Here is a 71,045-nt window from a genome sequence, read left to right on the forward strand (position 1 = left end):
CCAATGAATGCCAAAATGCCCAGCCAACAGGAAGTGTTCAGCTGTCGTTACATTTTTGGACGTCTGTGAACTCTTTCTTCTTTACACTTCTAATGTGAGAGGACTGGCCACATCATCACTCTCATCGAAGTGTACCACACTAGGATCAATACATGTATTGAGAAAGGCTGGCGTGATCAATAAATGGAGTTTTAAAAAAAACCCAAAACCTAACTAGGTCTGGCATATCAAGGTGTGGCCCCACAGCCACAGAGGCCACGAAATAATTTTTCCTCTGTGTTGAGCGCTGCATATTTGACCAGTTCTGTTCCTGTGGCGTTGTGAGTGCTTCCTTACTCCAGGGAACATTCAAACATTCAATATTGGTTTCTGCCAGGATCAAGATACCAGAGTTGATTGGGCTAATAATCCAATTCAGTGTGTCTTAAATGAAAAAAAATAATTTCAGGTAGAAAAAGTGCCCATCAAGCGTATCATCTCCTTATGTGTCTTAGGGGGATTCTGCAATTGGAAGAAATGGAGAAGGAAAAATGTGACACGCTTTTAATAATATGACTGGAGGTCTAAGAGGGAGAAATGTGCTGCCCTCAGTACACCCAGAGGCTTCACTTACGCTTAACAGCTCCTATTACTTGTATTACAGGTGATGTAAGGTTTCAGCTAAACTTGCCTCTGATTTCTTTTTCCACCTGGAAAAAAAAAAAAAAAAAAAGCTTTGAATGTGATTGCAAAGCTTTTACTGTTTTGAACTAGTTCTGAGTTCTTGCAGAGTTAATTATTTAAAAGACTGCTACTGGTGTTTAGCACATGTGAGGTTTTATTCACAAGTAGGCCCACCGAGGTTGTAAGTAAGGTTATAAATGCAATTGTGCTTCCAAAATCAGATCTTGGTGTGTAGTGACTCAGTAGAGTGCAGTTAAAATTTATTCTCTACTTTTGATGAGGCAGAATTTGTTATCTCGTTCCCCGCCTGAAACTGGAAGGCTTAAAGATCACAAATGTACTTGTTGTTTTTTCCGCTTTGCAATGAATAGTATAAAGCTACAAAGCTGCTACTGGTGCTACTTGAATCCTTCACATGCTGATGCTAAAAGCAAGTGTCTGGATACTGCCAAGCGTTGGGATTGTGTTAAGCTCCTTGTGCAAGCAGTTTCCGGAGTTGGAGTGGGCTGTACACGATCATGTAGAAAAGGAGAGATGTCTCTTACTGATTTAAATGCTCCTCCCAACCTGACTTTCTCTTCACGTCAGAAGCTGCAGCGTAAAGTGATGCTTGGACACATTCCAGTGCCTGAAGGGAGCCTACAAGAAGGATGGAGAGGGACTTTTTTTGACAAGACCGTGGAGTGACAGGACGAGGGGGAATGGCTTCAAACTGAAAGAGAGTAGGTTTTGGTTAGATATTAGGAAGAAGTTCTGTACTGTGAGGGTAGTGAGGCCCTGGCATAGGTTGTCCAGAGAAGCTGTGGCTGCCCCATCCCTGGAAGTGTCCAAGGCCAGGTTGGACGGGGCTTGGAGCAACCTGGGCTGGTGGAAGGTGTCCCTGCCCATGGCAGAGGGTTGGAACCGGATGTTCTTTAAGATTCCTTCTGACCCAGGCCATTCTATGATTCCTTTATGCTTGCACCCCTCCAACATGTGGGGAATTCCCAGGCTAACTCCCTTCCTCACCCAGGCCTGCCTAGCGCTGCCAAGCCCACGCAGCAGGTAATGCTCTCCTGACATTTTGCCAAGGAGGAAGAAGGATGCTGGCAGAGGGGAGCAGCAGAACAGCTCTGCTTCCGCACTGTCGGAGCAGGAGGGTGGATGGCAGAGCTGCCCTGGATGGCCTTGGAGAGAGGGGATGAATAAATGCACACAGGGCAGTAGTGGACCACGACCATCCAGCAGGCTGTGAGAAGAGGCACCAGACTTAAATGTCATGGTTACAATAGTGTTGGCACCTGGTAACTTTGCAAGTGTGTGCGTCAAGCGTCGGGAGGTGCTGTGCCAGGATGGGGAACGAACATTTGTGAACGACTTCAGCACTACTGAGCTTGCTTCACCGCTCAGCTGCATTTTTAGAAATTTTCCTTTTTTTTTTTTTTTTAATTTCTGTTCTTGGAAGGAAGCTACTATGACAGAATTTCGTTTTTCGGGTCATTTAAGGCACGCTTTTTTGGCTTTGGTTCCAATTCTGATTTGTCATGTAGCAGATAAACACAGCGCAGAACTGCGATTCACAATGGCAGCTCTGAAACACTTGTTCCGACGGTACAAAAATAGAGCAGCTGTGTGAAGTCAAATTTACTTTATTTCCAAGACAGGAAACTTCAGTGCAGTCAATCCAGTTTTGCAAAGTGTTTGCAGCCAAAGTGTTTCTGATCATTTACAGTTTTACAATACAGTATCCTTCCTAATCGTATCACATCTCCAGACTAGCTACCAGATGGTGTCAAATGTCATTACTCCCACTAATTCCTATTCATTCACATGTAGACCTATTTAAGAATTATGTGAAAGGTGAAAAAGGTGTATTGTATTGAAGAATATGATGTATTTGTCCCTTATTTCATGGGTGTATTACTATATGTCCTACTTCTGATGGATTATGTGCTTTATACCTGTCTGTATAGGTGCACTTCTTCCAATTCCAGATTTAAATAAGAGGTGCCAAGAGCCCAGTATGAATTGTGTGCACTGTTCTTAGTTATTTCTTTAAATAATCTGATGGAATTCCTTTGCTCTATCTTTTATTATTTTGCCTCCCCTGAGATTATAAGCACTGTGAAAAACTGAATCAAAGATCATTTAGGGTTTTTTGCTATCTTCACTGCAGTTCTCTTCATATTCATTTTGTTTCTCCTACGAGCCTTTGACCAAAAGAATAGTCAAACCCTTAAAAAACCCCCATGTTCTTCACAGCTTTCTTGAAGTCCATCTGGACTGCATTAAATGTTTGCAAGGAAAGTACCATTGCCTCATCTTGCCTCTTGTGCTAGTCCTCATGGTGTGAGGTGGTAGTCCTGCTGATCCCACTGCATTTCCAAACTGTGTTTTTATTGAGACCAGGTGAATGTTATTCCTGCAGCTTCACTGTGAAGAGAGGCCGGGCTTGTGCCTCCTGAGAGCTGAGATCACATAGCTCTGGTCTGATGAGCGGGTATTGAAACCACAGCAGGATCCGAGTTGTGCTCTGAATGCCACAGCTCCCTTTTTTTCAGTGTCAGTTTTTTCATTCTGTGCATGAAGAGGGTTTATCTGCTGGTCTTCCTAATGGCAGTTTGTTCTGTGCAGGGGGTGAGCAAAAACCTGTTCTGTAAACTTGCTCTGAAGTTTTAAGGTCAGAGTGGGTGCTGGGTCTGACAGCCTTCACTGTGAAACACAAACTCCACTTCCCATATAATTGGTGGGAGGTTATCTTTGCTTCAGATTCTTCCAGCTATTAAAGAAAAGAAGGGTAAGGAAGGATATGTATTAAGTACCTCAAGTGTGTCATGGACTCTTAGAATTTATGGCTTCGTGTTTTGAAGGTGATGAACACACGCATTAGCAAGTTCTCAACTTGCAGCCATTCCTCCTTAATTGGTGATGGCCTTTATTCCCTGAGTGTTGGAAGGAATGAAGATTGTGAGGGAAGATTCAACTGCTCTTGTAATTTCCCTGCTTCACTAGTCACGCTGTAGTAGGTGATAAGAACCTGATTTCTGGAGCTGGGCTATTCCCTGAGAAGCTAAGCTCTGCTTTCTTAATTTTGCTGAAAAGGGGTTACTGTCTTTCTAGATACAAGAAGTTTGAAAAATGTGATCTCTCTCCATTCAAATATCAGAAGGCAAGTTCCATCTCAAGCCTCTTTTTCTGTCTTTTTGTTTTGCTTTAGTTTTTTTTAATAATTACTTGAGTCTTTTGTGTTTATTTTTGAATTCTTTATGAAAGCTGAAGAAAGGAGGGGTTGAGAAGCAAAGATGAGTGCTGTGGTGCACTGGAGTATTTTGAGGTGGCAGGGTCAAAATCCCTCCATGTCCACCTAATGGAAGTACTACTGAAGTGCAAAATATTCCTGTTATAAACAGTGAGTAAATTTTGGTCGTTGTTATTGGACGCTTACAAAATAAAAATGAAAAGGACCTGGCAGTCCTTTTCAGGACTAATACAGTGAATGTCTGTGGCTTGGTGGGGTGTGATGTATTTTTGACCAAAGACAAAGCAAATAAACATACCAGGTTTGGGTTGACAGAAAAGTCCCTACTTTTACAAATTAGCATTCCAGCACCTCCTACCACCCAGAATTAGCTCTGGTAAAAGGGACTGCGTGGGAGTAGAGCCTGTACTATAGAAATAACCCAAAACATGAGTAATAATTGCAATGCAGCTACCCTAAACAGGATATAGCACTGTGAGTGTTTTATAGCAAGGCTTTGTCCTTCTGTGTGTGTAAGTGAGCTGTGATATCCGTGCACAGGGTGACACTAAATGGAAGAGGCTCATTGTGGTTGTTCCTCAGGATGCAGAGCCTCACTAACTGCTCCTTTAAAGGTGCTTTCCACTCTTCAGAGAAATAGTGGACACTTTACTTTCCAGGGTTGCTGGTTGTAGCAATTGTGCATTCAGACCCTGGTGGGTCAGGGCAGAGGAGCTGTTGTGAGGAGCAACAGTGGTGGCAAGAGGTGGTGTCAGGCTCATATTTTTTACCACTCCTTGGATTTCATTCCCTGTCAAGGCAAAAGCATCAGTTAAATTTGGAAAGAGAAAAGTAGAGGGTGAGCAAATAACTGTTTTGCCTGATTAAAGAGTAACTGAGTTGGGATTTGGAGTAGAAATTAGACGAAAATGAAACAGTGGACAAAAGAAAGCCCATGTGCAATTTCCATGTGTTTGGGTGATTTGGATTATTAAGGAAGGAATGTTTTTTCTTTTTGTTGTTTTTCTTTTTCCCCCCTTTTTTTCCCCCCTCTAACTGGAGGACTGTGAGCTCTAGGGATAGTGTCTGGCAAGACAGATTTAAAAACTCCTACACTTTGCAGAGGTCTTCATTTTCTTGAAGGGCACTTACGACTTTGAGTATGCAAGGACACGTTAGCTGTTAAATTGCCTCCACATATTATTATCTTTGAAATTTTCTCACTTACTGTGGGTGAAACAAGTCTGACCTGAAACGTTATCTGCTCGTGGTCAGGTATAACTCCATCTGAAAAAGGGAGCTGGTAAAATGGCATACCCTTGCCCGTGGGCCAGCATGAGTGGGACAGGCCTCTCTCCCCTTTCTTACTGCCTGTAAAATACAGATGTAATTGCACAAACACTTGTGTAAATAAGTGGAGGAACTTGTTGCTTCTATTTCAGCGCAGATTAGGACTTGAAGTCAAATCTTCAAAGTAAAGGAGGCAACTCTCAGCTGCCTCAGAAAAGGAAGTGTTTTTTCCTGCCACTGGTGAGCCTGTCCTGCATCTTGCTGCTTTTCAGCCTGGGTTTGCTCTATGTATCTGAGCTCATGAAGCAAAAGCAGATACCACACTGCTGTTCAAATCAAAAGTTTTACGTTTGAGTTTGTATCCATCAGTTCATAGTCCTTCAGAGCACTTCAAGTAGCCCAGGACTAGAACAGATTTATATTTGCAATTTTTTTGCACATGAACTCCTCCCTTTGTTTTAAAAGAACAAGTTGGCTGCCTGTCTGTCTCCTCTGCCCCTGCCTCCATCACAGCCACCCACGTGACTGGCATTAAAGAACCGAGGGAGTAGGAACCAGCTTACTTGGGTTGGTAACAGTCTAGTTGAGACAAAGACCTCAGCATGAGCAATCCACTGTGCTTTTCCTGGCAAATTCAACACACAGCAAAGCTCCCCTACCACTGGCAGCACCTGAGGTAGCTTGAGCACGTCTCCATCAACTCCCTGGTTTTGGTTTTGCCACGGCAGCGTGCTCTGCCCAGCAAAGGATGCAGCAGCCTAGAACCACTCGAGAGCCTCCCCAAGGAGTTTGGTAAACTTCTCCCCCTTGGGATGAAAGTTTGGCCACTGAACCTGCTGGTGCCAAAAGTTGATAAAATGATACCTTTCTTCCCCTCTTCTCTCTTTTCCCTCAGTACTTCCCTCATTCTTCATTTTGCTGGTCTCTCCTACTGCTCTCGCTGCCTTTTTATGGCCGAAAGTATTTTATGGGGAGGGCAGCAGGGGACAGATGTTCCAGAGCAGTTTTGTTTTTCTAAGAATCCTCCTCAAACAGATGAAACCTGTGGGGTATGGTGAGGACGCAATTTGAGGAAAATAAGCTAGATGGGGAAAAAAGATTTTATTCGAGTGAAAATTACAATTCATTTAATACAATTAATGTGTCATAATTAGGCCCTTTTGAAGGGAATCTGTTAAGACAGTAATTGCACTCTGCAATCTTTTTTCCCCTCACTGCTGCTTACTAATAATTTGATATTCTGAAAAATAAATTACTTGTAGATTTTGTCCTATTTGCTCAGCTTGTGAGTACTAAAATTAGTTGATTTTATTTGGCTTTATGGTTGGCTTATTTTTGTACCTATTTACTAGCAAAAACTGCTGTTAAGCTAGATTGTGTGTGTTTAGGGAAGATGTCTGTGTCACACAGTAGTCTGCTCTCATTTTAAAAGAGGAAAGGTATTAATGCTGCAGTAACACTTGGTAAGCTTCTTCTCCCTATACACAAATGAGTCTGTTCTTAGGGATCCAAAACTCCAAAACCAGCATTTTTGTTTTAAAGAAAAAGAGATGACAACTCGAGAACTGAGAGTCACCTTTCCAACTGAGGGAGGGATTAAAGGCCAGGTCCTGCCACTTGACAGTGAAAAAAATAATTGGATGTTTTTGGCAGCCACCTCTCAGATAATTACTTGATATTTGTTAGGGATTTGGTTGTGAGAGTGGCCCGTAGAAGAGCATCTCAGAGCCCGCTGTGACACTGCAGCTGGTGCTCAGGCTCATGTCAAGGCCAGATGTGAGAATTTTCTAACCCACCCAGGCTCTTTCTGCTTCCTACTTTCCTGCCATAGGAAGCTTCATACCAGAGAAGATCAGGCATTTGGGGCTTCTGTGGAAATAAAAGGCTTACCTGCTGTGTCATCATATGGAAGGCTGGGTTCTGCATGTGCCCCCTTGGGAATTTTGTTGTGGTGTTAAGGAAGAAGTAAATCTGGAAGGTTGCCTTTGACAGCAATAGCTTTGGCATAGAAAATAAAATACTGGGATGTCCGTTTCAACTGCAGGCTTTGGGTCCATTTTTGAAGTTGCGGCTTCGTGAAATCCGAAGGCAGATTTTGGGGGTTTTTTCTCTCGTTTTTTCTCTACCTAAATAGAAACTTTCCTTCCAAAATTCCATTAAGATACCTGCTGATACAGAAACCTTGGCTGTCAGTGTTTGCAGCCTGAGAAATTAACAGTTGTAGTGTCTTTTCAAGGCCAGGCTGGACGGGGCTCTGACCAACCTGGTCTAGTGGAAGGTGTCCCTGCCCGCGGCAGGAGGGTTGGAATAAGATGATCTTTAAGGTCCCTTCCAACCCAGGCCATTCCATGATTGAAGAGAGAACACACTGTATCAATTTGGAAGGTCTTCAGGGCAGTATTACCCTGCTGCTAAAGCGTGGTGTGGAAAGACTTGTGCTTTTATTCACTGCGCTGCCTAATACACATCTGCTACGGGTAAGAGTGAAATGTGAGGCGTGTCAGAAAATGATTCATCAATCCTACTGCTACTTTTCTGTGACTAAAGAGATTTTTATTTAATTCATTCATTTTTCTTCTCAGGGACTCTCGGGTTGCAAATAAGACAAAGGAGTTCAAAGGTGGTCACACTTCCCAAAAGTCTGAGAAGCGCTGTAGCAAGATAACATCTGATGCAGTCACAGCGCTTCAGTTTAACTGTCACAGAATAATCTTCTCATTACTTCTCGGGATGCAAAGTCCTTCAGGGAATAACACAAACATTTCACATGATCCAAAGTGCCATATTTTTGCATTTGAACTGCTGAGATAAATAATGGGGGGAGGGGGGGTGGGAAAAGCTCGAAAAATTTCTCAGGAGCTGTAGTAAGGAATGCTGGTGCCTGTTACATGCTCCTGCTAAAATTAACTTTCATTTGCACTCTGATGAGCCTTGAGGTTAACTCTGTGTTGGCAAGTGACCAAATCCTAGTGATACTGCCTGCAGGTTTTTGGTCAGGTTTGGAAGCTTTCTCAATGGCAGGCTTGCACAACGTCTGATGTTGCTAGTGGGTGAAATTCCACAATTCCAGTGCCCTGAGCACCAACAGCTCCAACGTGGCTGCACTTACTGCCTTCCCTGTAGTGTGTGAAATGAACCTGAGGTACCAGACAATCACAGACAGGTTTGGGTTGGAAGGGACCTTAAAAATCATCTAGTTCCAACTCCCATCACGCATCTGCCATCTCACAGTGGGTTATAACCCTTGGCCAAAGTAGAAGTAGCTTGGTAGGACTAAGCTACACACAGGTTGATATCTGGAGGAATGGATAGTAGGAATGTGTCTTCCTTGTGTTGTTGTGATGCGTCCTGGCAGGCTTCATCAACCTGAGAGCATAACAAAGTCTTTTAACTTCCTGCCCAACAAACTCAGCCCGGTATCTGGAAATAAAGCTGTGTTCCTGCATGCTTCTGTGTTCTCCTGCGTAATCAAGATTTTTATAGTGGAACTTGTTTAACAATTGCATTGATGTGTGAGCCACGGGCAAAGCTGGTTCATTTCCCAGAGCTGCTGCCTCTACAGTATTAGCCAAGGTAAAGACCAAAGTACGAATGTTTGAGGAGAGAGAGGAATAAACGAGTCCAATAGCAGGGGGAGGAACAGTGCTGCTTTTTGAAAAGAGAACTAAAAAATCGTATCTTACTTCACTTGAGAGTCAAAACTGCCTTTTAAATGGTCCTGCCAAAATTTTAAGTAGAAATGTTAGAATAAATATGAATAAAAAATGTGATTCTTATTTTTAATAAATCAGGCTCATCATTTTGACAGTGCCTAATAGCTTGTGGTTTTTTTTTTCTCCAATCAAATAGTCCTTCCTGCTATTAATGGAATGTAATGCTGCTTTCTGTTTGTGCCTTTGAACTCCCTTGTATAATTCCAGGGAACACCCATGATGACAATCAAATTCTGCTTGGTAATATCCTAAATAGGTCAGGTGCAATGGGGAGCAAAAGCCTTCTGTCTGTTGTATTCCCTTTATTAATTACCGGGGAAATAAAACCACCGCGGTTGCGTCACCTTGTTTGTGCTCTGAGACCTGGGGCTGCCTGTGAACATTCCTGCCGCCTCCAAAGATGCCACGGAGCAGTGGGAAGCTGCCTGGCCCTTCACCTCTTCCCCAGAGGTGTGGCACAGCTTTTCTAGCAGGGAGTGTAATCACAATAACCAAATTCCAGTCCCTGTGGTTGATGGAGCCGAACTTCTTTCGGTTTTTATCCTGATCTCTTCCAACCCTCCCTTCGCCTGCACCAGCAGATCCAGTCGTGTCCCTTTACCATCCGTGTAGCAGCAGCCCAGCAGGTGTGTGAAAGTGTGGGATTGTGGCTGTTTTCTTGGCATAAAGGGAGGAACAGAGGTGGGAGCTGCTATGGACAGGTGAAGAACAGGTAGTTCAAGGGAGTAAGGGGATGGGGGTCAGTCTTTTCAGCTCTCCAGGCTGACACATCCCAGCTCTCATGTGTTAAATAAAATCTGGCAGTGCTGCAAATCCAGTCTTGAAGAACAAGTTATGGCATTTTTATTGCAGAGGTCATGCCTTGAAGTACAGGGAGTTCTCAGCTGGCTTTCCAAGGTGTGTGCTAATTTATTTGCCTCTCCGTGATCTCGGCTAACGCAGGGATCTCAGCCTGTGAATGTGGGATTGGTGGCAGTTTCTTGGCCTCCCGGATTAAGAGGCTGCTTTCACAGCCATGAACTTCACTTAAGCAGCAAGGTGGGAGTTCCCATGTAATCATCCATTGAATTCCGTGTTTTGGGAAGGTTGGTTGTCTCACTGTTGCAGTGTATGGGTAAAGAAAACCTGGGGGAAAAAGATGCTTATCCACTTTGGTTTTGCTACCATGTTTTAGGGGAAAATATCTGAGAGCATTCAGTGTCCTTCTTGAAGAAAAGCACTAAAAAAACATAAGGAGGACTCCCTGAAGCTGGAAGGATGTTATAATGAGTGGTGGCCCCACTGTGTGGGGAAGAGCTGGTTCTGGGGAGAACAGATAGACTTGATGAGTCAGGAGTGTCCTGCCTTCACCTCTCCTCCTCACAGCTCCCCAGGCTTTGAAAAACCTTTGCTAACAAACACATGTCTCCAAAACCAACATCTTGACAGAGGAGGGGAAAAAAAACCTGAAAAGAGTTGTGTCACTGCAAGAGCGAGTTGAGGGGGGGAGGAGAGGTGAGAGAGCAGACCTGGCATGCAGCCTTCTGAAAACTCTGCTCTGTCTCACTGCTGTCCTGCAAGCTTCGTTTTCTTCCTACTTGCCTTTGAGATGCAGCCTTTTTCCAAAGTTACTTGCTGCCTTCAAATCATAGAATCATAGAATGGCCTGGGTTGGAAGTGACCTTAAAGATTATCCCATTCCAACCCCCTGCCATGGGCAGGGATACCTTCCACTAGCCCAGGTTGCTCCAAGCCCCATCCAGCCGAGCCTTGGACATTTCCAGGGATGGGACATCCACAACTTCTCTGGGCAACCTGTGCCAGGGCCTCACCACCCTCACAGGCAACAATTTTTTTCTAATATCTAATCTAAACTTTCTCTCTGTCAGTTTGAAGCCATTCCCCCTTGTCCTGTCACTGCACACTCTCGTAAATGGTCTCTCTCTCAAAAAAAAATATATTAAAAAAAGCTTCTTAAAATTGAAGGAGCAGCTTTGGCACTTGGTTTCACATCTCCAGTGCAATTTGAAAGCCTGGGTCTTACTTAAATTGGAGACTGAAGTTCAGATTTTTGATGTGAAGGGGACCCTTTAATGGAGACAGAAATAAAAGAGTGAGACTGAACCTCTCCTGGAAGGTTTCTGCCTGCTGCTGAAGGATAAGGATGCTGTGGTGTCTCTGACAAAAAGGGAGATGACCAAAAAAATAACAGTGCTCATGGGGCTAGAGATCCCTCCTTGCCTAATCTCGAGAACATCAGGAATGGGCTTCATAAACAATATTGAAGTTTGAAATGTGGCCCTTGATTAATTTTGTTATTTCCAAATGGCAGAATAAACATGGGCAGTGAGTCAGGTGTAGAAGCTTGTACAGGGTAAGGAAGGTTTAAATACCAGTCAGTTCAAGCCTCCTTGGGTTTACTTAGTCTGGCTTGGCTCTCTGCAAATGCATAAAACTGTTTTGGTCTAACTGCAGTTGGAGGGTTGTTGATTTAGTTTCAAAACAAACTTTTTTTGTAGTGTAGGACTTCTGAAGGTAGGTAGAGAAGAGCTAAAAATGCCTTTTTTTTTTTTTTCCCAGGCAGCAGTTTCTCTGAGTTTAATGAACAATAGAGGAAAAGAAAAGAATGACCTGACAGAATAAATTGGAAGCTAATTTTGCAGAGCAAAAGCCTTGGAAAATTGAAATTCTGAACTTTATGCAGCTTCTAACTGTAATCATTCACTGAGTATAATATATTAATGCAGGCTTACTGATTTCATTTCCTTAGGAAAAAAAAAGGCAAAACAATAAAGCAAAAAGCCCTCCTTGATACTGTATTCTGAAAGGCAGTTTATTAGCATGGTGAGTCCCTTTCTCCTTTATTTTTGCCCCTACAAAAAAAAAAAACCCAAAACTCTAAAATTCTTTGACGTGATTATTCTTTTTTAGAAGGATCATGCCCTAAGTAGTGCTGGTAAACAGAATAGCCACAGCAGACATTTAGCCTCAGACACTTGAGGTGGATGGTTTGTTGTTTTTTCAGTGAGGTGATTGTCTTTTTTTATTTTCTTGCAGAGAAAGTTTCGCTTCAGGTCAACTGAAATAATTTGACAGTGGTTTTCTCGGGAACGAAGTGAGACAGGCTGTGGTGGAGCACAAGGGTACAAGTGTACAGAGGCTTGCTGAGGGAGCTGTCTGGAAAGAGTGAAACCCTTTTTTGCTTCCTGGTGGTGTTCATGCCCCTGGATTGTGAAATACAAGTGTGCAGCTCTTCTATCACCTCTGCCGCTGTCCTATTTACCAAGGAGCTGGAAGCTCTCCTTCTCCTCAAGTCTTCCTGCAGTGCCCATTAGCCATCTGATGTGACTGGCCACTGCTCCAAAGAGCTCAAAATCCTGCCAGACAGTGTCCAGCAGGTCTGCTTTGCAGTGGTAACACTCTCTGGTTTCCAAGTGAGAAAGGGGGTTTAGGCTGAGAAGGTGACTATGAAATCAGTGATGCCGTTCACGAGCGTTGTCTCCAAAAGTGAGGCTCTTTTTAGCTATTGAATTATTGAATTAATAGCTGTCTCTCCAACACCTCTGGCCACTGTGTTCTCTAGGGAGGGCGGGGTGAGCTCTGAATGAGGTGTTTACTAATTTAGGACACAGCCCAGAGCTTAGAGGTAGCCTATCTCTAAACCCAGGCTGCGTGGGCACTGGGATTCCTCATGAGTCTTGCAGTTAGAGTTGCTCCCAGTGGCATTCGGCTCACAGTCTCCCTGTCTCATCAGTGCTGTACTGTAATTAGCAGAAAATTGATGAATTTAATTCCTTTACACCTAGTAACAGGTGGAAACAGGCTTTGGGGTTTAACAAGAGCTTTGTGTGCACTTAACTGCGAATAGCTGACGTCTCCTGCATTCATTCTTGAATTTCAGAGTGTGTTTGCGGGGGTTTTTTAATCCTCCATTTATCCAGGCACTCATTAATCTTTCCATTCAAGAAAGCCTGTAGTATAAGTACAGCAAATATATAGAATTTCCTCGCTCAAATTCGTGAGCCCTTGAGCAACAACAGTCCTCTCGTGGTTAACGTGCATTGCTGGCTGCCCTGGGAAAGGCTGATGAAGGTACCTGCTGGCTGGCATGCAACCCCTTCTTCCTGAAAGATTTGGCTCTCAGGGTGTCTCTGTGGCAATCCTGTGTCTGTTAAAAGACTATCAATGTTTTCCTCAAACCAGCTCAAGCCTGTCAATGGTTATTTACAGGTGAGGTTTTGCTAGACCTCTAGCTTATTGTTGTTACTGAACTTTAACTAGTCTAGATTTTCCTTAAAGCTCGGTGCCTAGAGCAGGGCATGATTTCAGATGTAGCTGGTTTATGTGAACTAGGGGATTGCTTCACACACACCTAATTTTCTGTTTGCTATAGGTTGTGATATGGGAGAGGGACTTGTATCTGGAGGGGGGGGAATAAAAAAGAGGAAGAAAGGTTCATCTTTTCTGAAAAGGTAATGGGACAAAATTGCTACGATTCACACAGCTCTAAGATAAGCAAGTAATAGCTCATGTTCAACAGCAAAGCATGTTCATATAGCATGAATAGGATGGATGTGTTGTATGATAAATCTGGACACAGCAAATAAATTTCAGCCTGAAAAATAAGATAGCACATGAGACGGCATGTGCAGAAAGAATGCTAATGTTTAGGGAACCGAAGGCATTGGCAGAAAGGAGAGCGTGAAAATGAAGAATAGGTATTTTGTTTTGTTCCCAGGATTGATTGGCTGACTATTTTTTTTTGTCTTTAAACCATAATAGCCTTCCCTTATTGTCAAAATGATAATATATATAAAGCACTTCCTGTAATATTTCTCCTCAAAATGACTGTTCATCAGTCCCAGAGTCAGATGCTCATATTTCAACTCACAATTTAGTTTAGCAAGTTTATACTTCTGAGCAATCTGTCATTTTAGCATTTGTGTTTTTTATACAAATCTCCACTACAGAAGCATGCAGTGCTCTTAAGCACGGATAGATTGGCTAATCCAGATAGTACTTTGTAATCTTCTGGCCAAGAAAGAGATTATTGCTTTTCAGAGAGAAAGAAAAGTGTTCCTCCCAGTCTGGCAGTGCAGATCATGAAGGGACTGAGGGTGAAAGACTCTTGGTCTTCTGCTGGGCCCAGTGAGAATGTCCAGGAATAGCTGAGTGTTTTAGGTGGTTGAGAGAGGGAGTGAATATGAAGGTACTGTAGATATGGGGTCAAATTCCAGGTCCTGACAGCAGCTGGATGAGGGGAATGACAGCAAGAGCCAAACTCTCTGGTGAGCTCGTTCTGCTGCTGCTGCCCTGAAGAGCCTCCACTTGCCACTTGTTTTTCTTCTAACTCCCCAAGCTACAAACCCACCAGTTTCTGTGAAAAGCTTCTGCTGTTGTGAGGGCAGGAATTACCCTTGTGATAAACTTGACCTTCTGGTTTGCCCACGTTTTCATGCTGCAATAAGTCACCTTCCTTTGCCTCCCCAGTGCGACGTTGCAGCGAAACGTGGGCACCACCTGCTGAACAAACATCATCAGAAAATAATCAATCTCCATTCATTTTTCCTTCTCACAATGCCTCTCTTATCCTGGCTGCGTGGTTAAACCCTTCTTATGACCGTGGGAGGGGTTTTTTTTGGAGGTAGGAGCAGATAGGTCTGTTTTCTCTGGTGAGGTGACCTCACTCATGGCAATGCTGGAAATACTTCTCCTCCCAGACTTGGCGTAACATGTGGGCCTGCACTCTTCCTCCTCCTCCTCAAAGGTAGAGTATGACACCATCAAAGTGCAGAGAGTCATTTGGCTTTGGGTGAGGTGTTCCTCTACCACCACCAGTGGCTGTGCAGTTCTCAACCAGAGAGCTGGGTTGTGTTCTGGATTCCTCTACTCAGCACTGGTGAGGCCAAACCTGGAGTTCTGTCTCCAGCTCTGGGCTCCCCAGTACAAGACAGAAAGCAAAGAAAGGACCATGAAGACATTTAAGGGACTGGAGCACCTCTTGCATGAGGAAAGGCTGGGAAAGCTGGGACTGTTTGGCCTAGAGAAGAGAAGGCTCAGGGGGATCTCATCACTGTACATAAACATCTAAAGGGAGGGTGTGAAGAGGACAGATCCAGGCTCTTTTCAGAGGTGGCAGTGACAAGACGAGAGGCAGAGGGCACAAACTGCAAAACACAGGAGGTTCCCTCTAAACATATGGAAAAACACGTTTTTACTGTGAGGGTGACCAAGCACTGGCACAGGTTGCCCACAGAGAGGTGGTGGAGTTTCCATCCTTGGAGTCTTTCAGAAGCTGTCTGGATGTGGTGGTCCTGGGCATCCTGCTCTGTCTGAACCTGCTTGAGCATGTGGGGCTGGACCAGATGACCTCCAGAGGTGTCTTCAACCTGAGCCATTCTGTGAAGTGCTGCTGGGCTGCTCTGGTCCAGGGACTGCTTATGAGCAGGGGAAAATGGGAGAGTCCCATCCCTGCCCCTAGTCCAACAAGCTTTGCTTTCTTTTTCTTTTCAGGCTTACCTTTCCAGCAAAATACATGTTATTCTGCAAGCAGAAATGCATCACTGTGGAGGCTTTTTAAGTTTATGTTTGACTTTGCAGACCTCTACATGTAGAAAAGTTCCAAAGATTCTTCTAACTCATCTTTTAAAGTGCTTTTATTTCTGCATCATAAGAAGAGCAGATGAAGAATCTATATTAAAGCCTAGCTTTCTGATTTTTTTTTAATAGAAACTAGGCTGTAAATGTTAATTCCAAGTAACACAGAGGAAAAAATCATGCAGTGCTTAAAAAGCCTCTGTATATTGTAACATTACTAATTTGTAGAAACAAATTGCTGAAACAACCTGACTGACAGTCAGTGCCAATAATAACATGTAATAACTATGGGCAAACACAGCAAATAGTTTCTACTGTTTTCTTTTCTGTGTGATAGTTGTAAGCAATTCTTGCCAGATGGGCTGATAATGTAATTAGGAATCGTTGTGTTAAGTGAGGCGGCATTTAAATTGGCAACTAATTTTCCTATCTATTAACCAGCTTGAAAAAGAAGGGCTGTTACCCAAATGATTTCTAGCTGCTAATCCCTAACAAGAAACACAGTGCTGCTTTGCACCTTTTTTTAAGCACTGTCTAGCAGATTATTTTCTGGAGGGTTTATTATGTGTGGGACAAAATAAGAAAGAGAGTGTGTTAAGAGATGGTACAAGCTCAGGGGTTAGATGGGGTGGACTCCTACTAAGCCAGTACATTGTGTTGTGTGGCAGCAGCTCATGAGCAGGTGATGTGGTGCTTCCTATTACTGGTCTCTACATGGGGATAAAAACTTTTTTACTTTGTGATAGTTCACTGTGTGGCAATCTCCATGAAGCAGAGTAGGATTATAAGCCCTGTTTTAAGTGTGTACTTTGGGAGAAATGATGAAAGCACAGCAAGACAAGATTTTGAATGGCAGATGAATGTTACTGGTGTGGAACCATCTCTTTCTTTACCGGGGATGGGAGAGAAGGGAAAAGAAAGGAGTGCCCTTGGGTCAAGTTAAAATCCCAGGGAAGGCGTGATGGCTTATCGTTTTCATCATGAAAAGAGATGTCATTATAAAAGAGTAGGTTTAGATTAGATATTAGGAAGAAATTCTTTACTATGAGGGTGGTGAGGCCCTGGCACAGGTTGGCCAGAGAAGCTGTGGCTGCCCCATCCTTGGAAGTGTTCAAGGCCAGGTTGGATGGGGCTTGGAGCAACCTGGGCTAGTGGAAGGTGTCCCTGCCCATGGCAGGGGGGCTGGAATGAGATTTTGAGCCATTCAGTGATTCTATGAATTCTTACAGAGTCAGCTGCTTTGCTCTGCTGGCTTATGCAGTGGAAACTATCAGTTGTCTGTTATTAAGGTTTTGACTGAATCCTAGAGTAAATGTAAGGTTGAATGAGATTGATTATTGTATTTATGGCCCTCTCTGTGCAAATCTTACTCCTTTTTTATTTTTTCCCCCCACCCCCTATGCTTCAGCTGAAGCAGTGATGAAGAGCCAAATATATTTTTGCAATCTGGTTTCTTCATAGAATCATGGAAATGTTAAGGTTGGAAAAAACTTGTAAGATCATCGAGTCCAAACATCAACCCAGCACCACCACCGTGTTCACCACCAAACCATGTCCTCAAGTGCCATATCCACATATGTTCTAAACAATTCCTTGGATGGTGACTCCAGCACTTCCTCAGGCAGTCTGGTCCAACGCTTTTCAACACTTTCCAAGAAAAATTTTTTTCTAATATCCAATCTAAACCTTCCCTGGTGCAACTTGAGGCTGTTTCCTCTCGTCCTGTCACTTGTTACCTGGGAAAGGAGATTAAGACCCACCTCGCTACAACCTCCTTTCAAGTAGTTGTAGAAACTGTAGTCTGTCCAGTGGTGAAACTTTATTACTTGACCAAAAAGGATCAGACCCATTAAGCTGGAAAAAAAAAAAAAACTATGGTGGATTTTTCCATGGGCCAGTCCTTTAATGAAGGCTATCAGTGTGGGTTGCCCAAGGAGTCACATCAAAAGCTGCAGTGGGACAGGGTTGCATGCAAGCCCTAGGATTCCACACCTGGAAAAGGCTGTGTATGCTAAAACATGCAGAGAGCTGCTTTGAAGAAATGCATTTTGCCCTTGTAGCCTGTGGGATTTACTTTGTATATATTTTCTGAAAGTTACCAAAAACTCCCAACCTCAAAGTAAAACAGGGAAGTGAAACTTCTGTGCAGTTGAGCAGGGTGTGTGTCAGAACAGGGGCAAGGTTTGTCTGCCAAGGGATGCGAGCTGCCTCTACGCGACCAAAATTGAAAGATTGCTACATTTTATCAATTTTCCTTGAAAATGTGAAGGAAATCACTTTCTGAATGCATGGTGGATAACTGCAAATTGCAGTTAAATGATGCATAGGTAATGCCTAGGCTGGCGCTGATGTCGTCACATTGACATCACCTGCTGTATCAGATAGGGCAGGTGCCTGAACACAGACAGCCAAAGCTTGGCTGAATGAAATAAAGATGACACGTGAATAGGCAATTACTTTTTGTTTTCTGATGTCAAAACACAACACTCAGCAACGGAAGGCTTAAAAATATTAAAGATGTAGTGGCAAGTCAAATTATTGAAGTGGGATAAGCATACAGAAGGTGCTATTTGATGTTGGAGCTGAATCAAGCACTGGCAAGTTTGAGGGATCCTTGAAGTACTGACAGTGTGTTTGATTTCCAGCTGAAAAAAAAATCATTACAACTGGGTAGTTTTTTTTTTAGTGTTCCTACCCCTTCAGAGTAGAAAAAAATGTAAAATGCATGACCGAAGAGACTTCTACTTTCAATGTTTGTGACTTTCAGTAAACAGGTTTGGATTTGTTTCTTTTTATAACCACAACTTAATGGCATATAGATGGAGTGTCAGATGTTGTCTGTAAGTTTGTCATGGCAGAGGTGGATGTTCCTGTCTAGCTTACTCTATAACAGGGATCTTTATAAACCTCCTATTAATAATAACAACACTGTTTCCACATAGGAAATGCATCCAGCAGAATAATCTCCAGGTGCTTTACTAGATGTAGGTTTTATGTCCCACGGCTGTGGTAAAGGTGACCTTCAGGGGGAAAAAACAGCCTATTGCATTTGCTCTTAGTGTCTGCTATGTGGGTCTGAAATTGAACTTGGAAGCCACAAAAATAAAATAAAAAAATAAATAAATAAAAGAAAAGCCAAAACAACAAGGCTTTGCTTCTGTGCCTCTGAAAGCAAAAGGAAAGTAGGGTTTCATTGGTTTTAAGGCTGGGCATGTGATCAGTCAGCAGACCTTGTGCAGTTTTGCCTTCATAGCCTTGTTCAGCCACGTCTTGGCCTTTGCAAAACCTGGCTTTGTCTGACAGTCTTTGGCAAAATGGGGAGATCACTAAATAATGAGCTCTGAGTGACAGGAAGTGATTCACTCGATGGCCAAAATAAACCCAAGGAAGCTGCTCTGCCTGCCTGTGAGAGCTCCGAGTCACCATCTCCGGGGCAGCTGGACAGGGTGATACCACCACTGCTGGTTCTGCCTCAGCATCAGGGTCTTGTATCCCTGTGAGAGAAAGGTAAAGGCACAGAGAGGTTTGGCCACTCTCCAGCTGTCACAGCGGATTGCTCAGGGAATCAGGTGGAGGTGCTGTGGATTTCTGTTTTCCTTAGTAAGCTGGGCAGAGAAGGGCAGTGGCTGGGGAGTGAGCACACGGTGTGTTTGGCTTCATCTTTTGGGTGAGGGCAGGGCTGCCCTCTGAAGACCACAGAATCATGCAGTAGTTTGGGTTGGAAAGGATCATCTTGTTCCAGCCCTGCTGCCATGGGCAGGGACACCTTCTACTAGACCAGGTTGCTCAGAGCCACATCTAGCTTGGTTTTGAACACTTCCAGGTATGGAGCATCCACAGCTTCTCTGGGCAACCTGTGCCATTGTCTCACCACCCTCACAAGAAAGAATTTTTTCTAATATCTAGTCTAAAGCCACTCTATTTCAGTTTGAAGCCATTCCCCCTTGTGCTGTCACTACAGGACCTTGTAAATAGTGTCCCTCCATCTTTCTTCTCGGTTCCCTTCAGGTACTGGAAGGCTGCAGTTGGGTTACCCTGAAGTTTTCTCCAGACTGAACAATCCCAACTCTCCCAGCCTTTCCTCCCAGCAGAGCTGCTCCATCCCTCTGATCCTCTTGGTGCCTCCTCTGGACTCGCTCCAACAGCTCCATGTCCTTCCTGTGCTATTCCCCAGAGCTGGAGGCAGCTCTGCAGGTGGGGTCTCACCAGAGTGGAGCAGAGAAGCAGAATCCCCCCCTCATCTGCTGCCCACACTGCTTGTGATGCAGCCCAGGGCACGGGGGTGTTCTGGGTTACCAGAGCCAGCTCACACACACCAGCCTCTCACACACCAACAGCCCCAAGACCTTCTCAGCAGGGCTGCTGTGGATCTTTGATCGAGATGAGGCAGGATGGGCAGCCCTGGGCCGTGGCTCCTTCAGTGGCCACCTTGTGACTCCCCAGAGCTCGCCTGAAGCTCCCCCAGCAGCACCACGGAATAAAGAAGGCTCCAGTGGTGACAACATGAAAGTGGCTCTTAATGAGATGTGAAGGCAGTAAAGGAAATGCAGACCCGAAGGGTAGCCGGGAGAGAAAGAGAACTCAGTAAGTTATACCCACCCCAAAATGAGCTGCTAATCACTGGCACTATTGTGAGGACTACAATAAATCAGTGTCTGCCCTGGCCGCCTGCATCTCATTAAGCACAAACATGCGGATAGGGAATGTCAGGCTCAATAGGGATCTGTCATGTGAGTGCTGCTGTGTCCGAGTGGGCTGGTGCTTGCCTGGTTAGCCAGCTTTGTGTTTTCCCTTTTTTTTTTTTTTTTTTTCGTGGGAGATATCTATTTTCTTTTGGAAATGTTGACTCGCCCTGTACCGTGGGTAGTAAATCTGCCCTTTTCTTCCAGTGATTTGTGAATTCTGTGGTGATAACATTGTATTTAAGGTGTGGGGGTAAAATATCTTTCATATGTGTCATATTTTGTTGGGGATTTTTTTTTTCCCAAAGTCCTCCTCCGTGTATGGTGCCATGCATATTCCTGAGGCTGGGGCAACACCTACATGTATTTCTGCAGTTGATGTATAATGCCCATTACTCAAGCATCACAGACTGCCTCAGGAAGCCTAATTAATTTAAGCCCTGCAGCACCCCTTTGAGGCAAATTTTGTCGGTCCTGATGGATGCACACATTGTAGCTGCTCTTTGTTATTTATTTTTAATATGATTTCTATCCCAGAGAAGGCGAGGGGGGGGCGAAATGAATAGTTTGTACTTTGTTAGGTAGTTTAACAAATGCTAGGCTTTTGATATCATCAAAACGAAGTACATAGCAAACTGGGGTTTTTTTGCAAGCCATGCCTCAGAGGTTCTTATTTTCTTTTAAAGCCTGAGCTTCTGGAGCCGGGTGAACTTGTTGATGTCCTTTTGTTTTGAAATGTCTCTGTCTACCTTGTGGGGTTGCAAAATAAATATTAATATATTGTCTTTGCTTAATCTAAAATCTGGGCTGCAGTGAGGCACCTGACTGAGGTTGTAGGTTGGTTTCTTTTTAGTCTTAAAATTTCTGCATGATTAGGACTGGGAATACCAATGTGTGAATGAAGTTTAGAAGGGATTCCCACAACTTACTAGTTGGTTTTGTGTTCATGTTTTAATTTCAGAGCTCCTCAGTTCCATACTATATTAAGTAGGTAAAACAAGGGGAACCATCTCCTCCCTCCCACTCCATGAATGAACCAAAGACGTTTTTGAACACTGACTCACACTTTGTTGTCTGTGTTCAGTCTTAGGCTTAATAAAGAAAGATTCAGCATATCTTCTCCAAATGCTTTATCCTCCTTTGTCTTTACTCTCATTTCTGAGCTCAGCTGTGTTTCTCCACTTCTTTTGTCAACACTAAGCTTGTTTCCCTGATGGTTCTCTCTTACCCTTCCCACATCCCCTTTCCATGCTAGATCTCAAGCTGCCTCACTTTTTGAGGAGTGCTGAGGGCTGACAAAGAGGCTGATTCGAGCTGTCTTTAAATCACGAGCAGCCAAGTCTTCACATCTCACTCCCTCCTGTAGGAAAATTCTTAATTCCTTAATATTTTTCTGGGGAGCAGGTGTTCCCTGCTGCCTAGGGTGTCATTTCACAATTGCTTTAAGCCGATCTGAGACCACACTGTCACCAAAAGGGGCAATCACCCTCTTCTAGTATCTACTCCAACCACCTCTTTTTGAGTAGTTGCCTGATATGGCAGATTGCCTTTTTTTTTTTTTTGTATCTTAGGTGAGGAATCTGCTCTGATTTGCATCACAGTCTCATGGATATGCCAAGAAGCCCTGGGGAGCACCCAGCCAAGAGCAGGGAAAAAGTGTGACTGTTGCTTTCAGTAGCAGTACAGTCTCTGACTGACTGACTTAAATTATCATCTAACGACACTACATCTAATGTAGTTTCTTGGTTTCACTGAAAGAAGTGATCCTGCATCTGGCTGCTGTTTCCTTCAGCTTTGTATTAGCACAGGCTGTGGTGAACCAGCCTGGTTACCTGAGCCAAATGGGGAAAGGAGGTACCTCGTTTTGTCTCTGTGGTTTTGTGAGGCAATTTTAGCCCTAAATCACCCTCCTGATTAACCAACAAGTGGCCCACTCTTAGGCCACCTTTCAATCAGTGTTTTTCACGGTGTTTATAAATCCACCATCCTTCTGTGTAAAGGTGGTGAAGGCTGTGGGAGGTTGTTGCTGCTGAGGACAAACTGGGCATCGTTCCCATGTTTTCCAAGCCACGAGGCACCTTGGTGCTTCTCCTTATTTCTATCCTAGACCTGCACTCAGTCCCTACTTAGACATCTCATAAGCTCTAAGGCAAACAGTGCTTTGAGCAGTACATAATTCAGCTTGTGTCCCGGATGAGCCAAGTTTTTGAGACGCATGGGTTGGGCCAAAAAAGAAATCTGAGATGATCAGGAATTCATCTGCTGTGCGAATATGGGCTTGGCAAGTTTCCCCCCTTCCAGGAACATGACTATTTTAAAGCACTTCAGCATGATCAGCTGTTTTGAAGGGCCTGCAGCAACATTATCTTTCCCCACAAAAGTGACTCTAAATCTATTTCTCAGGGCAATGTTCATCATGATCTTTTAAACTGAAGGTAGTTTAGACAGAAACAGTAATGGGATTTTTTGTTTGTTTGTTTAATTGGATATGCAAATCACCTCTCCTTTTTTTTATTTCTTTTTTTTTTGTTGTTTTGGCAGTTAAATATTCTGGTTGACACTGGGAGCAGTAATTTTGCAGTGGCAGGTGTGCCTGATCCTGATGTCACCTCCTACTTCAATGCTGAGCTGTAAGTACCTGTTCTGTGCTGGGTTGAGGTGTCTTTTAGATTCTGGTTCCTCCACGCAAGAGAGGATGAAAAGGCAGTTTATGGGGCTCCTGTGGCATCCTGTGAGTGTGGGATGTTAGTTGCCTGAATGGGAATTTTGGCCTCGCGTGGTGCAAAGTCCTGCCTGACATCATGAGCAGTCCCAGAGATTTCAGCAGAGCTGAGCTCTGAGCACAGCACTGCTTAGAGCTGGAGAAAAAGGAAGAAGACTACAGGGTAAAAACTATCTGCAGAGAATCACACCAATTCCAGCCAATTTCTTCTTTGAATAGTCTTGGAAGGAATTAAAAGTTTAAATATACTTTGCCTTTGTTCGAAAACAAAAATTAATTAATTTAAATTAATTAAACTAATTGTATCTGTTTACTTGACATCACTTCCAAAAGCAAAATTAGTTAGTCAAAACCTAATTTGTTGTTTATTTTGGCTCAAGGGCCTTGATCAGTTAATAATCTAGACAGACCCTGATGAATCTTGTTATTTGTAAAATACAATTTTGTTGGGTTTGGTGCTTGTTATGCACTAAATTTACTGTGTTTAGCATAAGCTGACATTAATCACAGCCAAGCACAGCTTTGTCTGTCTGAATCACTCTCCCTCTTTTCTTCCTTCCTTTCGGCCCTTCTCTAGGTTCAATTATTTCAGGTAAACTTCTCCAAAACACAGTGTCTATCTTTAGCTGAAGCATATGGATGAAAATACTTGGAAGGCTGGGAGGCTGGAGAGTATCACCATTCCCATTACCTCATTATGTACTTTAACATGAGGTTTTGCACTTTTTTTCCAATAAGATGAGCTGGAGGGAAATCCATTATTTCCATGCTCCTTACTAGAATAGCCTTACCTCCTGTCATATATCCTGTTAATGAAGATACTTCACATCTCGTTCTGATATGCTACAGGTCTGGAAAGTCAAGAATTTGCACTTAAAAGCTATTTCTGCACTGCTGCAGAGTTTTCTATGCCAGATATCCTCTTCCATATGTAGTCCTAGAGGAAACCTAATTGCAAAGAATTTAAAGCACAAACATTCCTTCTCCCTTTTCTCTTAATTGATGTTATTGAGACTGGAAGGACAAGGCCTCTCTCATAAGAACCATAAACCATTAGAAACAGCTACAGTAAAGGTTGTGTGCTGAGAAAGGCTGTGAAATCACTTGAAGGTTACAGTCTCTGATCAGTGTTCTCAGTGTACACTGTGTTTTGAGAACTCTGATATAAAGTTAATAACGAAACCTTGACATTTAGGCCCTGAAGAGTTAGTTAAGGATGTTTTGCAAAATTATTCAAACTCAAGACATTACAGTCCGGAGCAATTGCAATAAGAGTTTGTGGTTTGTGTTGGATTGATGGAGTACTACAGTGTGCTCAGAATAAAGTGCAACTGTTAGCATGATTGAACCTCACTACACCATGCTTCTTGCATTTTAAGTATTTTAAATACATTTAAATAAATGTCATCCTGGAGGGATCCTTGCCCCAATGAAATCAGATGTTTCAAAAATGCTGGTTGCAGGACATCTCTGTGGGTCACCTCGCACATATCCCAAATGAGGTAGGGCTGTCACTAGATCAGGTTAGCCATGGCTGAGTCCAGCCAGGCCTTGTAAACCTCTGAGGATGAAGAATCCGTGCTCTCCCTGGGCACTGTGCTCCAGTGCTGGGCCACACTCTCCCATGGAGGAAATATTTCCTATTGTCCAGCCTCAACCTCACAGAATGTAACTTGTGGGTGTTGCCCTTGTGCAGAGAAAGGTCTGGCTGTGTCATCTTTCTGTGTTTCAAGTTGTGACAAGCTGCTGTGGGATCTGCCCTCAGCTTCTTGTCTGCAAAACCAAAGCCCAGCTCCTCTCAGCTCCTCATCACGGGTCCTGTGTTTGTGGACCCTGACCTGCCTGGTAACCCTCTGCCAGTCCCTCTTGTGCCAGATCCCTGTTGAAGTGGGTTCCCACAGGTGTCCACAGCCTGTTCCAGGTGTGGTCTCACCTGTGCTGACCACACTGGGAGAGCATTTTCCTTGGATGTGTTGTCCTGGCCTTCCAGGTGTGACCTGGAGTTCGCTGCATGCACGGAGCGACTTACGGTGTTGGCTCTTATCCAGCCCAGTGTACACCATCACCCCAAATCCTTTGGAGCCCTTTTCAGTTGCTTCCCAATCTGTCCTGATTCCCTTCTTGTCCTTCAGGTGCTTGGGAACTGATTCCAGGAGGTTGTTCTCTGAGATGTTTTGTGACTTGGGGTGAAGCCCAGTGACCTCTAGTTCCTTGGTCTTTGCTGCTCCTCTCTTTTTGAGATTGACATTAATAACCTTTCCCAGTAGTTGGGTTACCTTCCCTGGTGTTGTGGTTTAACCCCAGATGGCAACTAAGCCCCACACAGCCCCTCTGCCATTCCCACACCACTGGGACTGGGGAGGGAATCAGAAGTGTAAAAGTGAGAAAACTCATGGGTTGAGAAAGAGGCAGTTTAACAGGTAAAGCAAAAGCCACATGGACAAGCAAAGCAGAACATGGAATCCATTCACCACTTCCCGTGGGCAGGCAGGTGTTCAGCCATCCCCAGAAAAGCAGGGCACCCACACACATGACAGTGACTTGGCAAGGCAAACACCATAACCCTGAATGTCTAGCTCCTTCTTCCCCCCTCTTTTTATACTGACCATAACACCATATGGTGTGGAATATCCCTTCGGTTAATTGGGGTCAACTGTCCTGGCTGCGTCCCCTCCCAAATTCTCATGCACACCCAACCTGCTCAATGGTGGGATGGGGTAAGGGGCAGAAAAGGCCTCAGTTCTGTGCAAGAGCTGCCCAGCAATAACAAAAACATCTCTATATTCAACACTGTTTTCAGCACAAACCCAAACCACAGCCCTGTACTAGCTGCTGTGAAGAATGTAGCCCAGCCCAAACCTGCATACTTGGTTGTCATGATTTTGCACAGAGGGTGCACACCCAAGAGTGACCTTTACCCATGTGTAAATGAGTAAAGTGACCTATGGGCACTTTCCTTCCACGCTAGGTGCAACACTTCAAAATTAGATAAAGAGGTTTCTTCTTGTCTGGTAATCGATCCTGCAGTTTTTCCCTATATTGTCATGGAGTGGCTTCCAAAGTCATAAGCTGCAAGTTGAAGAAGATTAATAATTTGTTAGGTTAATGGGACTGATTTATAGATGTGTGCTTATTAGAATATTAATGTCGTGTTGGAGAAAGAGAGTGATGGGTCTGGATTTCCTGATGCCACGCTCTTAGTTTAATTTTATTCTGATGATCATAATCTGAAATGGAATGCATGAGTGTTTTTTGACTGAAATTGAGGAGGGTGCATAGGAAAGGCATTATCTTTGTTTCAAAGGACCCAGAGGGTGTGTTTTTCAGAAAGAGCCCTCCTGGAGCAATTTTAGAACTAGCTCGTTAAATGATGTCATGTATCATATAATCTGTGTCGTATAACTCTGCAGTTTAATTATCTACCTCTTTCTGTACAAATTGAGTAAAGCTGTTATCATGAACTCTTTTACAACTTGGGCTTTTGAGTGGCTCTGACAAAACTTTGCTGTGAAAAGTTCTGAGTTTGCTCTGATAATCATGCTCTATAAGTCACCACAATGTATAAGGTTTTGCGAAACAGCCCAATTTGTCCTGAACTGAAAAGAAATCATGGTGCTTGTTTCTCATGCTGCTCAAAATAACAAGTAGTTTTGTTGAATACACTACTTATGATAAAAGAGATACTTAAACAGACATATAAAGGGGTTTTTACGGTTGAACCCAACTTATCTGTGATGGCTCTGCAGCAATATGTCAACATGACATACCCAGGGCTTTCAGTATTCAGCAACAGCATCCAGTTTTATTTCAGTGTGAGAACTACTGCCTCACCATGTGAAGGTTCAGGAGCAAGCTGCTCAAGAGTTGATCTTTTCAAGAGATAGGGAGGTAAGAAAAATAAAGGCAATAAATTGAGGTAATACAATCAGTTATATACCAGCAAGCAAAATAAACTGCCTTGCAGTGTGGTGCTCTGAGTTTGGTTGTGTACACTGTACAGCTTGTGGTTCGGGGTGAATTATAAGCTTCTTCCAGAAACCCTGCAAATTAGATGGGACTTCTTGGTTAAAAAATCAATAATTTATGTTATGTTTTCACATTTGCTTTGTCCTAAAGTTGTTTGGCAAGGTGGGTGTTAAGCAGGGCTTCCTGCACGTAGTGGATTTGCTGTTGCAACGTTGAGCTTCCTTCAGAGGAATCATGACATGAGAAATAACATTTTGGTCATTTCATTTATTTCCTTATTTGTTTTGTTCAATGCTATATGCTAGTAATGAGGAGTAACTCTGCAAGAGAAAATTAACCACTGCTGAGGCTTGAGATCCATTTGAGGTTTGAGGGCCATGTTTCTGTTGGCTGCTCTCGAGAGAAGATAAAAAATGGGAAAGGGAGAGAGAAGGGAGTAGGGTCACTACAGCACCATGGTCTAGGAGACCTTTTCCCTTACTTCTGGCTAAGTTGCACTCTGTTCTGCTGGAAGAGTTGAATTTCTTCTTTCTTATCACAGCCAAAACAGCTTGTTTGTAATTTTTCTCCTTTTTTGTGCTGTCTGTTTGTTTTGAAACACTCAGGCCATGAATTACAACAAATCTCTAGTTTTGACCTCTAAAGAAGATTTCTTCCTTTAGATCAGTGAGGTGGAAAGGTGAAAAAATCAGAGTGGCTGATTACAGGCAAGAAGATGGAGCAGGAAGTGGTTTTGCAGAACAGAATATAATTTAGTGCCACAAGAATTATGTGAGATCCCTTCCCATGCTAGGTATTTTGCTCCTTGAGGGAAATAATAGGGTCTTGTCTTTAATGTGATATTTGTGAGGTTTACAAATGAGATGAGCATCTTCATATCCATTTCTTCAGGTGGGAAAGCCGAGGCACAAAGGATGAGGAGGTGACTTGTCCTGCCTTTCCACAGGAAAGTTCATGAGCCCATTTTTTCTGTGTCCTGACCCACAGCTCATCCATCAGGCTGTCACTGCTTATAGAACAAGAGCTGTGTGCTGCTGCTGTTGCCAGTCACACACATTCTGTATTTGCAGATTTGCTTCACTTTATTCTCCCAGCACTCAGTTTTCTCTCTGATTTCAGATGTTTCCTCTTCTCTTGCCCGGCCAGACACTTTTCTACATGAAGAACCCTGTGTTTTCCCTTTCATTTCCTGCTCCCCCCACCTTCTCTTATGTCACTAATTATTCAGACTCTATTTTGATTTATAAAATGTACTGCCAGTATCACAGAGGTGTTCTGAAGGCCCTGCCTGAGCAGAGATGTTCCTTTGTGTATCATACAATTGCAGAATTACACAGCAAGTAAAACAGCAGTAGGAATAACCAGACACAGCTAGTAACTACCTCTGGAATTCATGCCTTTTGAAATATTATCTCATGTATTTCTGTTGTCTGGGATGTTAACCCTTGAAAGGTTAAGTCTTGGGAGTATCAAAACGCACTTTGGGTTAGAGCCTGGCTTCTCTTCCTCCCTTTTCCAGGAGAAGAGTCAGTTGTGTGGTCCATGTGGCCAAATTGTCCCTCAGGATAAGGTATTTGAATGGATGGAACTTGTCTGTGTTGCCATCTAAAGGTTATTCCCCATAATAGGCAAAATCACACTGATTTTGTGCTGGTGAGCTCAGGTGCAGGGGAGTGTGAAGCCCCACTTCATGTGGATGTTTCTGTCAGAGCAGATGTTAGATTAAAGCTGGGTTGATAAAAATATCCACACCTGATAAATCACCTACCCTTGCTCTTGTTCTACACACTTGTAGAAGTGGTGTTATAAAATTATTTTACATCCCCCCCAATTTATTTTTTAAAAAGATGTCAAGAGAAAAGTCTGTTCAGACGAACTGGGTGTGGTCACCTGTGTCTTCAAAAGGGGAAGCTGTATGCCAAGGAAGGAGTCCAAGATAAATTGTGAGGGATCTAAAAGTTTTGTAGCTCTTTGGTACGACGTGGGTGGAATATGATTGCCGTATTTAGGGATTACAGGATTTTAAATGGAAAAATCTATTGAGATTTCTTCTAACGTTTGTGTTAAGTCTTCTGAACAGGATTCTGTTCCTTCCTTTGCTTGTCATACTTAACTACTCCTTTGCATTTGCTACCCTTGTCTGGAAAGAATTCCTTCCTTTCCTCCTCCAAGTCAGTGAATCATTTGTTAATAATATCCAAGTCTGCTTGCTTCCTGATAGATAGACCAAACTGCAGATTTAGAAAGCCTCTGTCTTACTGCTGATACTCACAATAACATTCCAATTTACCCAAAATGGATCTTTTAAGGATATTAATGAGGTGTTAGTCTACAGCTATTCAGTTAGCTTGGCATTTCAGTTTTTTTATTTGAATTCAGCAGCTTTTCATTTCCTAACACCACTTAAGATGTTCCTTCTCCAGTTAGAGTGTTGCTCCTATTGTGATGGACCAGTCTGAGTCAGGGACACGCTGCACCAGGTGACATAATACCTTAGATTTAAAAAAAAAAAAAAAAAAAAAAAAAGGAGAGGGGTTTTGAGTTGAGTTATTGATGGCTCCTGGATAAAAACAGGGCCTTGAGATTTTATTATTTCTGCATTTTACAGCTTTTACAGACAGTATGCATATACATTTTGCAGGCTTAATTTTTTTTCTCTGTCTCTGGGCAAAATTGAGGTGGAATATATTCTGTCTTGCATCGAGGATGAACAGCTTGTGTATAAGTGTATCTTTTCCTTTTAAAGGTCAAGCACGTACAGATCTGAAGGGATTGAAGTCACAGTTAAGTACAGTCAAGGAAGCTGGACTGGAGTGCTGGGTACAGATGTCATTACTATGCCCAAAGGAATCTATGGCAGCTACACCATCAACATTGCCACCATCCTGGAGTCAGAGAACTTCTTCTTACCTGGGGTTAAATGGCACGGGATTCTTGGCCTTGCCTACGACGCCTTAGCCAAGGTAAACCATCCTTTCCCCAGAGACTGTCTTTCACAGTGACAATAAACAGAAATGTGACAATTAAAATAAAGTGTGCAGATGATCTGTCAGCATTAGGCTCCCTCCCTTCCAGCCACTCTTTCCTGGATCTTTTATGGTTGTTCCTGAAAGAATTCATTGGTTTGTGATGGTGCCGCATTCCCGTGTGAGGATTTCGGCTTTTTTTTTGGTGATGAAAACTCCAATTTTAGCTCCTCTGGAATGAATGAGCTTTTACAGAGCTTGTAGTACCAGAGTAGGGGTCTAAAGTCTTCTGATATGTGTGAAGGGTGTTGTTAGGGCACTGATGACAATCCTCAAGACTTGTCCATGGACTGATGAACTTACTTGGCAAAGCCCTTGGCAGTTCATTGTAAGACATTCTCTGTTCATCAAGTAGAAGTTGGGATGGAGGGGATAGATGGATAATTTCATAACAAATATTAACCACAATGTTTCCCTGAACATAGAGCTAAGCACATCACGGTCTTCTGGGGGCAGGAAATTGAGGTAGAAGTTTAAATTAAACCCCAAAATTTATAGACTAAAGCTTATAGCCTTATAATCTAAAACTGAAAATGTGATTGGAATGCCTCATAGACATAGTTTTCAATTTACACATCACAAAGTGAGATCTCTCCAGTTAGAACAAATGATTCAATACTGCCTGACAACTCTGCTTTATTCGAGGGTTGTGTGAGCCTTGTATTGATTTCTGCTGTTGACTTGACATGTACTGTCAACAGGAAGGGAAGAGCTGCTCTTCAAACTCTGGTTCGGGCAAATAGTGTACTCAAGGCGTTGATTTTTCCCTTCTTCCAAAGACTTAAGAGTTGTTGACTTCTGGGGCTGCTCTGTCTTTGTGTAGTAAGAGCCCTTGGCCCCTCACACTTGCCAGGGTCTCTGCCCATCATGAGACCTACGTGCTCAGAAATCTGAATTACAGTGAGGTTGCAATACTCTGAATAACTGCAAAGCAAAGCATGACATGCAGTGTAGGGAGGAACCTGTTGGCCACAGTCAGTTGAAGTGAACGTGCTTGGACATGAAGTCCTTCAAAAGAAATAAGAGGAATTAACGGGCCATTGAATAAGAAGTTTATTAGAATTAAATTATTTTGAAAAACTGAAAATCTTGACCCCAAAGTTTTGCCTTTTTAACCATGGAAAAGCGTGAAGGGCAAGTTACATTTGTCTGTTCTAATAACCCAAAGCCTTTTCCTACCAGAAAGCATCGGTGAGAGTTTGTGCCTGAACCCACTGTTTGAGTTTGAAAACGGCAATTGAAAATTACTCTTGTGCTTTAGGGATTTGGTGGCAACCACAGTGACAGTGGTCAAGAGTAAAAATGTTTTTGAAAACAACAGAAACAGAAAAATGACAGATGCTGGGTTTTTAATGACTTATTATATCTAGAACTTTCATCACCTTGTTGTCAGAAATTCAGTTTACTCGTGAAAAAGTGGTCTTGTTTGAATGATTTGCTGATTTCTGCAAAGCAGCTTTTTAATGAATCCTGCAATTCTTTTGGTCTTTTTGTTTTGTTTTTCAACACCTTCAAGCCTTCAAGCTCTGTGGAGACCTTCTTTGATTCTCTTGTGAGGCAGGCAAAGATCCCCAACATCTTCTCCTTGCAGATGTGTGGTGCTGGACTCCCTGTTTCTGGAAGTGGTACCAACGGAGGTAGTCTTGTGGGTATCTGTCAATCGGAGAGGGAAGATGTATCTTTGTTAATCTCTCCCCCTCTTTTCTGTGACTATTTTACTTCTGCCAAATTTAATGTTTAAATATATTAGGTTTTCTGTTTTTTCAAGGAAAAGTTAAGCCCTTAGGCAAAACTGAAGCGTCTTATTTATTTTAATTCTCTATTCTTTTTTTTCTCTCTCAAATCTGAGCAAACCTTTCTTCTTTCAACAAAGGAAAACATAAATGTTGTGGTGTTTCCTCAGGGCAGATTCTGCTACCTTTCTCAAACTGAGTAGTCCCTTACTCAGCTGATAAACTTGTTTAATCTCATCAAAATGTTACAGTAATTTTTTTTTTTACATGATGTGAAAAGGGGGAGAGGAATCAAGGGTCTTTTTTTTTTTCAGTTGTTGTTGTTGACAACATGCTAAAGGAAAAAATCTGAAGATGAGATCTTCTGCTTGTTGTTACTCTGGAAAGTCTTTCCATCAGTTTTAGTGGGACCAAGAATTGGCCATTATGTATCTAGAATTGGGAGCTGGAATGACCGTTCCCAAATTATGCTGAAATAAGTATATCAGCACAGGCGTTGATCACAAATAGTTATTTTGCAGTGAATTCACATACTGTAAATGTTATTCATGTAGGTGAAGCCCAAGAGAGAATTCACTTAAGTTAGTTCAGTACAAAGTCTGAGAGTCCACGATGCTCCCAGTCATCCTGAACCTCAGTTTTGATGGAAGCCAATAGTGATATCAGTGACAAGATGGTCAAATTCCATTTTGGATGTGTGTAAGAAAAATGAAATGCTCTTGAACAGTATTAAAGCTTTTCTGATCTGATAAAGCAAATTCATCATGTGTAAGTTTAATATTCTGTCCCATTTTTATACATTGCCTGTTTTATACATTGCCCTGAAGATTCTGTTTTGATTTTAAACCGTGGAGCTTTCATAATAAAGTCAGTGTGAGCTTTTAGATAAAGATGCTAGTAATTTGGCCCAATATGGGAATTCTGTTTGACTGAGGCACAATCTGTTTAATGTTTAGATGTTTCATATTGCTTTATTATTGACAATGAACTTGTGACTAAAATCCTTACAAATGATGCTAAATTAAAATTTCGATGCCTTGAGTATCACAATTAAATATTCCCCTTTCTGCATGTACTTGGCCCAAAGCTAAACCTCTGGGATTTTAAAGCATGCTAATTGTTTTCTCCTTTCCCTCAGGTCCTGGGTGGAATTGAACCGAGTCTGTACACGGGGGATATTTGGTACACACCCATCAAAGAGGAGTGGTATTACCAGGTGGAAATTCTCAAACTGGAGGTTGGGGGTCAGAACCTCCAACTGGACTGCAGAGAGGTATTTGCCATTCTGTGTTTCAGTCTATATAAAATGCAAGTTTGGTTGAGAAAAAACCCACCTGATTGATCAGTTTGGGTCTTTGCAAGCAGATGTGTATCACGGTCTCCTCTGATAACTGGTAACTTTGCAAAGAAATGAGTGAGCTGTGTGAAATTCAGGGTGTGCATCAAACATGCTAAAATTGCTTCACAGGGGACTTTAAAACTCATTGATAATATTCCAGTAATTTGGAAACTAAGCTATAATTTTTAAGCCAACAGTCCACTGAGAATCAGGCTGCTGTGGGTTGGGAGGACTCAGCCTCTGGGGTTGTTCCAGTCGTAACAAAGGTGTCTAAACACTGAAGATGGTACAATGATTCAAGGAGACAAGAGTCTTTAAACAACTACAGCATGTGGTTTTCCTACAGCAAAATCAATTCAAATGGGTTTAAAGCAGTTCTGGTCAAACAAAGAAAAGGGGAGATTTTGGACTGACCCTTGTAGAGCTGTCTGAGTACATAATTCATGATGGCAGTGGCAGCTGTTATCCTGGGATGCTCCTTAAAGTTCTCAACCTATGCCTCCTTTTTTATTTCATATTTTTGTAATCTACTTTTGATCTCTTATGCCTTGCCAGTTATTATTCCTGATGGATATATTTTCTGTTTTTATTAGGAATAATGTTCTGTGTTGTTGCAATTTTTATTCCAAAGCCATTTCTTTCTTTTTTTTTTTTTTTTTGTGAAGGATGTCTGTGTATGTGTGTGTTTTATCTGTTTCTCACTGTTGCTTGTTGCTGTTCATGTTTTGATTTTAGTTCTGTAATTTTCATGCCCCGATTTCGTTAGACATTCTGATTTTATCTTGTAGTTGTGCTCTTAGCTGGAAATCATTGGGATGTTGTGCTGGCTGGGGTTAAACCATGTCAGACATGATAATTCTGAAGGTTTTATAGTTCTTATAAATTAAGTGAAATTCATGATTAAAATATTACACGTGCATGAATATTATATTTTCATACAAAATATGGAAATCATATTGCCATATAAATTATTTAGAATTAGTCACAGCATCTTTCAACTTAATAAGCAAAACAAGGTCTATTTAAATGCTTTTGTCTGTTGGTACTGCTAGGAAAGCAAAACCGCTGGTCCTCTTAACAGGAATGTTTGCTTTTCTTTCTTGCCTTTGAAAACAGTCAACATGTTTTTGAAGGTGTAGCCCTTGCACTAATGGCTTAATCCGTGCTGTTTCCAGAAAACGACTCACTTAAAAATCCAGCGGTGTGTTACAAAAGTTTCCTGTTATTGTTGCTGTTTTCTGAGCCAGGGTTTGCTTTCACACTGTGTGTGTGTTAGCACAGCACGCTGGTCACCTATGCACAAGGACTGTGCCTCCCTTGAGGGCAGGCAATCATCCCACAGAAAATTTAGAGGAAAAACAGTGAAAAGGAGCCGGTGTGATTAAATTTTGGCTGGTTAGGAGCTTGCAGAGGATGCATGAATCTGCATGGGACGGTGAACTATGCGCCCTCTCTCCTCTCAGTTGTTTTCTAGGAAATGGAACATTATTTGTAACCTTCACCAGAGGCTGCTCCTTTCCTTGCCAGGGAAAAGTTGTCCCCTTGCTTCAGTGCTGGGAATCTGTCCAGTGCTGGAGCACAGCTGTGTCCCTGAGCCCAGCAGGCTGGGGCTGGGAGAAGTCCTGAGCTGCTGGGAGTGCCCTCTGCTTAGGCTGCCCTGGTAAATATTAACCAGGAAGGCCAAGAAGGCAAGTTGCTGCCAGCACTCTGTACACAGCATGAAAATCCTAGTCCCTAGCTGAGCCATCCCACTACTCCCAGCATTTTCCATGGGTTATGTCAGTGGTTGACCCTCCTAACTGCTTGTTTTCCAAGGATGGCAGTGATTGTGTATTTGTGGTACATGTCTGTTACAATGGACTCCACAAGGCCTTGATATTTCTCTCCACTATCTAGAAGTGTATAATAGAAATATAAAGAAGTTTATGAGTGTATAATAAATGGTTTTCTGTTTGCTTTTCTGTCAGCTCAGCATGGCAGCCTATAGCAGCTCTTCCAAAAAAAAAATAATAAAGAAATAGCTGTCAGACCTACTTTTTTACTTTTTGGTGGGTTTTATTTTTGTCACTTCACTAAAGGGACTCCATGTCCATGTGACTTGATAACATCTAAACCAATATATTTTAAATTTACTTGCTGTCTGACCTCTTCCTAAGTAGCTTATGCTGTATATTATCTTGTGTCCTATGATTATGCCATAAACATGTCACTGTTCAGTTATATTAATCCTGCTGCCTAAGCTGGCAACAAAAGTAATTAATACAAACATCTGTCACTGCTTCTTTTTCTTTCCCCCCCCCCCAGTTTTTAATGAGTTCGTGGAAAAAGTTCTACTTCTTAAAAAGTTTTTACCTTGTTTACTGTATCTGACACTTGCTGAAATCTCTTAGTCTGAGGGTTAGGGTTTTAATAATAAGAGAAATATTCACTTGGAGGGGGGGTTTGTGCAGATTTTGAGGCAGCAAGACTGAAACTTGAAATTTCTTTGTGCTTGCTTTTGTCTGTGTTTCAGTGGTTTTCAGCAGCCAAGGGAGAAAGGTGTGGTGTTTGTACTCTTGAGCCAGTACTGACACACACTAAGGCCTAATTTTCTCTGACTACGCTTAAATTCAATATGCCAGCCACTAAAACAGTGTCTAGACTGTAGTGAGTTGTGTTCATGGTGGCAGAGACCTTGATTGAGGGCTTAGACATGTGTGCTTAGCACCTGTCTGCACTGAACATGGAAGTGCCTTTGCCCCCTCTGAGAGGGGCTCGGCTTTTCTTCTTTTTCCAGCGTGTGTTGGCCACTTGCACCAGCTGTGGTGGCACACAGCAATTTCCTGAGTGCTGCAGATAAACTCACTCTTGTGTCTAAGCTGATGGTATCTTGCTTTTGCTCTCAGACTTCATTTGAATTCAAGCTATCAGCTGGAGAGGGCTGCTGACAGGAATGACATGCAGGTCTGGGAAGCCAGCTGCCAAAAAAAAAAAAAAAAGGAAAGGAACAGCTTTGTTATGGTTATGAAACAGTGGAATCTGCATTACAGTAACTACAGTCTCCTTTTTTTTTTTTTTTCTCCACTCCCCAGTACAATGCTGATAAAGCAATAGTGGACAGTGGAACCACACTCCTTCGTCTGCCAGAGAAAGTCTTCAGTGCTGTGGTGCAGGCAATAGCTCGAACGTCCCTGGTAAGCTGATGGCATTAAATCTGCCCAAAATGTGAGATTCCCATTGAATGATCCCGTGATCTTTGAAAGGAGTGTCATCTTCGCTGTCTGCCTTGCAAGTCATAGGTTTTAAACCTGAGGGGAGCAGAATCTTACCTGGTCCAGTCCTGTTAATAAGTGAGAAATGACTGATGGGAAAGGGGAGAGGGAAAGGAAGAGGTGAAAAGGGAAAGGGAGGAGGGAAAAGGGGGGTTCAAGTACAGGCAAAAGTATTTGTATTGAAACGCATCAGAAATAGGGCAGAGACAGCATATTTTGTTCTGAGCATTTCAGAAACACAGACATAATCCCTGTTGCTCTGATTCAAAGTATTAAGAGTGCAAAAATCAGTCCTTTCATTCAAAACAGAGTGTTTCTAAAGTAGAAGAACCTGCTGCTGCAAGCAATTCCTTTCCAAGTATAATGCTTATTGCTGTCTAGAATAAATGCCATTCATTAGGATTATTCCTATCAATAAAGCTGCTTTTGACCTTCATTATTGAATTATTTATGTTCAAAAGCATCTTTCTTTGGAAATAGAGTGGGCTTTAGAAGTAGGGCATGGGGATGGTTCTCTGCATGTAGAGTAGCTGAAGCAGCATTTTCTGGTTAATAAAAACTATTCATAAATTTTTGTTCAATACAAGGAAGAGAACAACAAGGTTAAAGATGAAGAACAAATCCCAAGTATTTCAGTGTGAACAGTTTTGTCATTTTTGTCGTGGATTCACAATCAGACAGTAGCAAATCACAGGAAATAACAGTAAACAGCTTCCCAAAAGACAGAGTATTGTCTTGTGTGCTGATAATTCAAGACTGAGGTCCTTTTCCTACCTGATGGAGAGCAGAGATTTGGCATGCAGTGTTCTTCACTGCCTGCAGGTGTCCAATATCTGAAATAAATGTGCCAGTTACAAGTTCTTCTCTTTGCAAAACACTTCAGTATTGACATGTCCAATTTCAGTCGATGGGGGGGAATTGACAGAAGCCACCCCAGAGCCCCTGTGATGGTACCTTGTGGATGGGGCATCCCATGAAGTGGGTCCCAGTGGTTCACAGTCTGCTGCTGGTCAGGACATGGCATGTGAATAGTGGACTGATCAATAAGGTGTTAGAGGGGAACAACTCACTCACTCTGCTCAATGGTTTTTGCTCTTCCTATTAAAAATGCATAAACTAACTCTTCTTTTTCAGGGTTTCTTTTTAATCCCAGGGATCTCCCTGCTGTACCCCTCTTCCTCCACACACCCCAAAATTTACTTTCACAGCTCTAAAAAAAAAAAAAAAGGAAGCAGTCTACTAAATAAGAAGGTAGTCATAGGGATGTAAGGATTGGATTCCGGCTGTGTGGGAACAGTGTCAGAAAAATGGGTATTTTCAGCAACTGTACTGCAGCATCACAACTGTACTCTTAGTCCTCTGTGCTTCTGGCAGGATATGTACCACTGAAACATAAAATCATCTGCTTTAGGCAGACAGCCCTCCCTGACCACAGGTGGACCAGGTTAAGTAAGGAGTCCCTGCTCCTATTTGGTTGTTACAATCTTCCCAGCCAGATGTCATTTCCCCCCTCAGATATTCTGGGATAACTGTGTGTGGCACATTCCTTTATTCAGCTCCACTAAAAAACAGGGCAGTGAGCTTTGTGCTCTTCAGTGGTACAGGTGGTTTTTTTTAAACCAGACTTATTTGGGCTGAAGTCTTTGAGGGAGCAGCTATAGCTGCAGTTTGCTCTTGCTAGGTTTGAAGGGTGGTGGTTTTCATAGATGGGCAGAGATGAGCCACAAAAGGGTGGCACCTTCTACACCTGACTGAGCTGAAGTCAGAGCAGTGCCTGCTCACAGTGTTAATACAATGCTGAGTTAATAAGCTGAAGAAAAGAAGGTTCAAGTAAACCTAAAATCTTTATTTTAATAGCCCTTTAGGTATCATACACTCAGATCTCCCCAATGCATTGCTTCAGCATACAGAAGTAAGGCAAAGAAATGCAATGTATTAAGCAGTCTTTATGGGAAATTAAAGCAGGGACTTAAAGCAGAGCACTTTATACACTTGGTCTGCCCAGTCTAGGTGCTGTCTGGCAGTTTTTCTCAGATCACAAGCTCTGCTTTTCATGACAAAATGGAAAGAGAGGAGAACTGTATTTCTCAGCAGGTCTGGCCTGGGACTAAGCTGTGAGAGGCCCTGTGCTGAGGGATGTACTTAAGCTTGCATTGAGATTTAAGGGTAAAAGCAGCCTGTTTGTGATGGTTAAGTCTCCTTGTTTACATGAGCCCGTGCTTGTTGACCCAAGAAAAAAGATGAGCACTTGAAAGTATGAAGTCTCTGTGCAGCCCTAACCAATATTTCACTGGCAGGTGTGTGGAGAGGGCTGAATACCTGTCACCTGTACAATGCCATATAACTAATGTGCGAGCTGATGTTTACAAAATAATCAATATCACAGATAAATACAAGTGAGGAGAGCAAAGAGGCTGGATTCCATTCTTTTTTTTTTTCTCTCACCCAAATGGAAGGCTTTGGCTTCAGGCAGGCTCAGAACAAGACACTGCCTTGAATGCTGCTTCATGGGGGAATGAAAACCAGCACAAAGCAATGCAGTAAAACAAGGAAGGTCTTTGCTCTGATCTGGCAGCAGGTCAGCTTCAGGGTGCAACAGCATTAGGCAAGATGTTTGTCTTGGCCAAACAAGCTCTGTAGGGGTTTGCTTTTTGCTTTGTTAGTTCCATGGATATATTACAAAGTACTGTTAATCAGCCTTATTTCAAAGGCATGTCAGATTTTACTGGGACTGAGTGATGGGGCAGCAAAAGAGGCAGAGGGTCACCTTTCTTCCCATTGACTTGATTCCCTTAGATGCCAGGAGATTTTTGGCTTAGCCCTTGGGTTCAAAACCCTGAAAGCTGAGTAAGAAGCTGAGGTATGTGAGGAAGGGTCGTCGCTTCGTTACATATTCATGTGGTTTGTGTTTTGGATTGTGTTTTTTACGAAGTGTCTGCTGCTTCAAAACCTTGGTGTTTGGTCAGAGAGGAGGTGGGGAGACACTGAAAGCCCATTGATGCCTCACACATGTTCATTGGAGCAGTGAAAGTAATGAGACACAAACGGGGAGGAGAGGGGGGGCTGACCTTGATTTTGCCTCTTCCCCCTTCTTCCAAGTCGTGCTGGGCTATGGCACACCTCAGTTTGGGTGTTGGGGATTGGGTTTTTGCTTTGACCCTTAAAGAAGCAGCTCAGATTTGCATTCATGCTTGAATTTCTCCACGGGAATGGAAGAAGTATCAAATAGTGGTAGTGTTCACTTAAAAAAAAAAATCTATCAAAATGTATGTAATATGTAAGTATCACCTTTTTTTTCTTTTTTTCCCCCCTTTTTTTTTTTTAATAGATACAGGAATTCTCTTCTGGTTTCTGGACTGGTTCCCAGCTTGCATGCTGGGATAAAACTGAAAGACCCTGGTCCTTATTTCCCAAACTCTCCATTTACCTGAGGGATGAAAACTCCAGTAGGTCGTTTCGGATCTCTATCCTACCACAGGTCTCAACCTTCTTTGTTTATTCACAATGCATTTATTTTTACTATCATAAAGCACATGCTCTTAAAAAGTAGGAGCTGTTTTCAGCAGTAATGGAGAACTGGTTTATTGCATACAAGGGAAATCTTTTTTTTAATCAGGTTTTAAATAGGGAAAATAACAAACTTTTCAAACCTAAAATTGAGAAAGAAAAGCAGTTTCCCTCTCAGTGCAGTCCATGTAATTGAGAATGATTTTTTCAATTTGTCAGGAAAAACAGGCAAGTTTTTGCTTTGTTTTCATGAGCCACATCAGATGTCAATACAGAATGTCTCTGCTCATTTTGATCTTCTCCGTTTGGGAAGCAAATTGATTTGTTTTTTGTGGCATTTTGAGTTGGAGCACTTCTTCTGAATATGAAAATCTTGGCAGTGACCCTTTGTGAGCTCTTCACCAGTTTCTGTAACTTTGTTGGTTTATCTTTTATTAATATTCCATGCCAGCTTTTAGAATATAATGTGCTACTTTTATTTTTCCTCTCTGGCTTCCCCTCCCAGTATGGTTTGCAGTGCAGGCTGGTATCCTCTAACATTACTAATAGTCTTTTACCTCAGGGGACAGCAGGAGCAAAGGAGAGAATGAACCTATTAAGTACATTTTAACTTGAAATATAGTAAAGCCTTATGATAAACTTTTTCTGTATTGATCATGTAGCTTGGCAGTCATTCATCTTCCCAGAGGAGACAGGGGGCAAAATGTGACTTGAATTTATAAATCTAGAGCCTTGAAGCTGATACTGAATCCTCTCTGAAACAATTCCATCCCGATAATTTTTTAAATAATAAAATGATTCTCTCATTTGAGTTCATATCCCAAGTTCTTTCTCAGCTATCATTCCCTTATGGAAAATACAGGAAAAAGGGGCTCTTGTGAATTTGCTGTGGACCTTCACATGGTGACTGACTGTGTTCAAATTTAAGCTTATAATCCAAGAGCTTTACCTCTCACCTGCATGTGAGCTTCGACCAGTTTTAAATCCTGCACAGAAAACTTTGCCCCTGTTAATTCTCTAATTCCAGCGGGGTTTGAGTGCTTGACTATAAAAACCAAGAGGACTGAACTTCTGACTACTGTGTGGTGTGACTTCTTACACTCTGGATCTTTTGTTTGTTTGTTCTAATAGCTCTATATCCAACCCATCCTCGGAATAGGGGAGAATTTGCAGTGCTACCGGTTTGGCATCTCTTCCTCCACAAACGCTCTGGTTATTGGTGCTACAGTCATGGAAGGCTTCTATGTAATATTTGACAGAGCCCAGAGGAGAGTGGGCTTTGCAGTGAGTCCCTGTGCAGGTAAGAGAAATATTGCTGAGGACCTGGTGAGTGAGGAAACCCCTGCTGTCTCAGAGGAACACCTTTGCCACTTACCTGATGGGGAAAAGTGTGGTTACTCATAGAGTGTGAAGAGAATATTTTTGAGCAATTCCAAGCTATTCACACTTCAAAGAAAGGGGGAAAAAAAAGCAAAAAAAAAAAAAAAAAGCTGTTTTGCAACAGTCTTCTGGCATGAAGTGAATCAGCCCTCAGCTCTGGGTACCTTCACTGTGTTCTTCCCTCTCACAGAGATGATCTTCCCAAGACATCTGTCTGTGTGTGCAGTTTCCCCAACAGTTATATCAGATGAGTCCCTGTTTTTAAGGCAGCTTCATTTTTGTGTAGCTCCTGCTCTAAATTGTGGATAAATGGATTCTTCAACTGACTTTTGCAGTGTGCAGTGAAGTACCTTACTCACTCTTTACTCTTAATGTAAATTGAGCCTCTTCAGCCTCTTGGAAATTCACAAGGAAAGAGCTGAGGTGAAAATGGGACATATTCACATTTCACATTAAGACTTGTGGTGTTTATGTGGTTCTAAACAAATGGTTTTGTCAGTGGAAGTAGAAAGGCATAAGTTTTTTAATTAGTTGCTAAGGAGATGTGAAAGAGCTCATGACTCTTGGAGATGGTCCCATGCAGGGCTAAGAGTTGGACTCTGATCCTTGTGGATCCCTTCCAAGTCAGCATATTCTGTGATTCCGTGATAACTTTTGGCTGATTTTACTGTGCTGGTTAACTTTCTCTCTCTTTCATCATTTCTCTTACCTCACCAAGAGTAGCTAAAACCAAAGGGTTTGGGGTTTCCTTGCCTTGTTGTTCAGGCATTGCTTTGGCATCACAAGAACATACAAGTGGGAGAGGAGGGAAAGGACGTGCACCCATATGCAAGTCTCTGTCCCAAACAGGAGTGGCTTATGCCCTGAAAAACCTTGTGTCACCTGAGATTTGCATGAGAAAAGGACTAGGCCTGACAGTGCTTCTTTAATCTCCAGTGTTTGTGTTAGAGAGGGTAGGGATAGTAAGGATTTGAGTGCTTAATGCAGCCAGGGAATAGAGGCGAGGAAGAGAAATGCTAGCTGGCCAAGTTGTAGCTGTAGGGCATTTTTAAAACTACCTTTTTTTGTTTTGTTTTATTTTATTTTTTTGCAATGTCTCCATTGTGAATGGGTTCAGAATTGTCAGTTTTGAGCTTGCTGTGGAAGAAAATCCAGATATTGATATGGGTTGCTCAATGGAGGTACTGTGCAGGGATGAAAGACACATTTTGAATGCACCTGGCAGGAGAGTGTGACTAGACAAATACTGCAGGCCAGGCTTTCCTGCCTTTCACTCTTCCTTGTGCTTCCTTGTTGCAGTTTTAGCAAGTGCAGAGCTGCCTCCTGTCCCTGTCACACTGCAGCCATTAGTGGAGCATTTTGACAGGACATATTGACTGAGGTGTGACGGTCAGCAGGGGATAGGAGCCAGCTGGTGGGCACGAGGACTGCTGTGACAGCACTCCTCTGTAGGGAAAAATAATTGGGGAACCACAACAATAAAAACACCTTAGTGTTAACATTGCTACCTGGAAGATAGTTTGGCCGCTTCATGTGGTTCTGCCAGGCTTGTCTGGAGAGGAAGAACTGCTGGAGAGAAATGCAGTTGGAACTTACGTGAGCTTGGGCACATGACTGGACCCAGCTGGTGCTGGAAGACGTTTCCTCCTCGTCTCTCTGTCCACGTTCCGTGCATATGTCTAACCAAGCATCACGGGAACTGAGCTTCCTGAGGAGTCAGATGACTGTCTGAGGCAAGATACACTGATTTGTCACATTCCACTGACATTTTGCTGGATGTGCCAGTTATTCTGAGTTCGCTCCTTCGCAGCTTGTGGTTTCCATATTTAACTCTACTTCCATCAGAGACCCACAACTGTGAGTGGTGAGTGTCGGTGCAGTGTGAGGGATTAAGCTGCCTAACTGGCTTCCTGTGGAGGCCAACCTTGTCCTCCATAGCAACTACATTAATGTAATTTATTTGGAGCTTTTTAAGGCTGTCCGTGGGCATAAGTCAAACTGAATTGCTGGGGGCATAAATCTTCAGAAACAGGGAAATGTAAAAGGCCATTCGGTGTGGCTTTGCAATGACCTTATGCTTTCTTAGTGTTAACATTAAATTAAATCCGTGTTTTTATAAGGTGTTAAACTGGTACCCGCTGAATGCAAAAATCATGGGAACAACTCCCAAGTTATTATTGGGGCTTGGCTACAAATAAGAACTGGTTTATCCCACACCACTCCTTGGACCATTTTCATTCTCCAGGATACACCAAGAATGAGGAAAGTTAGATAGATGGCTGCAGCTATTTCACTGTAGCAGGAAAAGAAACTTGCTTTTTCCTCAGTATGTGAAACCCTGTAAGACTTACTCAGGCAAAGAGTTTCAATTTACCTTTTGATAACTTGTTTACAGGATGACTAGAAAAGGTTTTGGGATCAGGTCCCTTCTTGAGACAGGATGTTCAGATCCATGAGTTAGTTTTAGTGACTTCCAGGGGCCCCTTCCAAGCTGCACTTCATAATTTTTAGATAAATTTGATCTAATTCCAGGTTTGCTTCCTTTGCAAAGCACCCAAGTTAGTTAGTGAGTGTGGGTGTGTTAAGTTCTACACTGATGTTAGAAAAGAGCATGTTTCCAGAGGCGCCTTTCATGTGCTGTAATCATCAGTAATGAAGAAAATCTCATTTATTCAAGGTCATGAAAGTATTGTAGGTAACTATCACCAGGTGTTCTAGGAAAATACACCAAAATATCCTAATTCAGTTAATGTGTAATATTCTAAATGCCTGTGACTGGTAGTTTATGTTCAGGGCTTGTTTGAACAATTTAGGCAAATTTCCCCTCAATTTCTCTGGGGATGGAGTGTGAGGGAAAACTTTTTTATATTTGGAGGGAAGAAATCAGAAGCTGTGCTGCTATCAGACATTCTCAAAATGTAATTTAAAACGTCAGCCACTTTGGCAACAGTTTTGTATTGTCTTTTCTAATAGGAGTAATTATTGCACTCAAGGCAAATAATGAATAATTAGAGACTGTTTATTTTCAAAGCTCTCTCCAAGGTGGAAAAATTGTATTGCCTTTTTTTTTTTTCTCCACTTCTCCAAAATACTACTAAGTAGTAATACTTAGGCCTTGTTGCTGCAGCACTTCATAGAGACAAGTGAAAGAGGGGGTGAGAGGGTGAGATGTCCAGAAGAAACAATGGCAGGACAGACAAAGCACAATCCTGGGACTTTGAACAAAAAGGATTTCTGCCACTGATTTTCTAGGCAGTCTTTTACCATCTGATAAGTTTAGAGGGTCTGTGTTTGGTGTTCACCAGTGTCAGGGTGCTGTGGGTGCAGCCTTAGTCCACTCTAACTGTGTATTGCTGCTAAAGGAGTCTTCCCACACTTACAGCTGGAGAAGGAGTTGGTTCAGTTGGGTAATCCTACAGAAATTCCTTTTTTGGGCATTTTTTTTCATTATGATAGATTGGTTTTCCATCTGATCTGCGAGCTGCAGCACCAGCCCACAATTATTAAGTCTAACAAGAGCTAAATCTTAAAAGTGATGCAAAGTGTTGTGAGGCCAGGGACTGAATACCAGCTGAAATGTATGCAGGTAAAGCAACCAACCTGTTCTGCATTTGTTTGTCCACAAAGAACCTTAAAGTCCACCTTTCCTGCCTTTGCAAAACACTTCCTTCCAAGGGGCATTTTATGCTAATCTCTTTAAACACGGTTTCAGCAGTCATGACTGAGTTGTGTAAATAAGAGATACTGTTTTCATAGTGGGATCACTTACAATTGGGCAAGAGTGTGTCTGTTTATAAAATGAAAAGAAATCAAGCAGGACAAGTAGAACTGAGACCCTTATAAAAAGTGCTCAAATGTGTCTTGAGCACTAGAGAAGTGGATTACAACTGTTTGGAAGACTTGTTAAAATATACAGACAGCGCTAACTGCAGACTCCTTGCTACCCCAAGCAAGCTGAAAGGTGTCCATCCTTTACCCTGCCACACACCCACAGGTATGAAATGCTCCCAATATTTTGTTGCCCCAGGGCAACTCACTTGCTCTGCCATTCCAGCACCCTCAGCCCTGTCCACAACTCAGGGGAACTTGGCTGTGCCTGCCACGGTTTCTGTGACAACCATGGGCAGCATAACCCTTTTTAGCACATCCTGGTTTGACAAGTAGGGGGCTGTGGTGGTAATGAAACAAAATCACACAGTCTGTGATGCTGCTGAGATGGATGGCTGTTCAAAAACCGAGCTGCCAGGGCACCCCTTCGTGCTTCTTGCCTTAGCTTTGTCGTCATTTCTTGAGCTGCTTGGTTAGTTCTCCCTCCCTGCCCAACAGCGCTGCTCCTTCATGTTCCAGCTCCTCGTTCCTGACACTGACCTTCCTCTACACCGTTCCCCTTTTTGGACAGCTGTCACCCAGCTCTCCTGCCTCACCTCCCCTTCCTTCTGAATTTTCACCTCCTCCCACAAGAGTGTCTGTGCTGCTTTCCACCTTGCACCTCATATTTAGGGTGCAGTGCTGTAAGGTGTCTGTGAAGCCTGTGAACCTGCATGCTGCTCCCTAAGACCCTGGGAAACAGCAAACACAGAAGGCACAGCAATCATCTGAGGTACTTTTCCAGTTGCTGGAAATGGCAGAAACAAACAAAAACTGCCCTGGCTCTGACCTACACCAGTGTAGATGTTGTAGGATATTTAAACAGACATTTCTGAAAGGTTAGTCCAGAGAGGAAAAAGCGATCCAGGGGTTTGGGCTCTGACTGTGGCTGTGGCAGAGCTGATTTAAATGTCTGTTCTTTCATAGACAGCTTGTGTAGATGTGGGAGTGTCACAGTCTCCTTATGCTTCAGATTCCGTTTTTATAAACATGGGATTGCAGCATTTTTGTTGCAATGAGAAATGCAATAAAACATGAGTATGCTGAGATGCATGGTGATGGAGGGAAAGGGATATACAGGTATTTAGGCTAGATCTCTTTGTTATTTGCTTTTAAATGGTGTCTGTAGACTTAAGGTTGTCTATAGACTTAATGTTTTTCTTTCTGCACTTTCTCAGAAGCCGATGGCTCTCCAGTCTCTGAGATTGAAGGCCCTTTCACAACAGCAGATGTTGCGAGCAACTGTGTTTCCAGCGTTTCTTTCCACGAGCCCGTGTTGTGGATTGCCTCCTATGCTCTCATGAGCCTGTGTGGAGTGATCCTCCTGGTGTTGATCATCCTGCTGCTCATCCCCCCCCGGTGCCAGCACCGCTACACGGACAATGACGTGGTCAATGACGAATCCTCCTTGGTGCGTCACCGGTGGAAGTGAGAAACTTGATCCTGAAAAACCTGGGACTCCCAACACAACAAAGAACAGAGAACTTTGCCAAGGGGAAGAAGCCAATGCCTCGGTCCTTTCTGCGTCCATTGCAAATTGCTGTTGAAATCCCACCAAATATCCTGCATCGTAACTTTTATAGCTTTATTTTCTAACACTGATTCTGAACCAAAGCACTGTTAACCACCTCTGAAGTGCTACGGTACTGGATTTGCTACTGCAGTGCAACGACACTTTATGCTCTCAACAGTACCTTCTTTAAAAAAAAATCTAAAGAAAAAGATTTAAAAAAAATATATATAAAAAACCACACCATCATGTTCTTCCACTGTCTGAACAAAATTGTCCATCTCTCTTTCACAACAAAAGGACCTGTCAGTATTTTCTAACTAATCCAGCCCTGACTGTAGAAAAAGAGAAAAAAAAAACTTTAATAATCTTTCTTATTAATTGCATTAAATGAATCCTGCTTTCTGTTTACACCACTTTATTTTGAAACTGTGCTTATGGTGCGGGGGAGGGAGAAAAGTCAGGCAGAAAAGTAAGCAGCAGAGAGAGAAAAGCAAGTGAGGTCAAGAGGAAATGTTGGTTTGTGGTTTCTTCTCCTCAAGATCACTGCTGCCACTTGAGAGGGTCACCCTCCCTGAGTGTTACGAAACAGCTCGAGGTGGTGAAAACTGGGTAAACAAACTTGTTCAGCCTTAGTGTAAAACAAGACTACCTCTCTTAATTCACAAGGATGCTACCACTGGTGAGCGTGTGGCTTAGGACTGGTCTTGAAGCACAAGATGCTCCATCCAACCAAATGGAACTACTTGGCTTTGAATTCTTTGGATTTTATAAAAATTAGTACTTCGTGACTTTCCACTTTGGTGCACAAACAAAACAAAACAAAAAAGGCCTTTCAGTTTTCCCCCTCCTGTGGGAGTTTGTTTGGTTTTTTTGAGTTGAGGCTGACTGATACCTAGAAAAGGCTGATCTGCATATGTATGGGCAGGCAATAAAGCAAAGGTTTGTGTTCTGTGATGTCTTTCTCTATTTCCAGTGAGTGTGTAACTAAAAGGAAACAACAAAATAAGAAAGACAACCTTTTTTTTTTTTTTTTTTTGGCCGAGCTCAGCAACTATGAGTTCAAAAGAGAAGTATCTGTCTTTATGGACAGGCCATGAAATGAAAGTCTTAATACTGGCTTGTTTTCCAACTCGAGCAGCAGTTGGAGGTGTTTAGTTTTAGCTTCACCGCTGTGTCAATCAAATGAAAAGTGTGTGTGGACTGACTGGCTGAAAACAAACATATGGTAAGACTGAGAACAATAGTGGGAGAGAGCAGGGAGGAGTAGATTTGACCAGCTTTCTATTCTGCAAGTGCAGATCTTAATGCTGGGGTCAGAAGTTGGGCTTTTCTTTGCAGATAGGACAGTTTTTCTTGTCTCTAGTCAGTGAGCATTGCAGGACCTCCATGGCTTCTCTGTAACACTGGCCAGTGTTTGGATTTGAAAGATAAACGATGCAAGGCTGAGGATTTCACTGATAACTATTAGTTATCTTGGGAGGTATTTTTATATATATGACAAAAAGGAAAAAGTTATTCCTTTGCATTCTGATAGCAGAGCAGTTTGCATATCCATGTGGGAAACCAGGAGAGAAAAAAAAAAAAAGGAAGCTTAACTCTGAATTTCCCAATGCCTTGCCTAGACAGTTTTCTGCCTATAATCCCTTCACATAGCTCTCTGATTCACACTGCATCTGACTCTGCATGGAATAAGGAAAGATTTCTGAGGGGTTTTTTTCAGGAGTGGTGCATTTACAGAGGTGCACGTCATGTGTGTGAAAATAAAACACTGCGGGGGTATTTTTAACTAACTTGTGTGTTTCACATCATAACTGGCAGGGCCTGTGGTTTTCTTTCCCTTCTAATACTTGCACTCTCAGATTGCTTGGCTCAAAAGAGTGAAATAATTGATGTGCTGATCCAACGTCTGAAAATTATTTCTCTTGGAATTCGGAGTTGGAAACAGACGGGAATTTTTGAGTTTGTCTCTTTCTTCCTCTGCCTCTTGGTTTTTAAGAGGAGAAAAATTGTGAACCACAAGACATATAAGAAACCACAGAGCTTAGCTATTTTCCCAGTGTTCCGTTTTCCATATCTCTTAATATCTCATAACTATGATTTTGAGTTCCATATTGTCCTCCTGGGTTTGGCTTTACACATAACAAATAATTTTCAAGTCGTATTCCTTCTTTTTCTACAGTATGGCGATAGAAGTAATGCTTCTTCTTCAAACAGAAACAGTCTGAATTTTGAATTGATACAGTGTTAAACAATAAACCCTTTTTCAATTCAGAAAGTAACAACACTTGTTTCCTATTAAAAGGTTTCATCACCGCTTCCCTCACCCCAGCCCCTCCTATCTCCTTACCACAAAGAGTTTTAGGAAGGAATTTACTGGGAAAGATTCTCAGTATGTTTCTAGTGCCAGCTGAGATTTCTTGTGAGTTGGTTAACAAAAGTCTTTTTAATGCACTGGATTTCATATAAAAGCCTTTCAGTTTTACCCTTTCACTTTGAATGTCACTGGTCAAGATATTTTAATAAAAACACTTAAATTATAGGAGCAATAATCAAGCAGCACAGAGGAAATACTAATATGTTCCTGAGCTTTCATGGCACTCCTTGCTACTAACATTTGGCTTACAGTAAAAATGCTGTTAGTGACATCTGCTAGCAGCACAAACTTCATCTTAGCTTGTAAATTGATACTTACACTGGCAGATATTCAGGTGAGTATTGCTTTGTTGCTCTGGCAACAAGAAGAGCAATAGAAACCCCTGAGGGTTCATTTTTAGCCTACAGCACATTAAGAAAAATAATGCTCTTGAGCATTTTTGTGTGGAAGATGAAATACAGTGGCAGACTACAGTATTACCAAGTGTGTGTCACTAGTGATCTCTTTCCCTGATATCTTTAAAGGGAAAAAAAATACGCTGGGAGGTATTTTGTGTTCCTGTTACTAACTTCAGATGTAAGATTAAACCACACCTTAAAAAAAAAAAAAAAAAAAAAAAAAAAAAGGAAGTGAGGGTATAAAAAAACCAGAGCACTGAGTAAAAATGGTGCTGGAAAATATCCTGTATTTATTGTGGAAGTCAGGAATGCTCCAAGCCACAGCACTCCACATCATTCCTTGTACAGGGATCAATATTTCTTGCTGAACCAGCATTTTTCTGATGTGGGTGTAATATCACATACCATGAGAGTGTCATAAAGCTGTGTTTCATTGGGTGCAGCCTTTTAGGTAATTGATACTATCAGTGCAATCATGAGGGATTTGAAGGGATGTGATTTGAGTTCCACTAGTTAAACCTGAGTTCAGGCAGGAGAATATGTTGGTTCTACCCCACTGCCTTCACAAGTTTTAGAAATGTTATCATGGGCTTTTTTGGCTCAATTTAAATGCTGAAGAAAATAGATGAAAGGTTGGAATAAGCCTTTTGTTCAGGTTCTGTAAAAGAAGTCAGGTAGAGGGGATTGTTTTGTTTTTAATCTGAAAGGGCTTTGTGTTTAGGATTTGTATGTTGGATCAGCTCAAACCCAATACATCAAGACAGTGCTGCATTCCAGTTCCCAGCTCTGATGCTATGCAGGTTAACTCGAGGTGATCACAGAAGTGTGGGGTTTGGGGTCTCTGGTTAAACATTTCAGGTGCCCAACAACAGTTAAATTTATCAGCTAAAATCAACCTGTGAGCATCCTACCCAGTTCCTTTTGGTGTATTGGCTGGTTTTGCTCAAGGGTGAGCCATTTTCCTGTTAACCTTGTCCTTTTAAATATTAAAAGGTTTAGGAGAGTTACTTAACACAACAGATTTTCCCAGAGAGAGAGGGAGAAAGAGAGAGATCAATCCTTAAAGTTTCTGATAATCCAGAATGATTGTGCTGCTGAAAGCTTTAATTTCTGTAGGGCTTTCCATCAGCTAGGTTGGTTGGTTGTGATATCCTGATCTCAGACATATATATAAGTAGCAATATGAGCTGTGTAGTGAAGGGTGCTGGTACAGTGACCTATGGAGCTGCAAGTGAAAGGAAATTATGAAAAGAAAGAAGTAAGCTACCTTTAACTTCATTAAAAATTGCAGGAGCATAACAGATGGATCCTTTTAAGAAAGGGCTGTACAATTTACCAAGACATTAGTTCCTGTCAAACTTGACTCTGTGATTGATAAATTGTTCTTTTCTGGCTGCTGTAGTTCTTGCTGCTGTTCAGAGAAGTGAAGACAGATTGGTAACGGGATACGAGCAATCTCTGAGCCAGTTAGATTTTCTGGCTTCTGAGGCCTAATTAGATGTTGATCCAGGCTTGTGAGTAATCCAGCACCCTGGTAATAGCTCCTCAGGAATGTTAGCAGAAATAGAGGTGTTGGTTTCAGCCGAATGAACGGCGGATGAGATGCATCTGTCCCACAAAAGCCACTGCTGTGAACTTGCACTTGTGGTGAGCTGAAGGTGGCTGGAGGGGTGAAATGTGGAGAGGTTAAATAACTGAGTCTTCCACCAGGCTTCCAGAGCAAGGCTGAGGCCCCTTGGAAGAGCCAAATGGGAGAGTGACAGCGGTTGCTGACAGGCTGCTGTAGGAGTAACATCAGTCAGCCCCCAAGGTTCCCTTGCCTGAATATTTTGAAAACCAGCATTCTGAGGTGCCTGTTGGTGCTACTGGGAATTGTCCACTCACAGATGAATAAGGGGCACTATCATCTTTAAGCAGAATCATTGCCCAGTTGCTGAATATTCCCCTCTCTGTCTAACAAAGCACACAGTGCTGTGTCTCACCCCCCAACAATATCTGTTTGTAGGCAACAAGACACGTTGTCGTAAAACATGTTGACATGTTGACAGTGACTGTACAGGAGTAATAAAAGAATGTTTTGTGTTTGCTTTGGGTGGATATTTGTGGTCGAGTAGTCTTTGAAATACTGGGAGTTTTACACTGGACTGCAAAGGCACATCCAGAGTTTCTTTTAAGTCAGCCAAAAAGTAAAACACAGACGGTAATTTTCAGCATTTAAAAGGAAGTAACCCTCAATAAGTATTGTCTCTTTTTTCTCTTTTTGATTGATTGTAATCACCTAACATAAATGTATGTTAGGGTAGTTGCTGTCCTACTAATTCTCTGGTTGTAAATCTGATTTTTCTGATTGTCTTCTGGCCCGCTCAACCCCTCTGCCCCCACAAAAAAATTCCTAAAAGCTCCATGTCCTCCTAAGAAAAGATGCAGATTTCTTTTTATCATTCACAGACCTGTTTTAAAGTAGTTTTTAAGGCTTTAGAAATTAACTCCATGTTGCAAATACTTGGCAGGAGTATTAGGAGAAGAATTCAAGACCAAACTTCATCTTTTCCAAAGGTCCCTGAATTTTTCCTGTGTGCAAATAACTCCTTTGTGCATTTGCCTACATTTCCTAGACCTCTTTTGCTTCCCACTTGGAAATACTCTTGGTATTCCTCGCTGGTCCTGTTTGTAAATTCTTTGTGCTTAGAAAATACAGTGGTGGAGAGAAGGACCACGAGGAGCTGTGGGAGTTGGTGCCATTCCTTAAGCAGGTGACATCTTCTTTCTTGAAGGCCTTGGTGGTTTTTGTCCAGCACCAACTGCACTGGACCATTATGGTCTGTTGGCTCATTTTGGTGGCAGAGACACTTCTGCTCCTTCCACCTGAGCAACTGGACCTGCTCTGATTTTACAGCAAGGTGTACTTGGGCAAAACACTTAAATAAACATTGTGTGTAACAATCCTCTCTCATACCGCCCTTTGAGGAGGGAAGTTTTCACAGAGCCAAGTCAAACCTGCAAAGGGGATGTTTATTCCTGTGTTTTCAGGGAGGGATTATGTAGGTGAGTGTTTAAATGGCTGCATTTGCAACATAGATGTCCTTTGAAAAATTCTGTGGGGGGAAAAAAATGAACTTGAGGATGTTGAAGTGGTCCTAAAAAGACAACTGACAATTTCTTGGCAGCACAAAGGCATGGATTGCTGCAACATGTCCTGGAAAGAATTGCTTTGATGGCCAATACTCTGTGCATAAACTGTACAAAGCTGAGTGTTCAAATAAGTCTTAATCTGAAAAAGGCAGTTCACATTTTTTTATTGAAAATTTTATATGGAGATGCAGAGATCTTTTAAAACTTTAATACTACATCAGTTGTTATTTTATAGTTATTTAGGAAGTGTGGAAAGGATTTCACCACTAAGGAAATGATTTCATCTTGTAGAGGCATTTCTTCACCTGTTTGTTTGTTCGTTTGTTTGTTTATTTTTATCAGATAATATTTTTAACATTGACTGAAAGGAAAATGGGATCAAAACATAAAAAAAACGTGGTATAGTCTTTCTAAGTCAGTCTTCAGATGATGTTAGGATGTCTATCCCACTTACTGTCAAGCCTCATTACTCAATTTTCAAAAAAATTGATACTTTGTACTTTCAGGCCTTGCCATTTTCGGATAAACAGTATGTAAAAGATCAGATTTTATGCTGCTTAAAATAAATGATTAATTCTTTCAACCTATTCTGTGTGTCTTTTTAAACACTGTCAGGATGAACTTCAAAGCTGATAAATTATATCTGTCCAAGTTCTTCCTGTGACTTTCAATTCTACCTTCTGGCTTTAGCTCTGAAGGGAAAAGCAGAACTGCTTTAGATCCCATCTGAGCCTTGCAGGGAGGAGGCAGGCAAGTTTAGTTCCAAGATGTTTATTTTTTTTTTCCTGCTTATTCCCAAATAAACAGGAAATAAATGTTCTTGCTTCAACTTTTCGTCAGTTCATCGCAGTATTGGACAGAATCGGGCACGGAAAACATGAAGTCGAGAAGACAAAGCTTCTGATCATTTGGAAGGGATTCAAGTCACATTTGGGATTGTCGCTGTCTGCTTCACCGTGGATGAGGAAGGGACACAAATCGGTGTCCCTGTCCCCAAGGCAGGGAGTCACCCCCTGCTCTGTGCTCCTTATCCCACCAGGTGGAGCCCACGGTGTGTTTTTTAAACCGAGTTCTGAGCCCTTTCACAGCATTTTCCCTTTCTTGTTTGAATTCTACTAAAAGTAGTTTCACGTTCTTTTTTAAATATCCTTCCTGAAAGGTCCTCACCTCAGGGTCTTCTGATCCTTGAGTCTTCCCTCCACCTAAAAGCCTCTTTAAAAAGTCCACAATCTTTAAGCCCTGAGCTTTTTGAAGGTAGCACAGTGTATTATGCCTGTTGGGAAATTCAGGAGATTGGTCAAGTGGGCTGGTTTTGCTTGTTACTGTCCTGATATTCTCTGTGTATTGCAACAGGTTGTCCAGAGAAACTGTGGATGCCTCATCCCTGGAAGTGTTCAAGGCCAGGCTGGATGGGGCTCTGAGCAATCTAGTGGAAGGTCAGGGGTTTGGAACTATCTTTCATGTCCCTTCCATTCTATGATTCTGTTATTACACAGCTCTGCTCACAGGGCCACGGTACAACTTCTCATTCTCGTGCTTAAACTGCTCTTGAAATTGCCTGTCATCTTCAGAGCACCTTTCGTGCTTCAGGCTCGTTGAATTCAAAACTGTAAAGCTGTTCGTTCACACTCTTCTTGCTCATCTTTCCCCATTAAAGCTTCCCTGTTTAGACAAAACAGCTTTTAAGTTTCTGTGTGAAACACAAAAGAAGTTACTGCAAGACTATGGCTTTTTTGGTAATGACAGTGCAGTGTAGATGAACATGTGAAGGTTTACAATTCAAGTGCTCAATAAAATTTTCCAGGACAATGTGTTATTCTGATGGCCACTTAAACAGTAAACATTAACTATTCTTCCCTTTCTGCATCAAAACAAACTCTTTAAAAATAAATGGTTGTTTTTTTTTTCTTCTTACAAGTACCCTCTACCTATACCTTGACTCATCATTTGTTTTTCTAGGAAATTCAGTAGCATTTCCCAAGAAATACAGGTTATTGTAAAGACTACAAGGATCTATGCTGCCAGTACCTACACAAATATTAGCATATTGGGTTTTTATAGTTGTTAGCTAGATAAAACTGCTCTTTATGGATAAACAAGGTATTGTAATTCTTCAAATACATTCTTTTCATGCACCCAGAATTGTTCTGAAGTATTATGACTAGGAACACTATTTACTTTTCCTTTGAGTGATTTTTAATTGTAAGTTTAACATGAACTTCAACTTTCTGTGTTCTGACTGTATGAAGGATTTTTTTATTGTTGTGCATCTCGAACAAACTCCAGGCTGCTGTCTTATACTGATTTTTAATTGCTGATGTATTTTTAGTCTCCCCTGACTAACTAATACCCACCTTTTCCCCACACTGCTCTGAAGTATCAACCCACTGTGACTGCTCATGTCACTTCCTAGGTTAGGTGATAGGTTTTTTTCTCTGTTCTCCTTTTCTAGAAGACAGGAAAAAAATCCAACTCTCTCAATGTCTGTGCAGATTTGGCTTCAAAAGTAGATTTCATGTGTTTTTTTGTCTCTTTTAGATCTCCAGCATCACCTTCTGGTGACCTGAGTCTGTCACGGTGGCATCAGCCTGACCCTGCTGAGACACCTGGTGTTAGCAGAATGGATCAGGGAGGAGCTCCAGGACGGACCAGGGGATGTCACCAAGCTACAAGAGCTTTGGGACTGTTGATAAAAGGGATCTCACCAATCCAGCTCCCTCTGGTAAATCTCCACTTGATTGAGTGCGCTTGCAGAACTGTCTGGGATTCCACAGGGTCTGTCCTAACGGGGACCTGTGGGCCTGATGAGTGTGCTGGCAACTGCATTTCAAGGAAACAGTCAGCAGATATCCTGTAGGATTGTGCAAAGCCATGTGAAAATACCCAGCATTTAACAGAAGGATTTTTCCCTTCCCTCTCCTTTTGCCCTTTTCCCTACCCTTGCCTTCCTCCTCGGAAAAGTTTGGGTTGCTGTGTATTAAGGAGGACTAGATTTGGGCATATAATATATTAAACTACTGCTGCTAATACTGAGAAAACTTCCTCAGTCGACATCTTCTGTCTGGATGAAGTGCAGTTAATTACGTTTTCCACCTATTTCTCTAGATTAACAAAGCATAAGGAAAACACACAAATATGCCCCACCTTTGTGTTGTTTAACAGGCCAGCAATGTCCTAGACTCACAAGCTTTACAGGTTTTGTAGCTTATCAGCTGAAAGTAATCAATACTTGCTTTTTTCCCTTTGTTATATGATCCATTTTTGCATATCCTGAGGAAGGTGATTTTAATATATCCGAAGAAGAAATGTCTAAAAGCTGTCACCTTGTTCTAAGTATTTGTTCTTGAATTTCATAAAAACATTCAAGATATAACAGAAAAAGAAAAGAAAAGAAAAGAAAAGAAAAGAAAAGAAAAGAAAAGAAAAGAAAAGAAAAGAAAAGAAAAGAAAAGAAAAGAAAAGAAGAGAAGAAAAGAAAAGAAAAGAAAAGAAAAGAAAAGAAAAGAAAAGAAAAGAAAAGAAAAGAAAAGAAAAGAAAAGAAAAGAAAAGAAAAGAAAAGAAAAAAGAAAGAAAAGAAAAGAGAAAAGAGAGAAAAAAAACCCCACAGTAATTGTATTACAATATACATTTACTGTTTCTCCACATTCCTCTTCATGCTACCACTGCCAGGAGGCTGAGGTTCCACCTGAGTTATGGGCACAAGTACATGGTGAAGCATGACTGAGTTAAATAATTGCTCTTTCACATTGCCACCCCTCTGCTGTCCACGTGTTCTTATCTGCCCCAAGTCTTAGGTAAAATCAGTTAACTTAAACGGCAGTTGCACATTTTATGTAGGTGGTCTGTTTTGGTTTTTTTTTTTCTGGTAGCCCTTTAAGTTCTTGTGACCCCTACAAGCAAAGATTTAGTACAGTGTTCTTTTCCTGCCTTACGGATTCTGCCTCCATTTTAAACCATTAAATTCTTTTAACTCATCCTAGCGGGATTAAAAATCCATTTGTGGATTAGCAGAAAACATGTAAATTAAATAGCTACGAGGACTGGAATGACACTTTTGCTCATTTGCTAGTCGAGTGGGGTGGATGCAGAAAATACCTCTGGAGGAACATTGGCTCAAAGGACAAGCAGGAACTTGCTCTGTTGTAGTTTTACTGTGTTAGCCCAAAAACCTTCTCTACTGGCTGGCTTTTGTGATGATAAGGCAAGACTAACACTGTGTGCCATTTAGTGTCTGCAAGAGCCATTTGTTTCCTGAGTAGATTCCCTCTCCTGCTTGTCACCAAAGGGCCTCACGGCCTCACAAAGCACCGAGAGGGAAGAATAATATTTTTTATAAGTTTTTCCTCTAAGCTTTCAAATTACAGAGTGAATGGGTACAGAGAGTAAGATCAGAAATGATGCTTTGGAAGTCTTCTGCATTCCACATCTATGATTAATTACTAAAGAAAGAACTGTAGTGCTTGTTTTTTGCAGACACCAAACTGAGATACCTGAAGTAAAACATTTAAGGGATTTCTAGTCCTTAGGTATTTAAAATCCCCTCAGCTGGAGACCACTGGATCCCTGGGATTTGTCAGGCAAGCAAGGCACTTGCTGTGTTGACTGGTTTTGTAGGAAATGCCTGGGTGTGGGTCAATGGAGTTTAGGCAATAATGAAAATAAAGTAACCTGCTACACTAAAAGAGGTAAAATGGCAGTTTTCCAATAGACACTGATTGCTAATGATGGGGGTTTTTCACAGTATTGAGGTGGTGACCAAGTTCCTAAGGGCTTAAAATTTTTCTCTATGGAGTGTGAGCCACCAATGCTCATAGAATATAAATTTATTTCAAAATTAAATTATCCCAAGTCCCAGTTAATGTCCCTTGCTTAAATAAAAATAGAAGACTTTTTCATTTGGCTACCACAAGCCATAGCATTTTGTTACTTTATTAGCCATAGTATTATTGTTACTTTAAGGATTAGAAGTGCACTCTTCAACAGTTTCAATCATTTATTAGCACCATTTCCTGATGTGCCATTTTGCAGGATAACACTTCCTGCAGAAATAATTGCATGTTTGGAAAAGTAACCCAGACTAGTGGTGTCCTTAAATTTCTTTTGCCCTCTCATAACTCCTTTCCCTTTCTATCCTGTGCTTTTCATTCCTCAAGTTTATTTGTCCCATGCTACCTCTTTAATTATTCACACCCCAGGTTTTATGGGATGTTGCTTTTCATTTGCAAGCTCCAGTACGTTTGAAAATAACCAGCAGCAATTACTCCCTCGGGTTTTGCCTGCAATTTGTAGGCTATTATAATATACCACTCACAGAAAAGGACAAGAAACACCTCTCCTCCAGGGTCTGGAAACATTTATAGCTTTCATGGGTGTCCTGGGAGGAATGAAAAGCCCAGATCCGGCTGTGGTCCTACATGTGCCCTCCTACAGGATTTTATTCATCTGTTTGCTGAACTAAACATAATTTCTGTGCATCATTAAAGGCAGAGGGAATGAAAAAAGCTTAAGGGAAACCAAATCTGAGAGTTTTAAGGGCAGCTACTAAATCACAGTGTAGTTTGATTAAATTTCTAAATGAAAATTAGAGGGGTGAGGCCACACCTCGAGTGCTGTGTCCAGTTTTGGGCCCCTCACTGCGACGAGGACATTGAGGGGCTGGAGTGTGTCCAGAGAAGGGCAACGGAGCTGGGGAAGGGTCGGGAGAGTGAGTCGTATGAGGAGAGGCTCAGGGAGCTGGGGATGTTTAGTCTGGAGAAAAGGAGGCTCAGGGGAGACCTCATTGCTCTCTACAACTCCCTGACAGGAGAGGGGGGCCAGGGGGGTTCAGGCTCTGCTCCCAGGGAACAAGGGACAGCACAAGAGGAAATGGCCTCAAGCTGCACCAGAGGATGTTCAAGTTGGTCATCAGGAGGAATTTCTTCATGGAAAGGGTGGTCAGGCCTTGGCAGGGGCTGCCCAGGGAGGTGGTGGAGTCCCCATCCCTGGAGGTGTCCAAGGAAGGACTGGCCGTGGCACTCAGTGCTCTGGGCTGGGGGGCAAAGGGGTGTTCAGTCAAAGGTTGGACTCAATGACCTTAGAGGTCTTTTCCAGCCTAAATGATTTAGTGGTTTTGTGAAATTACAGGTTTCTTTGTTAGGGTTCTGCCCAGCTTGGAGGTCTTCAGCCCAGTTTCCTGAACACGTTTGAGTGGCCACTTCAGCCCTTACAAGCTGCCCTTGGTGTGAGCTGTAGTTTCTTTGGTTCAGTGCCAGCACTGACTGGTGCTGCTGGGGCTCAGCACCCACACACCCATCAACCAGAGCATGTTGGAAAATAGAAATTTTAAAAGCAGAAAACCAAGCCCATGATATGAGGCTCCTGATGGGCAATACCTTTATCTCACATTATCTGCCACAGACTGGAAACTGTGTGCTGCCAGCACTGTGCTCTAGTTTCTCATGCCTTACATCTGGGCTGGGAAGCTGAGGAGAAGGAGAAGAGCAGGGATGCTGCCCCACATCCCAAGTGCAAGTGGTGCCAGGTTTTTGGTGGTATGATGCAAACAAGGAGTGACCAACCTACCCCACGTGGAAGGAAGCCTCCAGGTGATGGTGCATGACACCTTGTTCACAAGGAAAGATGAACCAAGGTCTTGGCCCAGTGGGCTGGTGCTCGTGGTGGGATTTGTGTCATCCCAGGGTAGAAGATGATGGGTAGAAGAAGGAGAGGGGGCTCCAGTGGACCAGGCAGACCCTGGCTGCTGCCAGGAAAAAGCCCTTGCTTGCCTTCTGGATTGGGTTCAACAGATTCAAAAATAACTGTTTTATCTGGACAATGGATTCAAACTGAAAGAGAATAGGTTTAGATTAGGTATTAGGAAGAAATTCTTCCCTGTGAGGGTGGTGAGGCCTGGCACAGGTTGCCCAGAGAAGCTGTGGCTGCCCCTGGACCCCTGGAAGTGTTCAAGGCCAGGTTGGATGGAGCTCTGAGCAACCTGGGCTAGTGGAAGATGTCCCGGCCCACAGCAGGGGGGTTGTAACTAGATGATCTTTAAGGTCCCTTCCAACCCAAACCACTGTATGATTCTATGATTATGACATTTGGAGGAAAAAAACAGGAAAAAGTTCAGCTGGGTGCCGTGTGAGCCTTCATAGAATCAGCTGAGTTGGAAAGGACCTCCGAGATCATCAAGTCCAACCCTTGATCCAACCCTGCCGTGGTTCCCAGCCCATGGCACTGATGCCACATCCAGTCTCATCTTAAAAACCTCCAGGGACAATGAATCCACCACTTCCCTGGGCAGCCCATTCCAATGTCTGATTACCCTCCCTGTAAAGAATTTCTTCCTAATATCCAACCTAAACCTTCCCTGGCACAGCTTAAGACCATGCCCTCTTGTCTTGCTGACAGTTGTGTGGGAAAAGAGACCAACCCCCCCTGGCTCCTCCCTCCTGTCAGGGGGTTGCAGAGAGTGAGGAGGTCTCCCCTGAGCGTCCTCCTGTCCAGGCTGAGCCCCCCCAGCTCCCTCAGCCTCTCCTCACGGGAATTGTGCTCCAGTCCCTTCCCCAGCCTTGCTGCTCTTCTCTGGACCTGCTCCAGCCCCTCCATGTCCTTCCTGAGCTGAGGGCCCAGAGCTGGACACAGCACTCCAGGGGTGGCCTCACCAGCTCTGAGTCCAGGGGCAGAATCACTTCCCTGCTCCTGCTGCCACCCTGTTCCTGATCCAGGCCAGGATCCATTGGCCCTCTTGGCCACCTGGGCACACTGCTGGCTCATGTTCAGCTTCCTGTCCATCCCAAATCCCAGGTCCCTTCCTGCCTGGCTGCTCTCCAACCACTCTGCCCCAGCCTGTAGCGCTGCAGGAGGTTGTTGTGGCCAAAGGGCAGGACCCAGCACTTGGCCTTGTTGAACCTCATCCCGTTGGAATCAGCCCAACTCTCCAGCCTGTCCAGGTTCCTCTGCAGAGCCCTCCTACCTTCCAGCTGATGGACACTCCTCCCCAGCTTAGTGTCATCTGCAAATTTGCTAGTGGTGGACTCCAGTTGGTTGCTTTCTGCAGAGAATAACTTAAAAGTTATTTCCTTTCACTCCTGGGGCGGTGCAGCGCTGACAAGTGGCCGCTCCCCTTCCCGGTGCTGGCAGGAGAGGGACGAGGAGCAGGAAGAGGAACAGGAGAAGGCAGAATAATGAAGCCGAGCCGGCACTGTGAGTAGGGTTCACCCCTCTGGGTTCGTGCCCTCCTCAGGCAGGAGCCCCCTGAGACCCCTCTCACCACGGGGAAGGGAAGGGAGGGCTGTTCCCAGCTCAACACCCAGCTTTTAGTCTGGAATAATTCATGCCTGAGTCTTAAATATATTCCTTTTTCAGCTTTTTTCCCTCTGTTAAAGTCCTGCTGCGTACGGGTGGGTGTGTATGAGCGAGGTGGGGCTGCGTGGGGATATTTAATCAGCTAAGCACGGAAAACACACCCAATACTGTGCTTACATTTAGTGCTTTAATTGCTGCCAAGGGGCAAGTGAACACCGGAGGGAGAAGGGAATTTGGGAGTTGCCATAAGGTAGCACTGCTAACACAGGACCCAAGGGAATGGCATGAAGCTGCGTCAAGGGAGGCTTAATTTGGATATTAGGAGAATGTTTCTTTACCCAGAGGGCTGTCGACCAGCACCTCCAGATCCTTTCCTGCCAGGCACTTTCCAGCCCCTCTGCCCCCAGCCTGCAGCTGCAGGGGGGTTGTTGTGACCCAAGTGCAGGATCCCGCATTTTGCCTTGTTGGACCTCATGCCACTGTCCTCAGACCATGGATCCAGCCTGTCCAGATCCCTCTGCAGAGCCTTCCTGCCCTCCAGCAGATCAACAGTTCCACCCAGCTTAGGGTTGTCTGTGAACTTACTGAGGGTGCCCTCCATCTGCCCTCATCCAGATCATCAATAAAGATATTAAAGTGGCCCCAGCACTGATCCCTGGGGGACACCAGTAGTGACCAGCTGCCAACTGGATGCAGCACCATTTACCACCACCCTGGGCCAGCCAGTTCCTAACCCAGCACAGAGTGCCCCTGTCCAAGCCATGGGATGCAGCTTTTCCAGGAGAACGACGTGGGAGACAGTGTCCAAGGCTTTACTGAAGTCCAGGTAGACTCATCCACAGCCTTCCCCTCATCCACCAGGCAGGTCACCTGGTCATGCATAGAAGGAGATCAGGTTGGTCAGGCAGGACCTGCCTTTCCTAAACCTGTGCTGGCTGGGCCTGATCCCCAGGTTGTCCTGTTTGTGCCATGTGATTGCACTCAGGATGATCTGCTCCATGATTTTCCCAGGCACCACGGTCAGACTTAACAGCAGTTAGACCTTTTGTACTTTCTCTTCTATTTAGGTAAAATGCCACACTGTTGAGACTGTTTTGCAACAGAGTTGCTCCTTAGTTTTGATGGAAAACAGTGAAAAATCATGGTAAAGATAAACCTACCAAGCCTATAATAGAAAAAGCAAAAAATCTGACTGATGATCTCTAGATCTTTGCACCCCACCATCTCCCCAAAAACAATCACTAAAATCTCTCAATAAACTTGCAGTTTTCACTTAATTCTTCCTGGGTTTTGAAACTCGTGACTTGGCCTCCTTTACAAATTAAATACATATTGTGTATAAATCTGGTTTGTTTTTTTTTTAGTATTCAAAAAGAGAAAAAGTGAGTTTCGTTCTACTTGGTTCCACCAGTTCTCCTTATTTGTGCGAGTTTATTTTGTCAGTGCTCATGTTCACACTGACTGCATGAATGAAATGTTGGAGTAATTTTCTGTATTTCGTGTGGGTTTGCACCACTAGTAGTCATAGAGTGAGAAATTTCTCATATGTAGTAATTAAGGAAATTTGTAATATCTGAAGATTCATTATATTTCTCTTTCAGTCTTAATCCTTTGATTAAAGTACTGTAAATTTCTCACAGTGTCTTTCTTAAAGTCACACAAATGTTTCTGCAGTGTTTTGTTGGGCTTTTGATTTTTAAAGCCAGGTAGAATGCAGGAATAACCACATGCACAAATACAGGATATGGAGGTAAAATCCAGTCTTTATGATAGATTCTAAACAGAACCTGAGTCAATAAAGTCTACTCTTAAAAAAAAAAAAAAAAAAAAGGGCTAAGTTCCTTCTGGCACATATAATCAGAAGTAAAGTCTCAAGAATGTGTTTGTTGGACTAGTGTATTCATTCTGCAGTTTTTCAGAATTTGGATGCAGACCAATTGGGCAGAATTCACAGGAAAGTGGTAGAACCTGCAAAACAGGACATGAGGAAGACAAGTGGAAAATTTGGCCTTATTCTAGAGAAAAAGTAGGGCAGAAATCTAAATGTTTATAAAAGGCAGTTCCAAGAAGGAAAGGAAGGGAGTGTAGACTGTTATAAGAAAGATTTAGACTTGATAATGCACAACATTTTCTGGACAGCTGTAAAAGTGAACATACTGAATATTTTTGGACACTGGTTCTGTTGAACTTGGTTTTCAGGACTATAAAAGTAATAATTTTCTTTTTTTTTTGTTTCAGCAGACCCTTATTTTCAAGCACATGTTTCTTTACACATCAGGCAGTGTCTCGTGCCATTGCAACATCTGTGTTCCACAATTGCAGTGTGAGGCTTCCTTGTTCAGCATCATAAACTAGGTGGTGCATTTCTTCTAGATCAGGAATTCCTGATACCATTTCTGGTGTTGAGGAAGAGTACACATTCAATATGGAATTTACATATATTTCTTCATAGCCACGAAAATTGTGGATCCTATTATGTAGGTGCACTGCTAATACAGTCCATGGAAACTCTGATATGGCTGAGGGAAGGTGAAACAGTCACTCTGGTTGTGTTTGAATGTCTCCATCAATGACAGAGACAGTGGGGCTGAGGGCACCCTCAGCAAGTTTGCAGATGACACCAAGCTGTGTGGTGTGGTTGACCCTCCTGAGGGATGGAATGGCATCCAGAGGGACCTGGACAAGCTCAAGAAGTGGGTCCATGGGAATCTCATGAGGTTAAATGAGGCCCAGTGCAAGGTGCTGCACCTGAGTCAGGGAACCAGCCTTCCAGTACCTAAAGGGAGCCGACAAGGAAGCTGGAGAGGGACTTTCTACAAGAGCCTGGAGTGACAGGACAAGGGGGAATGGCTTTAAACCAGCAGGTTTAGATTAGATAGAAGAAGTTTTTCACAATGAGGTGGTAAAACACTGGCAAAGGTTGCCCAGAGAGGTGGTGGATGCCCCATCCCTGGAAACATTCAAGGTCAGGTTGGACAGGGCTCTGAGCAACCTGGTGGAGTTGAAGATTTCCCTGCTTGTTGCAGGGAGGTTGACTAGATTACCTTTGAGAGTCCCTTACAACCTAAATTATCCTATGAATCTATGAATGCAGTCAGAGCTCATTGTGTGGACAAGGTTGTTTGGGCCTTCTTCAGTTATTTTTACCCAGCATGTTAAAAGGGTGGATGGAAGGAGTTCCCTTTATGGTCAGTGTTTTAAACCATTCCTGTGGCATTTGCCTATCACAGAAAGTCAATAGTAACTGCAAAATACCTGTGTGGCCTCTGGTACTTACTCTTCACAGTCAAAATCCTACTAGGATTAAGTTGAATTTCATGTTTCTTTGGGGTATTATGGCTGTGGATTAAAGGGGAGTCTTGGGGAGAGTTTTCTTCCTGAAGATCAAGTTTTAGAAACAAAAGGGATGGGAATAAAACAAATCCTCTCTTGCCACAGCTCTGAGGGCTGTGGTTAACACAGTATACCAGGCAGAAAACAGTCAGTTCGTGTAGCAGTGCCAGAAGGAAATGGAAGATTTTGAGTCCTGCTGTGGGGTTTTTTGGTTTGTCTTTTTATTTTTCCCTTCATAGGTCTTGTGAGATTAACAGGGCTCTTGTTGACATCGTTGGCTGCTTGGTATTTGGGATTCTTCATCGCTGCTCGGGTACCCCCAACCACAATATCTAATGCTGAATTTCAAGGCATCAGAAAGAAACCAGTGTTGAGGGGTGTGTAATTGTACTTTTTTTTCTTTTTTCTTTCTTATACTATGTCTGATATTGTGTATTTATATGCCAAATGAGAAATGGCTTGTTAGCTAAGAAATTACTTAGTATGTGCTATTATAAGAAGGAAGTTGGCTGTGTAAAATTCATTATTACAAGGCCAAACTTTTTCTTGGACACTATCTGTGAAGAAATATGATGTCAGCGTATATTTGCCAGTATGCAAATGTAATTAATTGAACAGTGATGGAAGAACACCTTATTTGTTTGCTGGCATATAAGTGCAAAGCTATAGCTTTGCTTTTATCACATGTATTTCCTAATTATGATAAACTGTTGAACCACTAACCAGACTTTGTGATTAGATTCTCATTATTTTTATCTCTAATCTGACCAAGTGGCCTAATGTGTACATTTTTCTCATTCTGTGACTATGTTATTGTTTTTAAAAAAAAAAGGCTTAAAATGAGAATGGTAACTATTAACTTCAAGCTCTTGCTAGGAAACCTTCATCCCTCTAGCCCTTGTTTCCTGTTGTATGGAATAGCACAAAATAATTACTCAGATCATATTAAATGGGGCATTTTTCCCTGGATAAGAGTCAATGATAAGTTAAAGCCCTGACAAACCTGTGATAATGTTACCAGGAAAACTGTCAGGATGGGATTCTGTGTGTTTATGTTTGAGCTTAGAGTGTTGACATTTAGTGATTGTTCATTCCATGCAGAAATTGTTTATGCAGCATCCAAGGAAACGTTTTCCCACCTTTGCTGTTGTAGCCCCAGTCCCCAAAAGGCAAAAATGTGACCACTGGAGCCCCTGCCCACCTGGGAATTATGCCTACAGGATCCTCAGTGGAGGGGGCAAAGGAAAGATGGCTAAAATCTGTTTTGAGGATGAGCTGTGAGTACCAGTCTAACTTTGCATCCAAACAAGTGCTTTTTAGTGTGAGAAAGAGTGTGTGTTGTTTTGGCCCAGTAGCAGCAAATGAGTTCCTACCAGGGGTCTCCTATTCTGGTGAAAGACTTCTGAGCATAACTGACAGTATTTAGCTGTTTTGTCCAGTTTAGTTTTGTTTTGTGGGCTTTTTTTAAAGCTAATCTCATGTTATATTCTTTGTTCCTCTGAATAAGCTGCATCCAACTGTTAGTTTCCAGTATGATTTTTGATTTCCACGGAGCAGCACAGCACATTTACAGACTGTTGAGTGGTCAACACCTTCTGAAATTCAGGTTCTTTTATGGCTTTTCAAACTGGACAGGTGGAATAACTTCAAAACCTTGCAGTGAGCTCTTCTGAAGATACAGTCAACAAAGAACAGTGCCACAAACTCACATTTTATATTGGGGTTTTTTTTTCTCCTTTATCTTTCTGTCTGCATTTATATGAAGTATTTTCTTGGTCTGGCTCATTTTGAAGGACCCATTTTTAAAGGAAACTAACTGATACAATGGGCAAGATTTTTAAGCCACATGTCTTGTTTACTACAAAGTCTTGAACTAAATAACTTGAACTGAAGAAAACATAAACATCAGAAAATTGCTTAGCACTGGTAAATATAACTTTGGACCAGGTTCATTTTGCTGATACTGTACTTATTTCAATTCCAGGCTCATAAGTGAAGGGAATGGTAATGTTGGAAGAGGTATAAACATTGCCACTGTGAATTGTAAGTAAGAGAAAAAATGTTAGAGAGAAACATATTTTTGCACAGCGATAAATCACATATGTTCCTGGGGGGTTGGGTTGTTGGGTTTGTGGGTGTTTTTACCAGCTAGCATGGAAGGGAAAGGAAAATACTGCAAACTTGATTCATGTTAAACGTAAGAAAAACAAATCTGTGTGAGAAAAACAGTCTTCTGGGTAAACAGAAGGAACATGTTCAGAAACCAGTATAAGAAAATAGAGGATGTGTGCATAGAGGTGGTGTAAGTGCATTTTATTAGACAAAAAACCTGTAGCACAGCACAGATATCTGTGATCTCCAGCAGTAAGACTGAATTTTCAGCTTCAATCCTTGAAAAAATATATCTTCTGCTCCACTGATAAGGGGGAAGCAGTAACTGGGAAGTGCAGCTCTGCCTCAAGGTGCAGCCACAGCACAAATTCATTTTCCAGTCTTGGTCGGTGGACAGAAAGACAAATTCAAAGCTTGATTAATATTAAATTGCCATTATAAGTCTTTATGAGCAGTAGGAATCACTGGGAAGCAGAAGGTGCTCTTTATTCCAGATCTGGAGGCACCATTTTGATTCAAATGAATGGGAATGATGATGAAGAGCAGTGTCTTCAATTATGGATCCAGGGAAAAATGAATGCCTAAATCCTGTGGGGGAGAGGAAGAAAGGGAGTTCTTAGGCACAGTCAAGTTGGCTTTGATCACAAAACACTTATATTTCAATTTTTTTGTCTAAGCAAGATCTTGATCTTGTCTAAGCTTGCATGATTTTGTTGAAGGTTAAATTAACCATCGACAAGAATCCATTCCATTTTTTTTTTCCAGATAACTACTGCAGTTTTTTTCCAATAATCATAAAAACTTCACTGGTTATAACAGATAAACAGTTAAAAAGTCAGTTTTCAGCAAACAGCTGTAGAGTAAGAGGGCAAATACCCATCTTGAATGCATAAGCAAGATTATGGCACACAGGAGCAGGTAAATCTGTCCATTATCCTGCACCAATCTGGAGTGAGACACTTTTTCTACATGTCCTCTAATTAGATCAGTCAAACTAATGACTTTGCTCAACAAGTGTCTTATGGCATCACACTTGTCTTTTATTCCATGATGATAACTTTCTTTTATGAAGGAATATGGTCTTTTGTAAGAAGGAAGACAGAACTATTAAGCCTAAACCAACAACACAGAGGGAATAAAAAACGATTGTGTGAATTTCTCCTGTCTCCACTACAGGCTTTTCAATTTTCTGGTGACCTCTGCTCAGAAGCAACCCAGGCCTAGAATTCTGTTTTACCACTGACAGATTTTTGCCACCTTTTCCCCTCATCAGCACTGATAAACCTGCCATGCAGAGTCCTGTGCTCAGCAGAATCTGCCATCGTAATTTTTACCACAGAGGGATCAAAGACAAGCTAGAAAGGAATCAGGAGCTGCTGGATCTTCTCGCTAGAAATTGGTTAATGCACTCTAAATGGAAAAAATCTTCTCACACAGCAGGGATCCAAGCATGGTCTTGGATAATGAAAATCAGTTAACTCGGTTTGCATGGATTTAGAAATTTGTAAAATATTTTCAGTTGTTCGTGTCTTGTTTAACCAAAGATAAAGCATCTGAACAGCAGCATGACTGATGATGAATATTGGCCAAAATGTTTTGGAATTATTGATTATTTGCATGCCCAGTTTCTCATACAGTAGTGATGATTATTGTGTTTCTGTCTGCTGACATTCAAATGGTATGAAAGCTTGAGCATCTCAAACACTTCACAGAATAGTCTTAAGCTCATTCAAATATTCTTAGGCCTAACCAATTTTCCTATCAATGGTTGTGACCTAGTACAGTATATTTACATATAAAAACATGGAAGCACAAGGAAATTGATTTTTTTTCTTTCAAATAAGAAGTAATAAAAATGTTTTAGTCACACTTGGTGTGACTACATGAATCAAAATATTCTCCCCAAATCTTAAACTCACATTAGTCCACATTCCTATTTAAAAACTGAAACCAAAGAAAGCTCAGAAGCCAAATAATACAAGCAACCTAACTTTAGCTGAAACTGGTAAATATATATGCTTATAGAATAAAATAATAATTGCCCATATTTACACAAGTCTTTTTTTAATTACAGATAAAACAGGAAAAGTTACATCGACAAAATTTTTTGACATGTGGACAGGAGGTAAGGAAAAGAGTGCAATAGAGCTTTGTTAGTGTTTCAGCACTAAGAAAGGACTTATAGAATTATTCTGCTCTTTCCAATGATTATGTTTGTATCATCAACAGGGGTCAGCTAGAAACAAACAGCTGCTGTCTTCATAAAATATGCTCTGGCCAGATATGCTGACAAATGTTGCCTTAAAAGCTGAATTTCTCCTGTTGGTTGAGATAGTTGTATTTTTAAAAAAAAAATTTATTGTTCTTTTCTCATTTTTTTTTCTTTTTTTTTTCTTTTTTTTTTTTCTCCATTATTTCAGTCTGGTAGGAGTAACCCTTAACCAGATACTTCATCCAGATCCTTCACTCAGTAAAATCCCTTTTCCTGACATATTTTGTCGTATTTTAGTTGCAAAATCATCATAGGAGATATTCTAGTGTGTCTCTTAACATCCTTCCACCTAACCAGAAAGGTGATCTACTTGAAGAGTAGTTTATACCCATTTTCTAAACTTTGAACAGTAAGCTACTGAGGAGAAACAGAATGATCTGGGGCACTGGAAGCTGATTCTCTGACAACTTAAAAATGCCTGTGGCCTTCCATGCACGAACAGGACCGTGATGTGTGTGTGATGAATAATCAGTTGTGTGATTGATTCCCACAGACCACTCGGCAGAGATGATGAGTTTCCTCAGGAATGCCCAGGAAGGGACCCTCCTGCTGATGGCGACTCACGATGATGGAAGCACCTTGTAAGCAGGTTATTCAGGCTGAGGAACAGGGCTGGGAAGTGACTATTGAGTCAGGGGGGGAAGGAATGGTAAATTCCACTCTATAGTCAGAGTTGTTCCCTCATTTCCTGCCTGAAAGGTTTTGATTCCATGTCCTTTCCGTGCCTGCACATATCAGGTATGTTGATGTTCCCAAAGATGGATAATTGCGTTATACTGTTTAAAAGCACCCCAAAGGACACTGCTGTTACCTCTGAGTCACAACCTTCCTTATTCTTATATGTTGTTTATCCACACTTACAATTATGATATGCCTAGTTTTCATTCCTCCTTACATCTTAACCTGATTCTTTGGGTGCTTTTGACTCTTATGGGATTTTTAGCTGGATTCATGATCTTATAATCACTCAGGAAAATACTTAATCCACATCTGATGCCCTTGTCCTTACTTAAGAAGGGTTGGAATATGTTTGGGATACATTTCTTTTTCTGCTATGCTGTTACAAACAGGTTGTATTAACATCAGGAATGTGTTGAGGAGGAAGAAAATTCCATGAATTCAACATGAATTCTCCTGGGGAATTCAATGTCATGCTGCTAATACAATTCTCAGGACTTTTTAATTCTCATTTTTGCTTCTTCTGGCTTAATGCTTATTGTAAAGCATGAATCAACTGTGATCTTTTTCAGCATTTTTCACATCCTGAATTTTTAACACATTTTTTCACTACGTTTTCCTAGGTTGAAAAATGATGCCAAAAAATTAGTAGAAGAACTGGGAAGTAAAGAAATAATGAATATAAAGTTCAGGTCAAGCTGGGTTTTTATAGGTGCCAAAGGCTTCAAGCTCCCAGATGACATCCAAAAAGAAAAGGTCATGTTCGTTTTATTTTCACTTTATATTTGTCTGTATATCAAGGTATAACTTTCAGGTGCAGAATCTGTGAGTTATTTATAACAACTGCAGGCTGTTTGTGCATCATTCTGTGCTTTGGAACTGGGCCATGTGCTAGAACTGACTAGTACCACACTAGGACTAAATCAATGGTAGAAAAATTTTGGAAGTGACCAGAGACTCTAAAGAGGCTCAGTTTGGAAGTGTTCAACTTGATGTCCTGTGCAGAGACATTTTATTCTGAGAGGAAACCCAACACAGGTGTCAGGTCTTTGATGATGCTGATTCCCTCCAAAGCCATGTCAAACTGCCATAGTGGTTTTTTTTTTCCCAGAATATTACAGAATCACAGGATGGGTCAGGCTGGAAGGGACCACAGTGGGGTCATCTGGTCCCACCTCCTGCTCCAGCAGGGCCATCCCAGAGCACATGGCACAGGATTGTGTCCAGACAGTTCTGGAATATCCCCAGTGGGGAGACTCCACACCCTCTCTGGTCTCTGTTCAGTGCTGGGTCACTGCCCAGCAAAGAAGTTCTTCCTCCTGTCCAGGTGGAACTTCCTGGGCATCAGTTCCTGCCCATTCCTCTTGTGCCATTGCTGGGCCCCCCCGAGCAGAGCCTGGTCCATCCTCTGCCCCCTCCCTGCAGCCCCTACAGACCTGGGGGAGGTCCCCTCTCAGTGTCTGCTCTGGAGGCTGAACAGCCCCAGCTCCCTCAGCCTTTCCTGCTCCCAGAGATGCTCCATCCCTTCAGCATCTTCACATCTTCCTCTGGACCTGCTCCAAGAGCTCCATGTCCCTCCTGTCCTGAGGAGCCCAGAGCTGGACCCAGCCCTGCAGATGTGCCTCCCAGGGCTGGGCAGAGGGGCAGGATCCCCTCCCTGACCTGCTGGCAGTGCTCTTCCTGGCACACCCCAGGATTGGCCTCCTTGGCCCCCAGGACACACAGGGGCAGCTCTTTGTCCACCAGGACCCCCAGGTCCTTCTCTGCAGAGCTGCTTCCCAGCAGGTCAGCCCCCAGCCTGTACTGGTGCAGAATATTGTTGCAGAATTGTTCACATTTCAGAACTTCTGCTGGACAAAGATATTCAATTGAGTGTATATCACGACAGCCATCTGGGAAATAAATAAAGCACTCTGTGTAAGAGAGAAACTGGTGGAATCTTCACCCATTATGTCAAGCATGATGTGCTACTTTGCTTCCCGGTCCCCCTCCATCACCCCTTTCTCTTAAATGA

The 71,045-nt window shown here is 42.4% G+C and overlaps 2 protein-coding genes across 2 annotated transcripts in view; both read left to right on the top strand.

Annotated features, from left to right (window-relative positions):
* The first annotated feature begins 22,413 nt into the window (after positions 1 to 22,413).
* On the top strand, positions 22,414 to 47,399 carry BACE2 (beta-secretase 2). The gene is made up of 9 exons (XM_029964736.1): positions 22,414 to 22,422; positions 22,683 to 22,771; positions 29,576 to 29,792; positions 31,372 to 31,500; positions 32,727 to 32,861; positions 35,999 to 36,100; positions 39,507 to 39,656; positions 40,817 to 40,985; positions 46,111 to 47,399. The coding sequence occupies exons 1-9, from the start codon at positions 22,414 to 22,416 to the stop codon at positions 46,362 to 46,364; spliced, it is 1,254 nt and encodes a 417-aa protein (XP_029820596.1). The 3' UTR covers positions 46,365 to 47,399.
* A 12,868-nt stretch (positions 47,400 to 60,267) lies between these two features.
* FAM3B (family with sequence similarity 3 member B) overlaps positions 60,268 to 71,045 on the top strand; it is a 10,961-nt gene continuing 183 nt past the window's right edge. The window contains exons 1-7 of the mRNA XM_018084027.1: positions 60,268 to 60,534; positions 64,209 to 64,346; positions 65,123 to 65,246; positions 65,954 to 66,012; positions 68,156 to 68,206; positions 68,847 to 68,934; positions 69,655 to 69,787. Coding sequence (XP_017939516.1) covers positions 60,516 to 60,534; positions 64,209 to 64,346; positions 65,123 to 65,246; positions 65,954 to 66,012; positions 68,156 to 68,206; positions 68,847 to 68,934; positions 69,655 to 69,787 — 612 coding nt within the window. The 5' untranslated portion in view covers positions 60,268 to 60,515. The remainder of the gene's footprint in view (positions 60,535 to 64,208; positions 64,347 to 65,122; positions 65,247 to 65,953; positions 66,013 to 68,155; positions 68,207 to 68,846; positions 68,935 to 69,654; positions 69,788 to 71,045) is intronic.

The sequence above is a fragment of the Manacus vitellinus genome, unplaced genomic scaffold (assembly GCF_001715985.3).
Source record: "Manacus vitellinus isolate BGI_N305 unplaced genomic scaffold, ASM171598v3 scaffold_7_pilon, whole genome shotgun sequence".
Lineage (NCBI taxonomy): Eukaryota > Metazoa > Chordata > Aves > Passeriformes > Pipridae > Manacus > Manacus vitellinus.

What these genes read in the sequence shown, in the direction of transcription:
- BACE2 (XM_029964736.1), top strand. An exon ending in CCTACGACGCCTTAGCCAAG is followed by an intron (nt 29,793 to 31,371) that starts GTAAACCATCCT and finishes AACACCTTCAAG; the next exon opens with CCTTCAAGCTCTGTGGAGAC. An exon ending in CAATAGCTCGAACGTCCCTG is followed by an intron (nt 36,101 to 39,506) that starts GTAAGCTGATGG and finishes TTTTTTTAATAG; the next exon opens with ATACAGGAATTCTCTTCTGG.